The sequence below is a fragment of the Gastrolobium bilobum genome, unplaced genomic scaffold, assembly GCF_033153095.1.
Source record: "Gastrolobium bilobum isolate Gb01-03AN ecotype WA unplaced genomic scaffold, APGP_CSIRO_Gbil_v1 utg1211, whole genome shotgun sequence".
Taxonomy (NCBI): domain Eukaryota; kingdom Viridiplantae; phylum Streptophyta; class Magnoliopsida; order Fabales; family Fabaceae; genus Gastrolobium; species Gastrolobium bilobum.
In genome coordinates, this window is record NW_026898913.1 from 39,485 (window position 1) to 101,583 (window position 62,099).

A 62,099-nucleotide genomic window follows, 5' to 3' on the forward strand; every position below is an offset into this window, starting at 1 on the left:
CATTCAACATGAGATAACTCATTTTCCTATACACACATTATAAAGGTGGATCCCACTTTTATTTTTTTTCTCTCCAATCATTTGTGGACCCCTTTTATTATTTTGTTTCACCAACATAAGATACCTTATCTACATCAACATAAGAAAAATACTTCCCTTAATGAAAAATATTTCATTGATTAACTAAATCAATTGATCACCCTGTTTTTTTGCCTAATTCTGTTTTCAACAAATACAAACTTTCGACCTCTTTTATATATGTTAACTTTATGATTGAGCTTTGTCCTATATACCAATACTGTTCAAACAGATGCCATGATGTTCCTGGAATGGTTCTGCTTCAGATGCTTATGCATTCCCTTCCCTGCTATATGGTTATTCAAGTTGTTTGATAATTAAAAACACACTTCATTTTCACATCATTGGTTAATTGATGTTCAGGACTTCAGGGTATAAACTTAATCTACTCAAATTGATTACAGTAGATCAATATATCATTGTCAACCCAAAGCTCCCCAGTTGCTCCATATCTTGTGATGATAACTAAAATTGTATAATGGCTTTGATGACTACATTTGATGATCTTTACCAAGATTTCTTTTATGCTGATTAAAATAAGAAATAGTAAGACAAGAGAAGATAGAATGATCACAGAAGAGTTGTTATATACATTGTCAAATAAAGATTCAACCCTTCAACATGAATTTCATAATTAATCATGGTGGGTCTTTACATTGTAAATTTTATATATATATATATATATATATATATATATATATATATATATATATGGGGTAGGATATTCTTACACCGGTGTAAGAGTTAGAAGTCTTGCACTCAATCTTAACCATTGATTCACTTGTATCCAATGACTCACATTATCAAAAAAATTGAGCCCTTAGATATAAATGGAATCAACGGACGAGATTGAGAGTGTAACTTACACTAGTGTAAAATGATCCTGGCCCTATATATATATATATATATATATGAGATCGGATATTGTAACAACCAAGTAGTGTTACTACCAATGTTACTACCAATCAATTTCACCGTTAGATTGATTATGTTGATCCAACGGTTATATTTATTTTCATCTTTATATGGTTATGATTCCTCATATTTAATACTTTATATTTATTTTCATCTTTGTATGGTTATAATTTCGCATATTTAATGCTTTCACTTTAAATACGGAGAATCATAATGTTACAAAGATGAAAATAAATATAATCGTTGGATCAACATAATCAATCTAACGGTAAAATTTATTTGTAGTAACATTGATAGTAACACTATTTGGTTGTTACAATATCTTTCCCCTAATATATATTTTCCATGTATAATTTAAGAATAAGAAATAATCCAAATTTCGCCGAAATGAAAAGAAGATAAGGATGAAATCTATATATGCATGGGCCGTAACGACAAAATAGCTACGTCCTCCCATGTTTGAAATGTGATTTCATACATCAAGAACCAGATATAAAAATACCAAACAAATTATGTCATATATATTTTTCTACTTAATGAAATAACTATAAAAAAAATCAAAAACAGATCTTCATTGATTGCATACCCTTGGAGATATTTAATTTACTGATGTTTAAAACAGAGAGAAAAGAAATTTCGTTTACTAATATTAATTTTGATTGATTTTATGTATAGCACAACCGCTTCGAAAAGGCCAGCAGCTGGCCTGCAAGATTGGATTGCAACAAAAAGTGATTGCATTGCCTCTACAGAACTCAGAGGGGGCACTGTGTATATAACTATGCCCATTCAGACTGGGCCGTCACCAACTGGCATGGAGTTCAGAACTTTAGATGCGTTACAATGAATTCATACTCCATTTAAAATGTACGGTTATGTTTTTCTCCCGGAGTAAAATATATAAAAAGAAAAATATATCCTCTTGCACACCCATCAAAAACTCAATTTTTTTTTAAGCCTAAAATGCAATATAAAATAGCAAAATAAACTTGAAAAAATCATCAACAATATTTATCCGTGCTACACATCATGTTTTGCTTTGTAGAATTTTGCAACATGAATGAGTCGGTGTAATCAAATTTTTTTATTAATCTTTTTAAAATAAACACAAATTTAACTTTACTTTTTTTTTTCTTTTTCATGACTTAGTCAAAAATCAGATTTATCTAAATTGATTAAAAAATTACTCAAAATCTAATTTTATGGAGGTGAGAGAATATAAAAAATCACTAATTATGCACCAAAACGACATCATTTGGTATAAATGATATAAATTATATCCTTAGATAGATGTTTTTCCCCTAATATATTTATAAATTAAAGTTTGGTTTAGTTTGATTTTATAAATATCCAAGTTTCGTTCCCTTTATCATTTTTTAGTTTTTCTATTTGGGGTAAAATATTGTAACAACCAATTAGTGTTACTACCAATGTTACTACCAATCAATTTCACATTAAATATGGGGAACCATAACCATATAAAGGTAGAAATAAATATAAAGTATTAAATATGAAGAATCATAACCATACAAAGATGGAAATAAATATAACTGTTGTATCAACATAATCGATCTAACAATAAAATTGATTGGTAATAACATTGGTAGTAACACTACTTGATTGTTACAATATCATTTCTCTTTCTATCTTGTGTATATTAGTTTGTTCCATTTTGTTCACTCTCAATATGTGGGATCAATTTATAACGGTATATGAAATAAATAATATTATCTTGATATGTAAATAAAAGTTTTTGGTAAAACTATATATATATTGTTAGAATAAGATTACAATATTATATTACGAAGATATTTTAATTAATAAACTTATAATTATTATTTTTCACAACAAAAACAACAAAATGTTGCTTCTCATTTTGATGCAAAATTGCCAAACATGCTTGACACGAAATTCAAAGAAAATTTGCGACCTACAAATCTCTATCACCTCAAACGTATTTCCAAACATATGGTTAAACATTCCGCACTTACGAATATGAACGTATATATAAATTATAAAGGATGAATAATGGAAATGATGTAAAAAAAAATAAAAAAAATTAGAAGAGTGAAACTTAATATATAGTTGTAGAATATAAATTTCTTTATGGGTATTTAAGTAAAGGAGAAATTTTTTGTATCTGAAAATCATGATTCACATGAATATGCTAGGAAAATGAGTTTTTTAATATTACTGAAAATATTAGCTTAAAATGAGAGGTAATTTTACAAAAAAAATCTTATCACTCTCAGCTCTCTCACTCTCACTCAACACACACAGAGAAGGCCGTAAACGACACTTATGGCTGCTGACCTCCTTCATCCTGGACAAGAGCTTGCTGCTGCTCCCAAATCTGTTGTGGTGATTTGTTGAGCTTTGTTTTTTCTTTTCGTTCTGTCTTTGTCTTTCTTTCCTTCTTTTTTTCCTTTTTAGTAAGCTTGCATGCATGGCCTGTCCCAAGCCAGGATAAAGGAGGAGGGTTGGCGTCAGGTGTTGCGAACCGGCCGTAAAAAATAGCTATATTTTTATGTGATGAACCTATATGATTTTTCGTTGGGGCGTACCCTTCATAGCGACGCGTTGCACCGGGCCCCGGGTGTAGCGAAAAATGGGCTAGGGTCCTTGCCACAAGGCAAGGCGCTGCATCGGGCCCGGGGTGTAGTGAAAAGTGGGCTAGGGTCCTTGCCCCAAGGCAAGGCGCCAGGTCTTCACCCGGATTTGGTGAGAAGTATGCCAGGGTCCCAACACGCAGATGGGCGAGTGTGGCGGGCAAGCACAGCCCAGGGGTTAAGGATGAGATTGGGAAGCTGGAACATAGGAACCTTAACGGGTAAATTGAGGGAGTTGACAGATGTTTTTGCTAGAAGGAAAGTGAATATTGTTTGTTTGCAAGAAACTAAGTGGGCTGGAGAAAAGGCCAAGGAAGTGGATGGAACTGGTTTCAAGTTATGGTACACAGGTACGAACAAGAGTCGAAATGGTGTTGGAATTATGATCGACAAAAGTTTCAGAGATAAAGTTGTGGACGTTAAAAGGAAAGGCGACAAGATTATTCTGGTTAAGCTTGTTGTGGGTGACTTAATCCTGAATATCCTCAGTGTGTATGCACCCCAAATTGGATTGCAACCAACTGATAAAAGCCAATTTTGGGAAGACTTGGAGGAGGTTTTGAGGGGAATACCTCGAGAGGAGAAGATTTTCGTAGGAGGAGATCTAAATGGTCATGTTGGTAAAAGCAATGGAGGTTTTGATAGAATCCATGGAGGTTTTGGCTATGGGACGAGAAACGAGACTGGAGAAGATATCTTGAATGTTGCACTAGCCTACGATTTGATGTTAGTGAACACCTTTTTTCAAAAAAGGGAGTCACACCTGATCACTTATCATAGTGGCCATAATCGTAGTCAGATTGATTTCTTCCTGGCTAGAAGAGAAGATAGAACTTCTTGTGTCGAATGTAAGGTCTACCCTGGAGAGTGTGTTGCTACGCAACATAAGCTGGTAGTCTTGGATGTTCGGTTCAACAAAGTACGTACAATCAAGAAGAGGGCTCAGAATCCAAGGATAAGGTGGTGGAAGCTTAAGGAGGGAAAAGAGAGAGAGTTCAATGATAGAATGTTGCACGAAGGACCTTGGGAGTTTGATGGAGGAGTAAATGCAATATGGAATGAGATGGCTAAGTGTATTCAAAATTTGGGACGGAGGGTGTTGGGAGAAAGCAAAGGAAATGGATTTCATACAAAGGAAACATGGTGGTGGAATGGAGAGGTGCAAGAGGCAATTAAACATAAGAAGGAGTGCTTTAGATCTTTGCATAAAAGTCCCAGTGAAGAGAACCTGCAAAAGTTTAGATTGGCGAGAAAAAATGCAAAGAAAGCAGTGCGAGAAGCGAGAGGCAAGGTTTTCGACGAGTTGTATAAAAATCTTGGGAGCAAGGATGGTGAAAGAGGTATTTATAAACTTGCAAGGATAAGGGATAAGAAAAGCAAAGACCTCACTCAAGTTAGATGCATCAAGGATGAAAATCAAAAACTTCTGGTGAGAGATGAAGATGTAAATGAAAGATGGTTGAAATACTTCAACAAGCTGTTTAATGGGGATGGAGATACAAGCGAGGTGGACTTAGAGGACGCGTATGATGATATGAATAGAAGATTTGTACGCAGAATTAATACACATGAAGTCAAGGAGGCTTTAAAGAGGATGAAGACTAATAAAGCCTTGGGGCCTGATGGTGTCCCTATTGAAGTGTGGAGAGGCCTGGGGGATGTGGCAATAAAATGGTTGACCAATCTTTTTAATAAGATTCTCCAGACGAATAAGATGCCTGATGTATGGAGGAAAAGTATGATTGTGCCTATCTACAAAAACAAGGGAGATATACAGAATTGTTCAAACTATAGAGCCATTAAGCTAATGAGTCATACTATGAAGTTGTGGGAGAGGGTTATTGAACATCGCTTGAGGAGAGATACCAAGGTTTCTGTAAATCAATTTGGATTTATGCCAGGAAGATGTACCATGGAAGCCATTTTCTTGATGCGACAACTAATGGAAAGATACCGAGAAAAGAAGAAGGACTTGCATATGGTGTTCATAGACCTTGAGAAAGCATACGATAGGGTTCCAAGGAAAGTTTTATGGTGGGTCCTGGAGAAGAAAAAGGTTCCATTAAAGTATGTAAAGGCAATCAAGGATATGTATGATGGGGCTACTACATGTGTAAAAGCTTGTAACGGATCATCAAGTTATTTTCCTATCACGGTAGGTGTACACCAAGGGTCGGCTCTAAGTCCTTACCTCTTTGCCTTAGTTATGGATGAACTAACAAAAGATATTCAAGAGGAAGTGTCATGGTGTATTCTTTTTGCAGACGATATTGTGCTTATTGATGAGAGCAAGGAGGGTGTTAATAGAAAACTTGAATTGTGGAGAAGCACATTGGAATCCAGAGGATTCACATTAAGTCGAAGCAAGACTGAGTATCTGAAGTGTGAGTTTTCTCTGGTACAAGATGAGGACCAAGAACCTGTGCATCTAAATGGTCAAGAGGTACCCAAAAAAAATGCTTTTAAATACTTGGGCTCCATTTTACAAAACGGTGGAGAGATTGATGAGGATGTAAATCACAGAATCAGAGCAGGGTGGATGAAATGGCGTAGTGCATCTGCATTTTTGTGTGACCGCAAAATTCCCCTGAAGTTAAAAGGAAAATTCTATAAAACGGCAGTACGACCGGCAATGCTATATGGAGCGGAATGCTGGCCAGCACATAGGCAACATGAGCATAAGATAGGAGTAGCAAAGATGAGGATGTTAAGGTGGATGTGTGGTTACACAAGGATGGATAAGATAAGAAATGAAGATATTCGACGAAAGGTCGGAGTAGTACCGGTAGCCGAGAAGATGAGAGAACATAGATTGAGGTGGTTTGGGCACGTGATGAGAAGACCCATGGATGCTCCTGTAAGAACAGAAGTTTGTTACCAAAAGCTAAACACAAAAAGAGGCAGAGGTAGGCCGAAGCTTACTTGGGGGAAAGTAGTAAAACAAGATTTAATGGAGTGAGATATAGATTGACGGACAGTATGTCTTAGAAAGGAATGGAGAAAAGCTATAAGTATGGTGGAGGGTTAGACCCGCTGTTATTCCTATGTTCCAGATGGTCCTTTTTTAGTCTTTTTCCCCTTCATTTCCCCCACTTCTTCTTGTCCCTTTCTTTTTTACTTTTATTTATTTATATATACATATATTTTTATTTTATTTTATTTTATTTTATTTGTGTATTTTTATTTATTTATTAATTAATTTATTTATTTTTTTATTTTATTTTTATTTTTATTTTTTTTTCAACCGTTTTATATCTTTCATGTGGGTTCATCTACCACCGACCCCAATTAATTTGGGATAAAGGTGTTGTTGATGTTGATTTTGTAGTAAAAAGAATGGGCCTAACCGCCTAAGCCCAGAAAACGTCTTTTTAGCATACAGCAGAGGTTTTCAATAGCACCATTTTCACTTGCATGGTGGCATAGAATTTAGAAAAGAGAAATGGGGGAAATGGGAGATAAAAAGAAATAGAAGAACAAAAGAGCTTGCCTCATTGAAGGGTAGTTTGGGGTGGACAGGGACAGGGACAGGGAAGAGAGGGCAACCCAGAAAACTGAGGAGGATCTTGAGGTTGGACCTTGTCTTTCTTTGTTCCTTTGTTCCTTTGTGTTTCCTTGTTTGTTTGGGGCTTTGCCTCTTTTGATATAACAAAAAAATGAATGTTGTCACAATGGTCCAAAGCTGATTCAGAAATGGGTGTTGTTTTAACTCAGTCCTATTCTCAGATTCGGTACAAAAAAGAAGGGTATCTTTACCCTGAAAAATCTGATACATTTTTCAACCAGATTCTACTTTATAATTTCAAATCCCAAAGATTTGATTTTCCCAAAAAAAAAATTCCAATCCTTATATCAAATGTGGGTAAATATAATTTCCAGATTCAGTTTTCCATAAATCCAAAATAAAACCCTCTACCAACCGCTCCATTAATCAATCTGAAAACATATAATCATCAATTGTACATATACAAAGAAACCATTGAAGATCCCCTCCAACACCTGAGAATTTCAACCAACAACCATCATTTTTTATAATTAATGAACAACCATCAGTTAACAAACGAAATATTGACCAAAAAAAGAAAATAGGGGCAAACCATCCAGCCAGTGCAGAAAAGTAATTTTTAAAAAAAAAAAAAAAAAAAAAAAAATCATTCTAAGTCATCTTCTCATGCTGATCCAAATTCAGTGAACCACTTCTCATGGCGCTCAATGTCAGCCTGAGAAACACTTCGTTGGACTTTCTTCAAAGCTTCTTCAAAATCGCACATCGCAACAGGATCATTTGAAATCTCATCCTTAGGCATGTTCTTGATCTCATCACGAGTTTTTCCCGCTATCTTACGTCTCATACCATTTAGAGAGGCATCACGGCATACATTTGTCAAATCATCCCCACTATAGCCGTCTGTCCGGCGAGCCACTTCATCTATATTGACATCCGTGGCCACCTGGTGCAAGACAAGACCAAATTATTATCTTGTTAAATGTTCAATTATTTTCTCTTGTCTTTGGTAAAGTGAATGCTCAAATTCAACTCTAGATAACATAATCCATCCATTCATTGCAGAAATCAATTAAAGGCTTGAAACAACAAAAAATTAAGGAAATGTAGGGTCAAGATCCTTATATAAAGACAACATCACAGTAATATAACATCCTAACTTGCCTCTACAGTCTTCAAGTTGATACGGATCAACTCTTTACGACTCTCAAATTTTGGTAGAGGAATATATATACGTTTTTCCAGCCTTCTCCTGCTTTCCATTAACATCAAATTGAATCAGCAAGTGGTAACTAGCACACTACAAGAGACTTCAGACAAAAAATATAACCCATCACAAGCTTTTATCAATTTGAACTGATGAAATAAGAAAAGGAAACAGAAGAGAAAACACAGACCTCAGTGCCTCATCTATGTCCCATGGGAAGTTGGTGGCTGCCAGAACCATAACTATTTTACGGCTACCATCTTCATTTGTCGAACTATTATTTACACCATCAACCTGAACTAGAAGTTCAGACTTCACCCTTCTGGACGATTCATGCTCCCCAGAAGCCCTGATGAAGTAAAAGTAAACTCAATCAAAGTTCAAATAATAGAGACAGTACAAATTAAGGGTAAACCAAATGGGCCATCAGAGTCGATAAACATTATCTCCATTACTTCATGAACCTAAAGTATACACGCCACATAAACAAGAAAATTAAACGAAGATTATGTTGGGGAAAGAACAGCAAAGACTTACCCCCTAGCATTGCAAAGAGAATCAATTTCATCAATGAAAATTGTACTCGGTGCATATGCTCTTGCAAGATCAAACAAACACCGTACCATGCGTTCACTCTCTCCACGCCATTTAGAAGCCAAAGTAGCAGAAGAAACATTAAAGAAAGTAGTACCACATTCAGTAGCAACTGCTTTAGCAAGCAGCGTCTTCCCAGTTCCGGGAGGACCAAACATGAGAACACCCTTCCACGGTCTCCTAATTCCCTACAAGAACAGAAATAATGAACTCCACGGGAACAATTTTTCTATATTTACAAAGACAAACTCAACAGAGAAAAGAACGTTAATTCAGAGATTCAAATGTCACCATGACATAGGAGTTTGATGTAACAGGAGAGTTTATGTTCATGAACTTTTGTTCTAAAAGTAATTGCCAAACAGGGGTCTAAAAATACTTGCTATGATAAAATTTTTTACCAATTATCATATACACACATGAGAATTCCAAAGCATTGGTTATATACAAACCATGATTATACAAAATTATTGAAGATTACCTGGAAATATTCAGGCATCCATAAGGGAAGAACAACAGCTTCTTCTAGAAGTCTTTTGGCTTCAGTGAGGCCCGCAACATCATCCCATCTAACACCAGGAGAGGTTTCTAACACATCCCTTTCAAGCATTTCGGCCAAGTCAGGATCAGGACCTTCATATTGTGCCCTCTTTGACTTCCCATCCTCACCATCACCACTCTATACACAACAACAAAAATTGTGATGCACCAACTATCATGTGCCTACATTATTTTCAATTGAAAAATATTCTGCACACACTTATCTGTATTTACTATTAAAACTACGTCGTTTTGGGATTGAAATATTAAAAAATTATAATTATAAAGAATATAATAATCTTAAAATAAATTAAAATAACAAAAAACCATACGAGTCGTAAATGCAGATAACCAGTAACTCAGCAAACCCTATTTTCAATTCACAATTTCTACGGCAAAACAACGAGTGATAAAAGAATCTTACAAGTGAATCTGCCTTACTAGACGACTTTCCAGAAGCAGTGCCTTTCTTGCCCGTGGTTGATGCTCGTGCTCCAGTGTTAACCTTAGCCTTTGCGCCACGACCAGTTGTAGTGGCGGTTCTGGTACTGCTAGAACCTCGAGCCCAAACACCATCTTTACGAGAATTGGGCCTTGTGGTTGCGGTGGATCTTCTACCTGCATCTCGACTAGGTGGCCTCCACACATCGGGGTCATCGACGGCTGAAGATGAAGAAGAAGTGGGATACTCATCCAACGGTTGAAAAACAAAGGACGATTTACCAGACAATGCTATTGGTGGTGAAGCTGGGCGTCGTCCACTTTGGATTTCCTTAAATGCCCTTCTCTCCGAATCTAATTGCTTCACAACTTCCGTTTCCTCACTTAGGGCTTTCTTCACGTTCATCCACTTCGCACGGATTAAAGGGTCATCCACACTGTTTAGGTGCCTAAAAAAAACAAAAATGAAAAATCAAATTATAACTCATTACATAAACAGTTAAACGCTGCTTGAAACGAAGATTGGTTGTTGAATCGATGATTACTTGTTGATCTGTGCAACGGCGCCGTCGAAGAAGATGATTGAGGTGTCGTAGAGTCCTTCGACAGCGTATTCTCTGGCCAATTTGAGGTGGTCTTGGAGGCCACTCAATGAAGCTCCGCTCATCGTCACAACAACAATGTGTTAGTTCGTGTAACTGAAACCACTCTCCCTCTAGAAGCTTCCTTCGCTGGCTGTGAACGGCGGCTTTTAAAAATAAACGGCGAATGAAAGAGTGAACGGAGGAGTAACAGTCACCAAACCATATAACAGTCCTTGGGACTTTCTCGTGTTGTTGACGGACAATTAATCGAGCTGGCAACTGAACCCAATTGTTTGCTTTGTGTGGGCTTTGGAGAGTCGTTGGTGCTGGTAACGGAATGGGCCCACCAGCCCGCAACAACTTTGCATTTCCTTCTCAAAATTTGAACATGGGGAGGTTAGATCCACCAACAACTCCTATTCATTTTGCTTTTCTTTCCCTTTTTCTTTAATTATTAACAATAATTTTTACTTTTTTTTTATCTTTCCCTTTTTTTTTATTTGAATTTTATGGGGGTGGTCACTTTGGGTCATCCATGTCATAATTAATGTCATGAATGTTGTTGTTAGAATCGTGTGACAATAAAAAATTACAGCTTGGACCTAAAATATTTCAAAATGTCTTGCGTTATAAGAAATATGTTTTCCTGATATGTGTAAGAATATTTCAACTCAAAACACAAAATTTTGTGTGCTCGTAGACTTGAGATATAACAATAACAAAAACCTCCATGCCCAAACTGTGTCTATGAAAGGATCAAACAAGACCAAACGATGGTAGCTGTCTAGTTGGGGTGAGAGCATATGTTCAATACTGTCGTCTTTGAAAGAGATTTAGGGGAGTGCATTGTATTGGGATTTCAAAGGATTTTAATAGATTATTTTTGGACAAAAAAATTCATTGGTATTCAATTAAGAATTTAATGGATTGAAAAAAAGTCACGTGATATTCGACTAAGATTTCAAAATATTATTTTAGAGTCCATCTAAATCCATAATTAGGATCTTAAACAAAAGAAAAACCATCTTGTGATATTCAAAAATTTGACGATTTTAGTGGATTTTCTATTGTGTGAATTTCATGAGACTTTTTAATGAGAAATATGAATAGGATGTCTTTCTCATATTTTCACTCTAACCTCTAATATTTCTTGAGATTTCTCTATTGTATTGTCTTCTCCTTCCTTTGGCGAGTTGACCCACTCAAAACTGAGTTCCGCCATGGGAGCTTCGTCAAAGTTCAAAAATAGTATATTTTTGAACGATTTTCATTACAAAATAATCCAAAAATAACAAACCAACAAGATTATAATATAATCCATCTCAAAAACAGTATATTTTTTAGCAATTTTTGGGAGCATTTGAAAGTTTTAAAAATAATTTTTCAAGCTACGAATCGCGATTTTTCTTGGCACAAAAATGTGTAATTTATGTATTAAAAACAACATAAAACAATGGAAAAATAATAGGGAATTAAAATTCTCAAATCAATTTTCATTTTACATCAATGAAATAATAACAATTTAAAGGAAAATTAAAACTTTCATAATATGAACCCTATATTTCGTAACAATATATTTATGAACGAAATTCATTCGCTATAAGAAACGATTTCAAACAATTTTTATGTCAATAAATAACTAAAAACTTGTTTTTCAAAATCACCAAAGCAATTTAAGGTTTTAATGTATTGATTGAAAATAATTTAAGAAATATTCTAAACTTTCATGAAATAAAATCCAAAATTTTATATTCGAAATTTTCTTAGAATACTCAATGAAAATATGCATATGATATATAATTAGAAAACTCTTTTCACGTAAAACAAAAATTCAAAGGTTTTCAAGATCAATTGCAAAAAATTGCAAACGAAATTTTATCATGAACTTTAGGTTCTATACGTAAATTTAGAATTGTTTTAATAAATAAAAAAAATTGAGTTTTATAATCATATATGTATAGCTCTGATACCAAATGAATAAGATAATTTTCAACCCATTGGTCAAACCCGAGAACAAAAATGAGAAAATGCTAATGCTTGGAGACTAGTATAACTTTAGATATGTGGAGTGGAGAGTTGTTGCTTAGAAATTTTGAATGTTTATTAAAAATTATATTATGTTTTACTGATTGAAAAAATTAAATTAGATTTTACTTTTTTTATTAATATCATTGTACTTCTTTGTTATTTATTTTATTGACCCTTGTAATTTTGAATATTTTTCAAAAATTCATATGGTTTTTTTAAAATCTTATAAATCCATATTATTTTTTAAAATCTTATAAATTCTATTAAAATCCTTTAAAATTCAATCTTATGAAATTTTGATTGTAAAAAAAGTCTTTTAAAAAAATCTTAAAAGTCCCTCCAATTCTAAATAGTCTTTTAAAATTTATAAGATTTTTTATCTCAAGAAAATCTTTTAAAATCCTAATCCAATACACCCCCCTTAAAGCCTTAACCTGGGACGCGTCCGAATCAGACTAGTCGCGAAGCGGTGAACCAATTGAAATATCTCTCTCTATATATATATGGGGTAAACATTTCTACAACCACTTTAGATAAAATTATCTACAACTACCCAAAAACTACGTCGTTTTGATTAATGAAGGGTGTTTTGATAAAATGCATATGATAAGAAAATAAACAAAATTACGGAAATACTGTTCATTAATTCACCTAAAATTACAGAAACACCCCGCATTAATCAAAACGACGTAGTCTTTCGGGTAGTTGTAGATAACCTTATCTAAGTGGCTGTAGAAATATTTTTTCCTATATATATATATATATATATATATATATATATATATATATATTTCAATTGGTTCACTGCTTTACGACTAGTCTGATTCGGACGCGTCCCAGGATTAAGGCTTTAAGGGGGATGTATCGGATTAGGATTTTAAAAGATTTTGATTAATGAAGGGTGTTTCTGTAATTTTAGGTGAATTAATGAAGGGTGTTTCAGTAAAATGCATATGATAAAAAAATAAACAAAATTACAGAAATACCATTCATTAATTCAACTAAAATTACAGAAACATCATTCGTTAATCAAAATAACGTAGTTTTTGGGATAGTTGTAGATAACCTTATCTTAAGTGGCTGCAGAAATATTTACCTCGTATATATATATATATATATATATATATATATATATATATATATATATATATATATTTCTTCGGCAACTTGAGATAAGTTTATCTCCGGCCATCCGAAAATTACGTCGTTTTATTTATTTATTTCTTTATATTAATTGATTCACCTTTGAATGATTATGATTTCTTTTTTCTCTCTCTTCCTTCATTACCATTGATCCATTTTTGTACGGTTATGATTTATTAGCTGGAAATAAAATTATCAACTTGAAAAACGATAAGCCCTATATATATATATAGTTATTATGATTCTTTGGGGTGTGTGTGTGTGTGTGTGTGTGTGTGAAACGACGTAGTTTTGGGGTGGCCGGAGAAAAACTTATCTCAAACTGCTTGAGAAATATTTTTCCAATATATATATATATATATATATATATATATATATATATATATATATATATATGTTGTTATTATTGTTTGGTATATATATACCAAAGAATAATAATAACCATTGTTATGCTTGATACGTAAATAGTTTCAAAACGTTTCAGGTTATTTAGAGGTGTCAATATGGGTTGAGTCTGGCGGGTCAACCCGCCAAAATGGGGCGGGTTGGGTTGAGGTTTTCAACCCACCAACCCACTTCAACCCGCCCTACCTAGAAGTGGGTCCAAACAGGTTCAACCCGCCAGGTTATAATTTTTTTTATTTTTTTTTTTTACAATTAGGTAGTATTTCATTAGTTCTTAAATTTTTGTGATATCCAATTTTTTTATCTTAATACTTCCTAAAAAAAATAAAGAATAATTTTATTTATGACAAATGTTATCTATATGAGTTCCTAAAGAATGTTTGACAAATATTAGTATACATTTAAGATTGAGACTAAAAAAATGTAGAGAAGTGTGAAATAAAATAAAATAATATTAGAAAAATTAATAAAATATAATTTATTTTTAAATTTTAATTAATTTTTTTAATTCGCGGATTGGTGGATTGACCCGCCAATTCACCATAAAACGGGATATGTTCATTTTTTTAACCCATATTTATTGACGGGCCAACCCGCTCCGTCCCATTTTTAACGGGTTGGCGGTGAGACTGACCAACCCAAATTGCCACCCCTACAAGAGACAGACACAAACCAAAGCAGCAACGACCAGTTCCAACTAGCAATGCTCAATGGTGGGAATTGGGGTAAATCACAACAAAACGAGAGATAGAGAACCACGGAAGCGTCTATAAGGAGAAATTTTAAAATACCGTGAATGTATTGCATCTAGATTATATAACGTGCGTTACATTAGGGGTATAATTAAATATTAAATATTGAATTAATCTAAACAGACATTTGTAATAAACTCGATTAAAATTTTATAGCTTACAGGTAAGACCTATGACAGAAAGCAAGAAAAAAGGATTACATAAAAGATCTAGATCGAACCATTACCGACAACACCCTCAAGTGTAGAGATGGCTAGCCAATAAAATTGAAAGACGGCTTGAGGTCTAATGAGTCCGACACTCATAAATAGACCACAACCACCCTGCAGTAACTCTCGTGGGAACAATAGATAAAATAAATATCCATAGAGCTTTCATAGACAACAACAAGAAGGCTGCTACAATAAATATAAAATAAAAAAGAAGGCTCCAACAAATTCGGCCAGATTTTATGATAGTTCAATTTCAAATTTTCAATCATTCAGATAAATGTTGTGTACTCCACACTCACACCTGTCACAAACTATTTGAATCAGTTATATACCTCCATGTAGTAGATACTACATAAAGGAAATATAGCGAATTTCATTCCTCTTTTACCAACGAAATCAACCCTAACAACTTAACCGGGTAGAAAGCAAATCCTCCATTTATTCAAATGCACCAGTTGCAAACTGAAATCTTTGTTTCTTTTTCCACTTTAGGCGCGTGAGGGTTGAAGATTAATTTCAGTCACTGCAGCAATCCATCTCTAACCAATTCTTGTAAGCCATTCTTGAGTCTTTCTGCGGCTGCCCTGCAATCGTTCTCCGTCAAGCCTCCAAATGAAATTCTAAGATTGCCAGGACAACCACAGGCACTTCCTGGGATTACTGCCACCCCATGCCTGTTAGCTAGCCAGTGAACAACTTCAAAATCATTATAAGCATTTCCATCAGGGAGCTTTGCCCACAGGTATATAGCACCTTCTCCTCCTTTTACTGAACCCTCTCCAAGAGGGGACAGGGCTTCTAAAACAATTTCTCTGTTCTTGTCAAGACTTCTTACCCTGTCTACAACCCACTGAGGCCCTATTTCCAATGAAAAGAGGGCAAGATGCTGTGATAATATTGAAGCACAGATGGGAATGTTGTCTTGCACCTTGAGAAGTTGGGCCGCAAACCCTTCTACTTCAGAGGGGTATGCTATCTGCAAAAATCAAATATTTAGGTCAGACTAGGCAGTGCTGATCTTTTAAACACTAACTATCAATTTTGCAACTTAAAAATGTAACTTCTATGCTGCCTAGAAGAAATATAAAGTCGAAGCTATATCGGTTTTTGATGTTATGGAAATCTAGGACTTGGCGTATTATGTGACATTGATTGAGCGATCACAATTTACAAGCAAAATGACTTAAAATAATATCAATACCAAAAATCCAACTGGACATCACTACTATTTACATTTTACAAGCTCCACGACACCGCTGAGAAATCCAATGTTTTACTAAAGATGGTCGTATAAACTGAAAAGTTCAATGTTTCTCTCTCATGCCGATGGAAATAAATAAAGACATCCAAAGTGGTACTTACATATCCAACCCGCCATCCCATCATTCCATATGCTTTTGAGAATGAGAAAACATTAACAATGTGATTTCCCTCCACGCAAGAATGTTTCAGATCCCCGTACATAAAATACCTGCATGCAATATTAATCTGTTCAAAAGAAATTCTTGAAATATAAACTTGCAACTCGAACGATAGAATTCGGAGACAATTGTAGAATCGTTATAGGTACTCTGAGTGATGACTATTAGTAAGATCTCATAGGGATATTTTAGAGACAACATAAGGGGCCGACAACAATATAGGTGAAACTGATTCAAAATTAATCTTAAATAATAATGAATGGGAAAACATACCAATAAAATAATTAGGAATTGTCATGAATGCAACCAATTAATTGAATGGTGCAAACCAGAATAACAGAAATATAAAAATATCTGAGACTGTTCTTTTGTTTCCTTTCACAATTAAATAAAAAAATATGATATATTTTTCATTAGCATAGCAAGTTAAAAGGCTTACTCATATGTATTATCCACAACAAGCCAAGAGCCAGCATTCTTGCAGAGATCTGAAATCCTCTGGTCAATTAAGAGAATATAAATTTTATAAATTACAAGAGAAAATTTGTTATGGTCAATCAACATATTCATTGGGAATATTATCTGCCGCAGTCAAATATAGGCATATTGGCTGCACAAGAGGATTTAAAAGAAACACTTTAAAAATCATACTAACTGCTGATATATTCAGAGAGTGAGAGCAAGAGAGAAACCTTTAAAAGGGACTCTGGGATGTAAGTTCCAGTTGGGTTGCCTGGATTCACAACAGTAACTAGCTTTGGGGCAGGTTTAGTATCTGATAATATTCTTTCCAACCAATCTGGAAATCAAGACGATCTTAATAAATGACCTAAACAAAGAAATCCAACACCACAAGAAAGCATAAACTTGAATGATTAATGTCTAACAGACACCAATCAGCTTTCTAAGATTTTTGATCTGTGTATAAGGGACAGCATTGTGTAGATAGTTGTTCATCAGCATGTGCAACTTGGACATGGAAATAAATGAAATTACATATGTGGTATCCTAAATTCCTAATCACCATTCAGTAATTTAAACTAGAAACAAAAATTCAGTCAAATAATCAACATTGTAATGACCTATTAGACGATGAGGCTTAGAACTTAATCCAACATTATAAAACACCCAACCTATTGAACATGCATGAGTTCATAACAGCCCAACACACCTTCTGAAAAGAGGAAAGGTTTGCATGTATCTGATGACAAGCTAGTTCTCTGTTTTATTAGTGTTTCTGATAATTTAACAATTCCAGACCCAATCTATCCAACTATTGACCAATTTGTAAACCCCTGGATGGAGTAAAAAAGATGCTTTTAGCAACCCAAGATTGCCTCTGCTTTCCTAGTCCATGCCAGTAAAAATGAATTGCAGTAACCCGCTCATGCAGGTTCTTACCTACATCCGGATAAAGTGTTTCTGGGTTACCAGGACCGACTAGTATATTGGTAATGCCAGTCATCTGGAAGGACATGTAGGCGTTGAAGTAGTAAGGAGCAAACATAACCACGGAATCCCCTGGATCACACAGAGTAAGAACTAGATTCACAAATGCCTGCATTTGTAGGAATAGTGTTACCTCAGATGTTTAGATATCCGCACAAGTACTTTTGAAAGCTCAAACTATACTGATCAACCAAACAAAACGAGTTCTACAATAGTCATTAGTCTTCAATCACCAGTCACCAGAAAGAGATCCATGTAGCATAAAATTAATATACCACAAGTAATAAAAGTTATAAACTGCTAAGCTGACTCAGTCAACGTTAAGGTACTGTCTCCAAGTAACAAAAGCCATGCTATTCCTATCAGATGCTTGACCTCTTAAGATGCTTTAAGTTACACAAAGGAGTAGAAACACTATGATGGTTGTACATAAGATTTTAGATAAACAAGCAAGAAAGGCTATAGTGCTATACTTTTAAATGGGTAAACATAAGAAGTCAAATGGAAGCTGAAATTCTAATACACTTCACCCTTTTAAGAAACTATGTTATGTCTTTTTTAGGTTATAATACAATAATGAATATAAAAATAAAAAATAAAAAATTACATAGTTGAGTATCATTGTTCACCTGATTGGCACCTGCTGTAACCATTACTGAACATTTGTGCAAATTATTTTCATCACGCAACTACATGATAAAAGCAAAGTTAATTGAATGTTCACCAAGATCCAATTTCGTATAGCAAAATAATTGGTCACTAAGAGCAATTACATATAAATGGCCATATAGTAAAAGCAACTAATTTCCTATATATATAAAAAAAAAAAAAAAAAAAAAAAAACATCCAAATCATAGAGATGGTGGGAGAAAGCTGACTGAAATACAGACAAATATGGCACAATTACAGGATTATGAAAACAAAAACAATATATGTATTCAAAACTTTGAACAATGAAGGGGAAAAAAAGCAGCAATCACATACATGATTATGGAAAGAAAAAACAATATATGTATTCAAAACTTTGAACAATGAAGGGGAAAAAAAAGCAGCAATCTATGACAGATCTATAACATCATAAACCACTCCCCATCAAACCCCGACTAGTGAGGATAGAGATGAGGAAAATCCTTGTACGCAGCCTTACCCTTACTTAAATACAAAGAGACTGTTTCCTGGACAGATCTATAATGTCAAAAGAATAAAATCAAGTAATTAATGCCAGATTGCCAAGAGAAAACTTTGTTACATCAAGTAAAACAGAGATTGAGTTATAGCCAAACAGCATTTACAATTTAAAAAATTTATCTTAACTCAATCCAAAACAATTAAGCTGCAAGAGACCCAAGTTCAGCTGATTCCATATTCGAGTTCACCAAATACCAACATAATGCAATTGGATATAGAAAGAGGCCCGAGACTATACTACTAGGTCTATTGTTCTACCTAAGCTAAAGTTAACGATTAATTTATATTCATTTCTCCTTTTGTATACAAATATAACTGCAGTGTAAATCTTGGGTCGAATTCCAATATACTTAGAATCTGCAAGGTATAGGATTTCTATATATCCCTAATGATATCACAAGTTGTCTTGTAGACAGTACATAACTATGTTATCTGTAAACAATCAACTTCAACTGAAGGTGAAAGAACATAGCTCACGTTACTTTAAAAGGGTTATCATCCTTAAACAAAACAAAAACTACTACCAACATTTACGCTGTGAACTGCTTTGCGCTGTCCATTTAACTGCTACAAAAGGCTTTGATAGGCTTTTGAACTGATGCAAGCCCCAAGCTCCATCCAAATTAAGAACTTCAAACAGATAACTAGAGTTTGAATACTAGTAAAGAATACAGATTGTAAGAAGAAACTATACCATTTACCTTTTTGACTAAAGCTGTTCTGAGTTCAGGAATACCTTCATCATTACCATAACGACTAATTGAAGGTTCACATACAAGTCCTTTCACCTTATCCAAGGCTTGCTTGGGAGGTTGCCAATGAACCACCCCCTATAGGAGACAAATTTCAAAAATCCATCACAAAATGCAGGTAAGGAGAAAATGATAACACATAAAAGAAAATTTTAAAAAACTCCTAGAGGTCACCAGTCAAAGCAGTAAAGGTTAAATCTGACTGCAAACTTCAGTTGATGATTAAAAGTAAGCAGAACTATTAACCAAAATCAGAAGCAGAATCAAAATCATGTAGCTTTAACTTCAGCTCACAATCCTATATGTAAGCTAAATTACACAAATCAGGCCCTGGATAAGTTTCAAAATCAATTTTAAGCAATTTGGAAATTGGGGTGGACCTCAATATTAACTGTTCGAATAGAAGAACGCAGCCAAAATTATAGTTGTGTTATGTGACAGCGACGGTACAAGTTAAACAAGAAAGAAATAACCTTTCCATGAGCTATTTTCTGAATTCATTTATATTTTTGGGTATGCATTTCTCATAAGAAATGTCGTGGGTAAGTGCTCAACCATTTTTTAGATCAACACCAGCAGGTGAAGACTGTGTCTGTCTGTCATCATCATTTCCAGTTTCCCAAAAAGAACACCCCCATCTAAACCCGCACCAAACACTTCCTTATCCTTGAAGAGTAGTAAATAAACTGTCCCCATTTCTCAATCTCCATAGCACACCAAACTCCAAAGTAAGCTTAGACTAATTTATAATCAGACATTGGAAACACCATCTCCTTCTCTCACTGCCTCCCCAATCATCGCCAAGAGGTTAGATTAACAAATAAAAAACAAGCATTGGAATTTGAAAACTGGGGAGAGAAATAAAAATATAAAAAATAAAAAATAAAAGGACCTGGGCCAAAGACACGGCATTCTTAGCTCCTCGGAGCAATTCCTGCATCTGCAAACACAACCATCTTGATTATCAAAATCTATATGATTCTCATGGCAAGAATCATCAATCCAAAGTCCAAAGTCCAAACACTCATTTGAAGCCATTGAAGGGATCAAGTTAAGTTGAATAAGTGACTTGCATGAGAGAGAGTACCTGAACCATAACCGGCATCTCAGTTTCCAAGGCCCTCTTTGCAAGCTTTCCGAACGAACCCATCTCTCACAAACCTCTAATTTGCAGCGAATGCCCCAATTCTGTGGCCTTGCCCCTACCTAACCAAAAGAAACCAACTTTCTGATGCTTAGCTTCCTAACTGCTGTAGCTACAGCAAGAAGCAAGGATCTGCGTCCAAATCCTAAGATACGGCAATGGATCCTGAGTTTTTTTTCTTTTAAAAGTCGTGGGGCCCACTTTTTTGTGTTAGTTGTAGATAACACTATCTACGGCTGCTGCAGAAATGTTAAGTCCATTATATATATATATATATATATTTAAAGTCTACTTTAAGCTTAACCAAAAGACATTAGACTTTTTGTCGTGAAACCATGGAGTTCAGTTGCTTTCTTGTGCGTTTCTTGTTTGACTTGCCTTGCTGACAACTTCCCAATAAGATCGGAATTAGAAGAACTTTATCCACCCAAGTAATCATTCTATTTGTGAAAAAATAAAAAATGAAATGTAACTTTTCAACACTAGATAATTTTGCAATACAGAGTGGGATCTGCGGAAACTATGCTCTGATTTTATTCTATTTTTATGCATTTCGAGTGTCAACTTGTTTAAGGCCTCAAATATGCTCTGGAAACATAGGCATGTGGTTAGCACAATTATTCCCATAGTTTAAGGAAGTTTTCGATAACATATGATGGAGTAAGTAGGGGAGTTACGTGTTAGAAGAAAAACTGTTTGAAAAAGATTGAATAGGGGAAATAAGATATGGAATCTTTGAACAATGTATCCATTCCGGTTGTTGGCAAAAAAAAATTAAAATATTATTATTTTAATAAATAATTATGAATTCATAGTTGTTTTGAAATTATCTAGGAATTTATTGTACTCATTCACGTTTAAATTAAGCGTGACTATTCACACCCAAATTAGGCATGACTCCCACGACATTCACGTCTAAATTAGGCGTGACTCGTCTGGTGTTGACACGTAGCACAAAAAATTAATAGTTTAACCGTAAAACTTTATAAGCTCATAACTTTTGACTCGGGTATCCGAACGAGGTAATTCTTTTTTTGATTTCACATAACTTTTCGAGATCTACACAATAACATCTTATTTGATATATTTTATCTCTCACAAACACAATTCAAATTTGCAACAATGATACTATAAAGATGGCACCAAAGTGGATTAACTCATCTATAAATAAGATGGCACCAAATTTTCTATTAAATACAAAACGCAATCATCTCCTATTAAATACAAAACGCAATCAACTCCTATAACATTAAATTCAAAATTCAAATAACCTCGAGCAAATTTATTTGAATTGGCGACAATCTGTAACCAACTCATAAAAAATTACAACGCAATCAGCTCCTATTAAATACAAAACACAATCAACTCCTATTAAATACAAAATGCAATCAACTTATTGGAGGTTATTTGAATTTTGAATTTAATGTTATAGTACCATTATTGGGCGTGAATGAGTGCAATATATTCGTAATTAGGTACAAAACGGCAACTTATTCGTAATTAATTATTAAAATATATACAAATATTGTAAATTTGAATTGTGTTTGTGAGAGGTAAAATATATCAAATGAGATTTCATTGCGTAGATCTCGAAAATTTATGTGGAATCAAAAAAAGAATTACCTCATTCGGATATCCGAGTCAAAAGTTATGGCTTTCCAAAGTTTTACGGTTCGTAAGTTGACTTTTTTTTTGCCACGTGTCAACACCAGATGATTGACGCCTAAATTAGGCGTGAATGCCTTGGGAGTTACGCCTAATTTGGGCGTGAATAGTCACACTTAATTTGGACGTGAATGAATGCAATAAATTCGTAGATAATTTCGAAGCAGCTATGTATTTGTAATTATTTATTAAAATAGTAATATTTTAATTTTTTTGACCCAAATTGCGTGCTTCCTAGACACTTACAAAAATGCATAGGATAGGATTGCCAGAAAGGTGGTTGTGTGTTATTTTTCCATGGTTGCAAATCACGGCAAAAAAATTAATTAATTGCATTTTAAATAAAAAAAAGTTCAATTTTTCTGCAGTTACTGCAGATAAATTATCTGCAGTAAGTCCAATACGACGTCGTTTTAAGGTGAAAATCATGGTATTTTTGTAATTTTATTTTATTTCAGGGTTATAATAGTCTTATATTTATAATTTTTTAATATTTCAATACCAAAACGACGTCGTTTTGAGAATAAATGCAGATAACTTATCTACCTAACTTATATGTTTTGAAACTATTTATGCGTGTATTGCTGTGTGTCACGCCGAATTTGGGAGTCACCAGTCATGCCTAAGTTAGGCGTCATCCATAAGGGAGTCAAGCCTAAGTTAGGCGTCACTCATATGGTGTTGATACGTGTCAAAAAAAAATCAACAAATTAACGTAAAATTTCTAAAGGCCATCATCACTTTTGACTTGGGTATCTGAATGAGGTAAAAAAAAAATTTATTCCACATAACTTTTCGAGATCTGCTCAATGACACCTCATTTGACATATTTTATCTTTCACAAATACAATTCGAATTTGCAACATTGGTACTATAAAAGCATTTAAACTCAGAAGCCTCCGAGTTATTATGGAACCAACACCAAAGGCAATCTTCTTTTTAAAAAGAGTAAATACATTTTTTCGTCCTAGGAAAAAACACAGGGTCCATTTTAAGGGAAAAGATATTGTAATAACCAATTAGTATTACTATCAATCAATTTCACCGTTAGATTAATTATGTTGATCCAATAGTTATATTTATTTTCATCTTTGTATGGTTATGATTTCCCATATTTAATACTTTATATTTATTTCCACCTTTGTATGGTTATGATTTCCCATATATAATGCTTTCACATTAAATATGGGGAATCATAACCATACACAGATGGAAATAAGTATAATCGTTGTATCAACATAATTGATCTAACGGTGAAATTGATTGGTAGTAACATTGGTAGTAACATTAATTGGTTGTTACAATATCCTATCCCCCATTTTAATCCATTAAAAAAAGTCGACTTGTGGTCCCTCAAAAATTCAAAATAGACCCAATTAATTAAAATCGTGGTCCCTCAGAGATTCTAAACAATATTTTGTTACTTATGTAAAACGAAATTAATGATGATAATTTTAATTAAATTTTTCCTTCAATATAGTAGATGATTAATTAGTATTCATACAAACATAAGAGAATCAAATATTCAATTAATAAGTATAAATGTTATTTTAATTAATTTAAAATTTAAAACTGGAAATACTTAATATATTATTATATAAATAGATAAGAGATATTTTATCATTTATGGATAAAACTTTTAGCTTATTAAAATTATAATACATAAAAAATAGAGTTTCATCTAGTGAAAATAAATTTGGAAGAGAAAAAAAAACTTATACATAACTGAGATGTGATATTTATTTGAATTGCATAAATTCTTTTTTATGTAATAGCATATGGATATAGGTGATTCTTAATCAATTGTTCAAATAATTTAAATATGCATATAAAGATTTTAAACTCTCAAATTTTCTGTTTCTTATTTATGAATAAAGAACTCTATTTCTTGTTTAATAAACTATTGAGGAGATGCTTCAAAATATGATAAAATCACACGCAGTAAATATACGTATTTAAAATTAAATTGAATGTACAACAAAATAAATGTCAACTTGAGTAAATATCATTTTGGGTCCTTAACAAAAAATACGGTCCCCATTTTAGTCTCTTACAAAAAAAATTAATTTCGAGATCTCTAATAAATTCAAAGTTGGTCCATTTAATTGAAATCGTGGTCCTTCACAAATTCAAAAATGACCCACATTAATCCCTTAAAAACACTAAAATGGGTATACTTTAAATTTCTTAGGGACTTCAAGACTATTTTTTTTTTGTAAGGTACTAAAGTGAGGATCCTATTTTTTTGTTAGGGATCCAAAAAAATATTTACTCTCTCAAGTTTGAATGTATTACGAGCTCACTTAAATTAAATGTATGTGATATGGAGCTATGCTAAGGTAAGTGGATGATTTTATATTTAAGAATCCTATTTAATTTAACTTTTAAATTGTAAAGTGTAACAAAGTTCTATTTTAAGGGTAACAAGAACTGATTTTTTTCTGTTTTATCCGTTGACATGCTTCAAAATGGATTTTTCTAGATATATAGTAGATAGGTGGTTAAAGCCCCAAAATTAAACAAATTACAAAGGAAGAAGTATAACATGAACTATGAAAATATCAATTTTATCAAATCAATATTTTTTTCATTGCCACAAAAAAACATGGAAATGTAAAAAATAATATCTCAATTATTAATAAAAAATTTAATTGTGATTAAATCATATAAATTAAGGTTATGTTTAATTTCGGCAAGAATTTACATGAAATATATAATAAATTAGCTTTGTCTGATAAAATAACATAATAAATTATGTGTGAATTCTTGTCTATTATATAAAGGGTCCATTTTTTTATGTTACTGCAATTTTTTTTGTGTAGCAACCGATTATAATTATGTATTTTTGAAAATACATAATTATTATCTTAAAGCTATTTCCCCCCTCTCTTCAGAAGTTATCTATTGATGTAGAAAAAGAGAGAAAAAAATAGTTTTCCAATTATAATTTTGTAATGTAGATTATGAAATGAATGAATTTTATAATATATAGGGTTTATTTTTATTGGTGTTATCGTAGTTTATGGCTATGATAGGATTTCACATTTTTATTTTTATTATCATGCAAAATGGTGTTGAATTATATTTTGTGTTGCATCTTTGTATTATTGATAAATTTTATATTTTATTTTTGAATGCATGAATGATTTTTTTTATAAGGGAAACATATTTTTTATTTGGAACAAGTAGTTTAGAAAAATAACACCCAAGTAGTTTTGATTTTGAACAAGTGGTTATAAATTAATCCTTTCAACCTTGAATTTGTATTCACACTTAAGCCAAAATGTTTTCAGCAAAATAATTTATTATTGCCACTTTGTTTTAACACATTTGCAATTGCAGGTGTTGGTTCGTTATCAACACTTAAATTTGTGTAAATAATTGTTTGATGGTGTTTTATTATTATTTGTACGTTAGGTGATATAATTATATTTTTTGTCCTACAAAATTTAATTTATCATTATTATTTAAAATTTGTGTTAATTTTTACGAGACAAACAAACTGACTTTTTTTTTTTTACCGTGCATCGTACAGATAATACAATAGTTATAATTATATATTCTTGGTGCAAATTTTTTTTTTCCAGCAAGAACTACGTTTTCTTTTTATAAATTATGTAAAAAAGATGTGATATTCATATTACTCTCGCAATTTAGCAATCACAATCTTATGTAAATCTGAAACATTCTATGACACAGTCAATGCTGTGTCTTTTCCTTTGTTTTAGTCAACATCAAATAGCAGAACCATAAAATATTTCTTTCGATTTTTTTTTCCAATTGTTTTCATATTTTTTTTCTCCATTGTTTTTGTTTGTTTCCCAAATCTTTTAAACTCAAATCCTCATCCCGCTCCCTAACAACTTCTATTCGTCATCCATAGCTGTTTTCAACGAACACTAGCCACCTCTAATCTCTCTTGCATGGAGGTTGTGGAGCTTGCAATATAGACCCCATTCGTTCTTTGTGTAGAAAGCCACTTCTTGAAGTCCTTTCTGGGTGGGTTTATGTAAATCTTATTTTGGTTTATGAGACAATATCCCAAAAAGATTGAGTCTTGGATTCATTTTCAAATGGGAAACTTAGAAAAGATTAAAAAGAACAGTGCATTCTATTTCATTCACTTACCCATTTTCATTTTGCTAATGGGGTTGTCTTTCTTGTTATTTAGCATTGTTTGTTCTTTCCACGTTGAAATGTAGGTTTGCACCAAGAAAAGTGCTTTTGGATTTCTTTATTCTCCTGTTCAAAACTCTAATCTGCACATCTCCGTCTTCAGGTCTTTTTTATTTTTATTTTTATATTTTGACATTCATCCTATAGTTCTTGACTAATCAAATTCTTGTATGAGCTGCTTGATGAAAACTTAAATTATTCATTGATCTTAAATTTCAACACATAATTCATAAATGTAGGTTTGCACCAAGAAAATTGCTTTTGGATAGATTTCTTTATCCTCCTTTCAAAACTCTAATCTGCACATCCTCTGCACATCCTCTATCTTCAGGTCTTTTTTTTTTTTTTTTAAATTTTGACGTTCATCCGATCTTTCTTGACTAATCAAATTCCTGTATGAGCTGCTTGATGAAAACTTAAATTAGTCATTGATCTTAAATTTCACAATTCATAATCTTTCCATCATAAAAGACTTTTTGTTTCATATACATATACAAAGGAAAAAAGGTGATTTGTATGAAGTTTCTTGCGTAATATTATCTGAGGTAAACTGAATTCTGAATGCCATATTCAAACATTTTGGCTGCATGTTTAAGGTAGGTCATTTGTATGCTTCATTTTGAGTAACATATTATGAAATCTAAAATTTGCTGCTTTCATCGTGCATTTTAAAACATGGGACAGGAGATTGCTGAATCCTGATGCGTACTTAGATCAAGCGAAGTATGTAGTATCTTTGATGTTAGGTTGCTGATTAGCTAAAAAAATGTTGGCACTGATAACGAATAATAATATATAGATGGGTCTTTTACTTCCGCCCCCCAATTAGATTTTCATGTATTTGGCTCCTTGATATTTAATCAGTGTTATAACAATTTACTAATGTACACTGCATGTGTGAATTACTTTTGCTTTCCTGTCTCATTATTTGGTCTTTTTGTTGTAGGATTCACACATCAAGATTTATTGTCCTTTTCTCCTGAATTCTGTGGACATGAAGAAAGAAAATAGTGTCATCTTGAAATCTGGAGAGTTCACCGGTCGATTGACTCGTGCTCGAGCTGCTGCTTTTCGTGCATCTGGACAGTTGCCCCCTCTGAAGGGGGTAGCACAAGCCAGTCAGAAGCAGCCCTTAGGAGCCAATCCAAAAAGAGCAGTTTCAGATAATACATGTCTTCCGCATAAAAAGAGGGTTGCTCTTCAGGATGTCACTAACGTTTGCTGTGAAAATACATATAGGAGCTGTTTCAATGCAACTAAAATTCAGGTTGCTATGCATCCAGTTTGATGTAAATAAGCTCCAACTATTTGTGGCAAGAAAACATTTTATTTTAACCTATCCCATGGTTGTTATTATTTGTCTTGAAGTTTATTGGTAGATTTATATCTCATACATGAAAATTTAGTCTCTTCCTCTTCCTCTAGTTATGATGCTAAGACTTCCCCTGTAATTTTTCTGTCTGCCAGACTAAGAAAAGCAAGCTGGCTAAGACTGTTCAACTTAATGTTTCCAAAGTAGTTCCTTCAGTTGCTGTGGAGCTACCACAACTTCAAGTTGATTCAAAAGGAAAGAGTTTTCCAGAAACAGGGCTTAGATCAGAAGATGCTATGTGCTCAACTAATTTGGAAGACAATGCAGATGCACTTCTTTGGCTAAGAGCCAACCAGTGTGGCACACATGATAGTCTGCTTGACAGCCAGACATCTGGAATATCTTCTGAGCCTTTGATTTCTCAAGAGAGAGGTTTTTCTGTCTATTTTCTCACTCGCAAGACTGCAATAGTAATATGTTGGATACTTGCATATTATGATATACTTTATTGTATATAATGGTCTGTTGATTGCTTAAATACACCATTTTACAATGTCTAATAGTTTTTGTTTTTAATATATTTTTAAGGGATTATAAAATGAGTGATTATGCTGAACCTAAAGTAGTTAGTATATGGAGTTCAAAGGGTTATATGAGCTTCTGAATTGTGAGATTGCTTTGCAATTAAAGTATATCTAGTTTCCTTGGGGTCTTCACACTCTGAGGAACCTAAAACAAGATTAAAATGCCAATCACATTAGAAAATAGTGCACTATTATGCTATATATGATATATGCGGTTTTGTTTGTAGTGCCACACACAAATATGAAGGTGGTCTAGCAAACGCTGATATTAGTTCTGCAAACTAATATTTGCCTGGCGTAAGTGAGTAACCAATTCTGTGAATTTTTATTGCTAATGCAACTGACTGTATATTTGAAGCAACTGAGCTTTCTTGTTTTGAGAAATTTGAAGATTATCTGCTTCCTTCTTGATATTATATACAGTTGTTGCTTCGAAGCTAGCTATAGTGACAATATTTATAACTATGTAGTCAAATATAATGCATTTTGCTGGGTTAGTGAATCTGTTCATGAACTTCATCCAAGAAATTGCTTTACTTAGTTGATGTAACTTTTATGGTTTTCCTTTTTTTGGTCTCAGCTGTACAAATTGTTGCAGCTAAGAAAAGTAGCCTTTCTGAACTTTTGAATGCTTCAAAAGATCCTGATGTCACTGATATAGATGCTGATTTCGAAGATTCTCAATTGTGCAGCCTCTACGCCACTGATATCTATAACAACTTGCGTGCTACTGAGGTTTGTGTTTTAAATGCCCTGCCATTTGTATATGGCCGTCTTATGGAACCTGATAAAGATGCAAGATTTAAGATATGATTTCTGTGGTTTCCCTTTTATCCCTTTACTATCATGAAATTTCTGAATTTAAGATTTTTCATATCATATAATCAATAATATCTCCTACTGTTTTAGCATAAAATGCTGTAATGGTGTAAAAAAACCTTGCTCTGAATTTGTCACAGATAGTTATAACCTTTATAATATGCATGATAATTGGTAAAGCATTTATATTCAATTGAAGCACTGTTTTGATACTTGGTTTCTAACTCTTTTGAGAAATGAAATACAGAATTTTTATAACCTTTCTGTCAACTGTTTCTCTTTGGTCTTGCCTTTTTTCTTAAGTTGTTTGTCAAACGTTTTATTTTTCAGCTGTCAAGAAGGCCTTATCCTAACTTCATGGAAAGAGTACAGCAAGATATCACTCAAAGCATGCGTGGGATACTGGTTGATTGGCTTGTAGAGGTTTGCATTATTTAACTTTCTAATATGTTGACAACATTCAACCTATCAGATGTTTGCTAACAACATGATGAACTAAATTGAGTTTGTGAAGCTGCTGCTGATGATTCCTCTCTTAAGTTAATGTGATTTTTTTTTTTTGAGGGGCATCAAATTTCCTAGTTAATTTAATGGAGATTGCTGTTTGTAGCAGATAATCTGTACTATAACTTAGAATGATGCATTGAATTTCCTTATGATTTACATTGTTTTCAGGTTTCTGAGGAATACAAATTGGTGTCAGACACACTTTACCTCACGGTATATCTCATAGATTGGTTTCTCTCCGAAAATTACATTGAAAGACAAAGACTTCAGCTGCTTGGCATCACCTGCATGCTAATTGCTTCGTAAGTACTCAAATTCAGGGATGTTGACCTTTGCCTTCTCATTCATATTCTTCAACGGGGTATATGTAATTATGTTCATAATGTCATAAATTAAAACTGAATTTTTTCAGAGTAGTTGATGCAGTTGTATGGTAACAAACAATTTCTTGATGCTTGTGTTACGAAGAGAATGCACTATATCCTTGTTTCTATGTCAATGGATGATCATTCAAGAAAGATTTTATCTTTGCTGATAAAAGATTACCCTGTCTTTGTTTCAGTACCACAGTCAACTTGCTTGGCTGTAAATTAGTTGACTTGAGTTGATGCTTCAACACCAAGTTATTTAGCTAAACTAAACAATTCAATTGACAAGTTACTAGGAAATAGCAGAAGCCAGGTATATGCACTTAAGGACAATACTGATTGACCTTTTGTTGACTCCGCCATTTTGACCAATGACCAGAGAGGAGGAAACAAAAACTACTTCAACATTTCAAGGTGTAGACTTTGTGCAACAGCAAATAATGTATGTTAACCAAGATCAATTATGGAAATCGAAATATCAAACTTGAGGATCAAGTTGGTTGATGGTTACATTCCTTTTGTTGCAGCTTACACATTGCTTAGGTAAAACTGGACAAGGACAGATATTCTGTCCTTGAGATGGTTGCATTTATGGTGTGATTATTTTCACTTAACTGGATATTCCATGACTTCCGTAGACAGTATCACAGACACAGGAAGGGTTTTAAAATAAAACAATAAACAACAGTCTACCTATTATTGCCATCTGATGATGAATAACCAAAAATAATATGGTGTGATTATTTTCACTTACCTGGATATTCTATAACCTTAGTAGACAGTATAACCGTCATAAGAATTTTTTTAAAAGAAAACAATAAACAACAGTTTCTATGTGATTCCTATGTTCCGGATAGTTCTTTTTTAGTCTTTTTCCTCTTCATCTCCCTCCTCTTCTTCTTTTCCCCTTCTTTTATTACTTATATATATATATATATATATATATATATATATATATATATATATATATATATATATACATATATATTATTACTATTTTATTTACTTATTTTTATTTTTATCTTTTTTCAACTCTTTCGTATTTTTTATTTGGGTTCATTTACCGTCGACCCCAATTAGTTTGAGATAAAGATGTTGTTGATGTTGATGAAAACAATAAACAACAGTCGAACTATTACTGCTATCTGATGATCATCATCAACAACACCTTTATCTCAAGTTAATCGGGATCGGTGGTAGATGAACCCAAATGAAAAATACGAAGGGAATGAAAAAAGATATAAAATAAAAAAATATATATATATATATAGGGATAAGATCCTTTGACACCGGTGTCAAATTTTTCTAACCTTTGATTTTCGCCAATAACGGTTATTATTTATTGAGAATCAAACTTATTAATTACTATTAATTCCCAATAAATGATAACCGTTGATTGACGGAAATTAACGGATGGGATCTAGTGTCAAATTTTAAAATTTGACACCGGTGTCAAATGATCCTGCTCCATATATATATATATGGGTTTACATTTCTGCAGCTGATCTACGTGCAACAATCAAATACTTGCCCCATATATATTTGAAAGTATTAAATGCAGGGAATCATAACCTTACAAAAGATGAAAGCATTAAATGTGGGGAATCATAACCATACACCTGTCGTTGCTGTACGTAAAGCGGCTGCAGAAATGATTTTACCATATATATATATATGGGTTTGATGTTTGTCCTTTTAAAGGATATAGAGTTGTGTCATTTTAAGTGAGAAAAAGACACAAGCAATGGAAATCATGGGGGGAGAAAGTGGGTATTTTTTTTAATTTAAATTTTAAATAAAAAAATATTAGTTTGTGTCTTTCTCTCACTTAAAATGACACAATTCTATGTCCTTTAAAAGAACAAATATTTTTTCCTATATATATATATATATTAGTAAAAATAAAAGAGGTGTAGGAAAAAAAATAAGTGAGAAAAAAGAAATGGGGAAGGGGAAAAGAAGAGGGGGGAGATGAAGAGGAAAATGATTGAAAGGGGACCATCTGGAACATAGGAATAACAACGGGTCTAACCTTCACCATATTTATAGCTTTTCTCCATTCCGTCCTATGGCGCACCGTTTTCCAATATATATCTCACTCCATTAAGTCTTGTTTTATTACCTTCCCCCAAGTAAGTTTCGGTCTACCTCTACCTTTCTTTGTGTCTAGCTCTTGGTAACAAACTTTTATTCTTATGGGAGCATCTAGGGGGCCTTCTCATGAAGAGCTCAAACCACCTCGATTTATGTTCTCTCATCTTTTCAGCCACTGGTACTACTCCTACCTTTTGTCGAATATCTTCAATTCTTATCTTATCCATCCTTGTATAACCACACATCCACCTTAACATCCCTCATTTTTGCTACTCCCATCTTATGCTCACGTTTCTTGGCCAACATTTAGCTCCATATAACATTGTAGGTGTTACTGGTATTTTATAGAATTTTCCTTTTAGCTTAAGGGAAATTTTCCTGTCACACAAAAAATCAGATGTACTACGCCATTCATCCACCCTGCTCTGATTCTATGATTTACATCTTCATCAATCTCTCCACTTTTTTGCAAAATTGATCCTAGGTATCTAAAAACATATTTCTTGGGTACCTCTTGACCAAGTAGATGCACGAGATCTTGGTCTACATCTCTTACCAGAGAAAACTCACACTTCATTTACTCAGTCTTGCTCCGGCTTAACGTGAATCCTTTAGACTCCAATGTGCTCCACAAGTTTTCTATTAACACTGTCTTTGGTCTCATCAATAAGCACAATATCATTTGCAAAAAGCATACACCATAGAACTTCCTCTTGAATATCTTTTGTTAGTTTATGTTTATCCATAACTAAGAAAAAAAGATAAGGACTTAGAGCCGAACTTTGGTGTACACCTACGTGATAGGAAAATAACTTGATGTTCCATTATAAACTTTCACGCATGTAGTATCCCATCATACATATCCTTGATTGCCTTTACATACTTTAATGATACTTTTTTCTTCTCAAGAACCCACCATAAAACTTTTCTTGGGACCCTATCGTATGCTTTCTCAAGATCTATGAACACCATATGTAAATCCTTCTTTTTTTCTCGATATTTTTCCATTAATTGTCGTATCAAGAAAATGGCTTCTATGGTACATCTTCCAGACATAAATCCCAATTGATTTACAGAAATCTTGGTCTCTCTCCTCAAGCGATGTTCAATAACTCTCTCCCACAAGTTCATAGTATGGCTAATTAGCTTAATGCCTCTATAGTTAGAACAATTCTGAATATCTCCCTTGTTTTTGTAATTAGGCACAAGGATACTCTTCCTCCGTGGTATCTGATGATGAATAACCAAAAACATTTTGACAACCCTTTTGGTGCTTGAATTTTTGCCTTGAATCATTGAAGAGAACTTGAATAATAGAAGGCAAAAGATGGAAATTTTTGTTGTTTACTTCATACACTGTTGACATAAAATTACATTTGCTTCTTCCTTCTCGTGCTAGTTGGCATCGACTGTGACAACTATGCTAATGTTTCAACATCATAACATTCAGATTATTATATCTGTGTGGCATCTGCATTTAAAAATATTCATTTGTCTTCTTTTTTCTGTGATTGAAGGAAATATGAAGAAATTAATGCCCCAAGAATTGAAGAATTCTGCTTCATCACAGACAACACATACTCAAAAGAGGAAGTATGTCTTGCTTTTCAACAACAAATGATTAATGCATACATACCAAGGAAAATATACATTCAAACTGAAAAAAATTGAAGTCTCATACATGTCCCACCACGAGAACTGAAAATCTCAAGCACCATACCATATTCTCTGGCTATTTGAATTCATTCTTACAGTAGTGGATTTTGTTTTGGGTCTTAAAAATAGTATTTATTATAGTATGCTGCTTATCATTATTGGGGTATGTATTATGGCACTTTTGTTATCAGAATTATTGGACTCTTTAGTATTGATAAATAATGGGAGTGGCAGGTACTAAAAATGGAGACTCAAGTGTTAAAGTCCTCTACATATAAACTGTTTGTTCCCACTACAAAAACTTTCCTCAGGTACCTGTTGACATTTTTATCATCAAGCAGTCTTTACGAAAAAATGAAAAGAAAATTTCAGTGTTATTTGGAGATCCTCATGCAATTGTCTGAGTACATTCTTGGTTTCTTAGGAGGTTTCTTCGAGCAGCACAAGCTTCTTACAAGGTGATAAGATTGATCTGGATCAATGCTTCTTGGTCCAGAACATGCTAGATTGTTTCGTTTTGAGTATCACTAATCACTTGCCTACTGAAAAAAACTTGCAGAGCCCCAGCTTTGAATTGGAGTACTTGGCCAATTACCTAGCTGAACTAACACTGATGAACTATAGTTTCTTAAATTTCCTTCCTTCTATGATTGCTGCATCTGCTGTATTTCTTGCCAGATGGACATTAGATCAATCAAGCCATCCATGGGTTTGTGTTTATCATTCATATTTTCCTTCCATGTGAAGTTACATAAAGGAAGCATGACCTTCATTATTTTTATTATCATTATTATTATTTATTTTTATCTTTGCAGAATCCAACTCTTCAACACTATGCCTCTTACAAAGCATCAGATTTGAAAACCACAGTTCTTGGATTACAGAATCTACGGCTGAATAGCAATGGCTGCCCTTTAACTGCCATCAACACAAAGTACAGGCAAGACAAGGTATGGCAGATAGAGAGAGAGAGACTAAAGCTGGTTTATATTTCCAATTCCTGGTTTCTGTACATTATAGTTATAAAGAACCATTTCAACCCAAAAGCTTAAGCTGTTGGGTGAGGTTACATTAATGGTTTTATATATCTCAACAATAATAAACCTATTTACTAGTAACTTGCATGATGTTCAATATGAGAATTTCTGTTGCAGTTTAAATGTGTAGCAGCTTTGTCATCACCAAAACTGCTTGAAAGTCTGTTCTGAAGATAAAGATTGTTGACAAATGATTGCAAGGGACCCCTTAACTGTGACTGATATATGCACGCCACAGAAGGAAAACTCCCAGTTTTGCTACTCAAATGATCTCATGCCTGTTGTGTAATGTAATCCTCCCTCCTACTTATGTCAAATTGTCCCGGTCTATTCTTTAGGGTTTGTTTCGGAGTTAGTTTTAGGAGGAAAAAGAAAGGAATGGAAGGTTTTTTTTTTGGTAAATGGAATGGAAGGGTTTTATTAATCCCTTCCCTTGTTTGTGAGTTCAAAAAAGTGAGGGAAAAGATTTGAAGATTTTTACAAAACCCTTCTTATTCTTAAAATTAAAGTTCCTTTAGTTTGAGAGATTTTAACTCTCAAACAAGGGAAGAAGGGAAGAGAATACCTTTCATTTCCTTTCCCTTCCTCTCTCTTGAATTACTTTCCTTCCCTTCCCCTCCAAACTCGCAAAGAAAGCTTAATATCTTTTGTATATTCATTTCATGACCTTTGGTTGGGGTTCTTGCTGAGTTGTGTCACTTGTGTGAGATTGATTCAACAAGATCAAGCATGTTGCCTAGAGTTCTTTGAACTCAGATAGATGTAGCAATGGTTGTCATTGTTATAATTTGTGTTTTGATTATTTTTTATAAACTTGGATTTTGCTTAAAATTGATTTTCTAAACTTGATTTTGTTGAGAAGTGGGTTTTATAAAATGTTTATGTTTGGAAACTTTTATTCAAAAAAGTAATTTTGGTTGAAAAATGTTATTTGAATTTGTTGATAAAAATCACTTTTAAATGGGTAATTATTAAAGAGTATATAAATATTGTTTAAAATAATGATGTAATATAAAATTACCAGGATATTTTTGTTGGTACATATTTAGTGGAGTTTTTCTTCATTGCAAAAGCAACAAAATGTTACTTTTGTAGTTCTGACAACAAAACCATGATTTTAATGTAAAACTATTTTGCCCAAAAAATTTAAACATATTAGTACAAATTTGAAGCTTTGTTTTTAGTTTCAAAAGTGATTTTTTAAAGGAAAAAATGTGTGTCCTTTTAAATGACATAACTTATGTCATTTCACTTTCACAAAGAGGTGGGACTCACATTTTCATATTTTTTTGTCCACTCTCTTTTCTTCTTTATCTATCTCTTTCTCTCACTTAAAATGACACAATTTTACATCTTTTGAAATGATACACACTTTTTCCTTTTATAAATTATAAACATTATATAACCTACGGTTGCCGTACTTTCATGGGCCCATGAGCGTTGCAAATCTCTATCTATGGGCCGCACGTTACACAAACAACCAAAAACAGAAGAATCCGCACGTTACCCAAACAACCAAAAACAGAAGAATCAGCTGAAATGTCTACATTGCCCTTTAACTTATTAAACTCGAAAAGCAAAGGGCATTTTACTTTTTTTTTTAGTTAATACATTTTTATTACGGTTTGAAAAAATCATTTTATTTTAATTAAAAAATAAGCAAAATAAAAATTTAGAATTTTATAATCATTAAAATAAAAAATAAAATTAAAAACATAGAAACAAACTAAATATCTTTTAAAGTCACCATTTGGAAAATTGCATTTTTTGTGTGTGTAGAAATTGATTGTTTTGGAGAAATTATTTGTAAAGTTTAAAATTAAAGAGAAGGAAGTATAGTTTAAACAGATTTTAAAGGTTAACTAAATTTATTTATTTTTATCTACAATTGAAATAAATCATATTACACACCGTATTTTATTTTCCGGTTGTATGTATTTATTTTTAAATCATTTTCTAAATATTTAATTTTAATCTAAAAAATTATAAATTTTTTTATTTCTTATAAAAAAAATGTAATTATTTCATTAAACACCTACTGTAATTCTTATAAAGAATTATATTCATTATTGTGTTTATTATATTCAAGAAATGATAATTGTTTTTCCAAATCCAGAAGAAAAAAAAAATACAAGCCAAGCTAAACATTAAATTAAAATATTTATCACATCAATAAATTTCTTCTCAATTTACTGGCATGCAATTATGTAAATATGTTGAGACTGCAGGATATTGTAAATTAATAACAATGGATAAAATATTGCAGAAATTTTTATTTTCTATGGTGCTCCTCTTCTAATCTTTACTTTGATAAATGAGGCAGAGAATACGTGGCAGCTAAGCTCAATTGGTGATTTCTGTTGCAAAGTAGAGAGAGAAAGAGACATAAAAATGGCGACTTTGAATGTGTTCTCACAGCCATGGCAGCCTACAATTTACCCTTCTTTCTGTTGTTCAAATACTAACAACAATGCCTATCATCATTCTAACAATTGTAAATTAAATTTATTTTCCAATTCCCATCACTTCTCTGTTCTATCCACCCAATCTAGCTCTTCTAAGCCCCCTCAATTGCCCCCCCACTTCTCAAAGTCAGGTACTTTTTTTTCTTCATTCTATGTTCACTTTAGTGAATTAGAACTCATCAGTTGTTTTATCCAGGTTATAAATTTTCATTCCAAGTTAAACAAATTTTTATAATTTAGTCTTATTATATAATTTTCATTCCTGGGCATTTGAATTGAAGATTTTCTGACAAATCTTGAACTTGTATGATGATTGATACTTGACCTTACTATTAAGGATTCAATCAAGTTCTAATCTTCTTTGATCTTTCAGACAAAATAGGAGAAGGAAAAAAAATGAATGAACATTAGAAGCTTTATTTTCATCTTCAAGCTCAAGTTGTTGGAATTTATTTATATCATCTTTAATTTACTATTACAATAATTTCTGTAGGCAGTGGAAGTTCATGGCTACAAAACAGTTCCACCGCTGACAGCATTGAGTACAGAAAGCGTCCTCTATGTTGTGTGTTTCCCACAAAACCTGCCCAAGTTTCCTCTGTGCAAGACCTTTTTGAGTTCATTTGTTCAGGACCTTTGCTTGACAAAATTGGTATGACACAAGAGAAGGTGGCAGAGTCCATAGATAAATGGTTATCATATGGTAGGAACCTATGCACATTGTTTCAGCTTAATGAATTGTACCTGACAGAGCCTCAAAAAGCTAGGGTCTATCACTACTATGTACCAGTATTTCTCTGGTGTGAACAAGAGGTTGCTCTGCATCGGTCCAAGTTCAAAGATGAAGAAGATATACCTCCTTTGGTGGTATGGCTTCTTTCCATGATTTCTCACTCTCATAGTTTGTTTTTTTCTATGTATTTGTGTTATGCAGCTGATTAATTTTTTTCACTTTGTATGCCTCAGATTGGATTTAGTGCTCCTCAAGGCTGCGGAAAGACAACCCTTGTCTTTGCTCTTGACTATCTTTTCCGGTTGACTGGCAGGTAGGCTTTGAACTCTGAAGCAACATGATCTTTGAATTAATCCTTTGTTTTGATGGCTATATAGAAAGGAGATTAATTAACAAAATACTGATATATGTTAAAATTTTCAGGAAGTGCGCAACAATATCGATAGATGATTTTTATTTGACAGCTGAAGGTCAGGTATATAGAAGCTGTTTTCTACATTTGTTTTCACAGTTGATGTTCCCATCTTGTTCTTTTTCTTTTGGACTGACAAATTATGTGTTTGAATTATAGAATAAACTAGGAGAAGCTAATCCAGGAAATGCACTTCTTCAGGTAATTATACACATTTAATTGAAGTGGTGAACAGTATATTATCTAGGGATATAATGATTTATGATAACTAAAATATTTTTTCTTGCCTTGTTTCCTTCCAGTTGCGTGGAAATGCAGGAAGCCATGATCTTGCTTTGTCTGTTGAAACTCTGACAGCTTTAACAAAAATGACAAGAGAAGGTGGTTCTCTGTAATTTTTTCCCCTCTTTATCATATTTGTATATTATGTGTAATTCCTTGTTATTTGAAGTGTCCAGGTATAAAGATGAAGTTACCAAGATATGATAAAGTAAGGCATAACTTGCATATTTCAGTTTTTCAAACAATTTTTGAATTTGTAGTTGCTAATGGTAAATTGCCTGGCTTTGCAGTCTGCATTCAGTGGGAGAGGTGACCGTTCTGATCCTTCGACATGGCCAGAAGTTGAAGGGCCACTTACGGTAAAAGAATCTTCAATTGTAACTTTTAAGCTGCTTCTGATGGTTCTGGTTCACTTCGTAAAAATGATCCAACAGAAACAAAAAATGAAAAAAAAAAAAAAAAACCAGCTTACTGAAGTAAGGTTCTTAACCACCTAAATTACCCTCCTCTCCTCCATAAAAGAAGGAAGTACAACATTAACTTTTGAAAAAAATTGTATTTGCTTCCAGAACTCAAATTATAATAAGGTGGGAATGTGACATTATTCATGCGATAAAACAACTGTTCTTTATCTCATTTCAATATCATTTCAAAAGTGTTGATCCTTCCGTTACCATGCATGGATGGGCCTTTTAGGTTGTATTGTTTGAAGGTTGGATGCTCGGTTTCAAGCCCCTTCCAGTTGAGGCTGTAAAGGTTGTTGATCCCCAGGTTAGAATTAGTAAAGTTCCTTTATCTTTCATAATACGCACATTAAGTTTATGATACTGACTTGCTGATTAGGACTTACTGATTATGCAAATTCTCCACCCTTTTCTAATAATAGGAGGAATTGCTAATGAATTATGCTTTTGTATAAAGAAGTAATCAATTTTGCTTATTATTCAGCTAGAAATTGTAAATAAAAACCTCGAAGCTTATTATGATGCCTGGGACAAATACATAAAGTCATGGATAGTCATCAAGATTAAGGACCCAAATTGTGTCTACCAATGGCGCTTGCAGGTAGGTTGTTCTAAAATCCTCTTTCAGAAATCATAAACTGTGTTCAGAACCTGATTGTAACAGGCTAACATCTGTGTATTTGCTGTTCGAATTTGCAGGCTGAGATTGCCATGAGAGAGGCAGGCAAACCTGGAATGTCTGATGATGAGGTTTAGTGCTTACATGCATTTATGTTTGACTAAATACACATATATGTTGATATCTATTATCTCTTCTGTGCTTGCAACATCTACCTTGTAATGACTAAAGCTAGGTTTTTTCATGGTTTGTGCTCTCCAGGTGAGAGATTTTGTTTCTCGCTACCTGCCAGCATACAATGCATACCTTCCTACACTTTACTCTCAGGGTCCAAATGGTTCAGATCCTCAGCATCTCCTAACCATCGAAATAGATGAAAAGAGGAACCCCATCCTAGGTGTCTAGGTTAACTAGATGATAGGACATTACTGGCTTTTCAATTCTTTGAGAGAATCAAAATGGCCATTCGGCATTAATTAGTTTCATCAGAAGTAGAGATAAGTCAATGTATCTGCACTATTCTCCTTCAAATGTATAGAGAATATTTTCATAATGACGGATTCTTTCTGGTTTTGCTTGAGGAATGAATGTTTAAAGGAATCACAAGAAGACCAAAGAGGGTTGGTTCAAGTGGTACAAGCTTGATTCCGTTTAAGCAAGGTCTTGAATTCTAAGTCCTTGTAAATGCAAAAAATCTCTTTTGGGAAAGTTAGCCTCACTATAATGTGGATATTCTCAACTCGAACAGAATTGCTTCCCATGAAGGATACATATGGATTATCCAAAAAAAAAAAAAAAAAAAGGAACCACAACAAGTGTTCATTGTTTGCCGTATGTTCAAATGGAAGTCCAGATTACTAATATCATTGTGCTCAAAGTCCTGGTTAGTTACTTCAGTATTACACTACTACTACTGCTTGTGCTGCAGCACTTGGTTTATTTAACAGGCACAATGGATTCATATATTGTAACAATATCACGAAAACTAAAAATAATTGAATTACATGGTTGTGATTCAGAGATTATATCTTATTGGCTCCCAGAATCATCATTTCATATAATGTCAATGATGAAACACAAACTTGACAAACGTCTGTTGGAAGTTAGGTAATCTAGGGACAGCAACAACAGGTACGTTCCAAGCAGCACTCGCAACTCTCATAGCAGCAAAAGCAGCAACAGAGTGTAAACAAACTAAACCAAAGAGTCAATTGATCAGCATGTACTGTATAACTAAGAGAGAATTTTGTAAGGAGAAAATGAAGATAAAGAGAAATGGGAACTAAAGATGTACACACCAAGCATAGAGGCTTCCCTTCTCCTCACGGCGCTTGTGAACGTGATCATAGTATGACATCTGCTGCTGTGGTGGTGCAGACCCCTTCATATTTTGGGAGTGTTGAAGAAGATAATGCATGCAACAGCTTTTGCCAATATATTTATAAGCAGAAGCAAGAAAGTTACTTGTTTAAGGCTTCCCCCTTAGCCATGAAACTCACTCTTCTCCTTTTCTCACCAATTAATCATTTATTATGGTGGTTAGAAGAAAGGAATTGGTTGACTTCACTTGTTGGAAAAGTGATGAAACCAACCCCAGAGTGGTGGGGAAGACCACGTTCCCACTCCTATTGTAAACAATCACTTCAACCCAAGAGGTTAAGTAGTTGGGTGAGGAAGTTTATAATGATTTATATTATTCTTTAACATAACTCCTCACGCAATAATTATTTAGGCTTGAAGCATGGATATTGTATAAGTCTAATTTTTGGTTTGCTATATACTTTATTTTTTCCCAATAAAAAAGTGAATGCGGTAAGGATTGAAGTCGTGATCTCATGATCACTGAATATTTGATAAAAATGTAAAGTATCAATTTTATATTATTCTATAACACCTATACACAAAAACAAACTCCAGCTAATGGACCCATGCTTGTAAGAACCAACCATATTAGATGGTAAGAAGATGTCATAGTCATTAGTCACTAGCTAGTTGCTTTATTTAATGAGTTCCAGCCCCTATCCAACTTAAACCCTTCATTTCTACCTAAACAGAAATTTCCATATTCAGCCATACAAAAGTATAGTAGACCACATGTCTACACAAGAACTGCTCCGCCTCATAAATCAACTTCCATGGGCAATGGGGAAAGGTTGAAGGGTAAGAGTTCCGTCTTTATTTAATGTCACTTTTACAGTAGTTAACGTAATTGTCAGCGTTTTGGGGTCATTGTGAGCAAGTTATTAACGTTTACGGGAAATGTTTATAAGTCAATTTTCATTTATCATGTGACAATCGTGCAATGAATAACACACTAGTTACCAGTTAATTTGTCCATGTTAATATCATAGTCCTCATCAAACAAAGTTTTCCTAAAGTCTCACATAATGTTAAGTACATTAGTTACCATATGATTAACAGAAATTACAAGACATATCCTTATAACATGACTTATTATAAGAAAGATTTTAGAGTTTATGATCCTAAAATTTAAGCATTGTATATTTCCCTACACCCCCTCCTAATTTATTCTGACGGTGAAGAAGAAACAAAAGGAATTAATTAGAATTTCGGTTGGCAAAACACAAAGGCAACTACATTTTTATATATTTATTTATGAGATTAATATTTCTCATGTTGTACGAGATAAAATTTATCTACTATCCACACATAAAAGCGTCTGAGACTTATATGGGCCCATGGGAAGAGAAGAGAAAGAAAGAAAAAATATAGATCTCACATGTAAGGGATAAATTTATCTTAAACAATATGAGAAACAATAAAATTATATATTTATTTTGGTAAAAAAGGAGGCCTAAGAAACTACAATCCATAGAAAAACCAGCCAAATCATTTATGTCTAACCAAGAATCCCTAGAAAGGGGTCTGAAATCCGCCACCCTGTTGCTCTCCCGATAACAATTGAGTCACTCGGATAATGTAAAAGAACAATAACCGTCCATCATAATAATACACATATGAAAAACACACTCTCTCCCGTGCCTCAATTTATTATCAACTACCATATCATATTTCTTCATAACCACCTTTCGAAGTTCAAACCCATTAAATGCGCAAGAAACTCAACCACCTGCAACCAAATCTAGTGAAGTCAATTCCATCTTAAGCATATTCTGTCAAAAAGATTTCCATTTTATGCACAAGTAATTAAGAACAATATTTTCACGAGCAAGTAAAGTTTGGATCCCATTATACTTAAAGAAGTCCATCAGTATATAACCCCGTGTCAGAAATTTTACGCTGACTTGAATTCTTTACATTTGGCTCTAAAACAATAAGGTTTACTAAAAGAAAACAATTAACATGCTGTCTTGACTAGTTTAATATAAAACAACGGGATCCAAATTTGTGAAGAAGAAGATGAAATCACTAGATAAGTATTGTGATCTCGTGAGAGAATAGTGAGCAAATGCATAATAGTTTGTTTTCTTGGTACGACCGACTGATCGAGCATGATAAAAGTGAATGGACGGGGAAATTATGAGCATGTATTAATTCCTCTTTTAGGGAGCTAAAATTTTTTGAAGGGGAAGCGAATGTTCATAAATTGAACTATCTTTTTAACTGCATGATTATGATTGGATATGGGCTTCAATAGTCCGAATTTTGGGGCACCAAAATCCTGGGTTAAAGGCGGTGGCATACTCAGAAAATTTTATTTATATTTGCACATTTAGTAGCTGCTTCCGAATTTTTTTTTGTAAAGAAAGTTTAAATCAACGCTTGAACCCGCTCATAATCTAGTTGCTTCCATAACAAGCTGCAGACAATAGTTTGACAAATTATTTTCTCCCTAAATCTTACCAATCCTCCAAAACAAATATGAGAATATATTCCGGTACATCTATACATCATCATTCTATTTTATAGTGATGAATAAAAAAGTCAACACTACCTGTACAGAAGGCAATCAAAATCACGTTGAAGACCTCATCTCTAGATATTAACTTATTTGAGAATGTCCTCTCTTTTTATAAAAATGAAACAGGAAACAAAGGATGAAGAGAGCATGTGAAATGTGTACATGACAGGGGAAGAAGAATAAGTTTTCTCACTAATCAATTTGCATTGCTACGTTGTTTTAATCATCTCCTTACGTTGTTACGTTGCTAACTAATATAAGAATAAATATCTTTTTTGATCCCTAATAAAAAATTTGGTCTGCACTTTAGTCCATTATAAAAAAATTAGTCACCTGGTCCCTATGAAATTCAAAGTGGATCTATTTTGGTCTTTTTGAGTAATTAATGTAGGTCTTTTTTGAATTTTTGAAGCACCATGATTTTAACTAAATTGATCTACTTTAAATTTTTTAGGGACCTCGAGACTATTTTTTTTTGTAAGGGACTAAAATGGGGATCATATTTTTTGTTAGGGACTTAAAAGAATATTTACTCCTAATATATATATATATATTGAACCAAGAGACAAATAAGGATCTGCAACAATGGTGGTAGCTCAGTTGGCGCATGGGAGCTGAGCAGGTGGGGGTGAGGGCATGTGTTCGAATCTCCCCAGTACCACCTTTGGGAGGGGTTTAAAGCCTTAATCCTGAACCTGTCCCGAATCGGACTAATCGCGAAGCGATGAACCGATGGAATATTTCCAAAAAAAAAAAAAGATCTACAACAAAAAAAAGCATAAAATTGAAATCTAATATTTTATGTCCGCACTTGCGGGCATTTGTGGGTCTGCCATTGGTTAAAGAATACCCATAATATTTGCTCCACCGAGAAAGAGTCAATTTTCATCCGGATTCAATTGTTATCTATTAATTAACGTTTAACACATCTTCAGTATACGCCATCCTTCCAGGACTGCCCAGGAATAAACCTCGACAGAGATGAGGATAAATAGATTTCACTTATTCGTGAACCTGAAAATATGATGATAAACATAAACCTAACAAAGCCACTAGGATTTTTTGTAGTGGTAAAAAATTGAATAATTTGTATGAGGTTATAAATTTAAACTTTAGTGCCACAGTTTTTTTTATATATATATATATATATATATATATATATATATATATATATATATATATATATATATATAAACCTAATAAGCTTCTTTTATTTTTGTCGTATCAATAAATTTCATCTTCATGGAAAACAAATCACAAGCTTAATAATTAAGGAGTGGAAAGAGAAAAGCAGCTTCAATATTTCCTTTGAAGATTTTAAATGAGGGAGAACTCTTCTTTTTTTCCTTTCAAAGTTGTAAAATTATCTCTCCTCAAATTAGAGATGAGGAGAGAAAAATATATATTTTGAATTGGGTAAAAGCGAACTAGAGTCAAAATCACTTCTCAAACCAATTATAATTATATTTTACTGGTAAAATTTAATTATAATTCTAAAAATTATTTTTTTCTCTCTTCAGAAAATTTTGGTTAACGTGATAGAGATGAAAAATAATTTTAATATTACAACAATGTCTTACCGATAAGACATTGTAATTGGTGGCATAAGAGAAATTTTTTTGCAACAACATAAGAAGTTGGGGACCTATAATATTATGGCTATAAAACTTCAGCAAAATCACTTCTCATCTTTCTGCAAGGGAAAATCTTTTGCAACAACCGATTACAACTATGTCTTACCAGTAAGACATAGTTGTAATATTAAAAACTATTTTTTTTCTCTATCCTCATCAGATTGTCGGTTGACATGACAGAGAGAAAAAAAATAACTTTAATATTACATTTATATCTTATCGATAAGACATAGTTATAATTGGTGGCATGAGAGGAAAAGTTTTGCAGCAACATAAAAAGTTGGAGATACTAAAATTTTTCCTCTTAAATGCAAAAGGTAACTTCTCATGCTATCCTCACATAAAAAATAGTCATTTCTATTATTATTTTTTGGGAAAAATATTTGTCCTTTTAAAGGATATATTTTTATGTCATTTTAGATCCTAATCATTGATTTTCGTCAATCAACGGTTAAAATTTATTGGGTTAAATTTATTAATCAATTAGTAATTCACAATAAAACCCAACAAATTCTAACCGTTGATTGACGGAAATCAACAGTTAGGATCTAAAATGTCACAAAATTATATCCTTTAAAAGAATAAATATTTTTTCCTTATTGTTTATAAAAAAAATGGTGGGGCCCAATTTCTTGTCTCGGCTGAAAAAAAAACAGATGCTTCATAAAGCCTTGCCCTAATATTATAGAGGGTATTCAATGTGTGTGGTTCTATAATGGAAACTCTACGAACAGTGACCAAAATGCCATTGTTTCTTAACTTTTTTTCTTAAATGTCACGCTAACAGTGTTAATTTCGAATATGTCACGTGGACAAGTTCGATGGGCACTGTAGCGAACTCAGTTTGCTGACGTGTCACGTTCTTAGTGATACCAAGTTCGCTACATGGAGTAGCGAACTTGGTTGCAATTATTGCACCTGTACGTTTCCACTTACCATGATGACACGTGGCGAACATGCAACGAAGTTCGCTAGGGGGGCAGCGAACTTCGTTGCATGTCTGCCATGTGGCGTGGCAGACAGAAACGTGCAGGTGCAATAATTGCAATCAAGTTCGCTACCTTGCCCACGTGGCATACTGAGAATTAATACTGTTGGCGTGACATTTAGGTAAAAAAGTTAGAAAACAATGGCATTTTGGTCACTGTTCCGGAAACTCTACTTAGTTATCCAATATTTTATTGATTTAAAAATGAAAATTCAAGCAATCAGCGGTGAAATATCTTATTTTATTTTTCTTTTCGTTTTTAATTTTAACAATGATAGATTGATAGCCTAGAGTAAAGGCTGTATTATGCATTTATGTCCAACACGACTACACGAGTATTTTATTTCCACCCGAACTCTGATTTGTTTTTATGCTTTGCAATTTACGGTGCGCATGATAGTATTTTTTTTATTTTTAATATATAAAATAGAGGGATCTTTTAATTTGTGTAAGAATACAGAATTTCATTTCTCATCTCAGGATTTCCATACATTCAACATTCAGTGACTATAATTGGTTAGAGATTAATAATTAATTAATAAATATAATTTAATAAATTATCAGCAATTGAGATAAAAAATAAGATTTTTTATTCTTACCCTAATTTAAGAGGCCATTCCTCGTATACAAATGTGGTTAAAACTTATGTTTGATAAAATTAATTTTTTTTGTTTCAGAAAATAAATTGATAGCCCAATAATGTATATAAATATAAACAATTTTTCATCTTCTTCGTTCCTAAACACAAAAATTGAAAAAATTATTTTTCTTTAAAAACATGGCTAGATTAATTATCACGCACACCCTTAATTTTTAAAATAGATCTTAATTTATACATAAACCATATCAATCACTTCATAATTATTGAAGTGGTCAAATGCTTTTCTTGAAGTTAAGTTGCCTTTAAAATAAACAAATAAAGTTGTCATTCTAAACCAACTAAAATTTAATGATAAATACATTAGTACTTCCTGACAAAGAATTTTTTTTTTCATAAAAGATGATATCAACAAAAATATTAGGGAAAAATGTGTGTCATTTTAAAGGATGTGTGTCATTTTAAAGGATGTAAAGTTGTGTCATTTTAAGAGAGAGAAAGAAATAGATAAAGGAGGAGAGAGAGTTGCAAAAAAAACAAAGATGTGGATCCCACCTCTTTGTGAGAGTAAAAGGATATAAGTTGTGTCATTTAAAAGGATAAACATTTTTCCCAAAATATTATGTGAAATATGCATTGGATCACACTACTGATCCGTGCATATATCTAACTACTACAAGGAATGAGATACAATATCTGAAGCTGTTCTTAAATTTGACCCAGGTACTGACTTGGTTGGGGTATTAGGTCACTGAGTCACTGGTCAGACTAGTAAGTCACTAGCCAGACTAGTTGATCCGGATATATATAAATATATATAAAAACGCACACTATTACTATGTCAATTTAATTTGTAACTCATAATTCTCATAAGCATACCTCTCAATAACATTCAAAAGGTCAGATGTTATGAACTCGTATTTTTTAAATTCCTCTACATTGAAATGACATATGTCACGTTCTCTTAATTTATTTTTCCACAAATTGCTTCAGTATTGGAAGGTGAAATTTGAAGTCATTATGGAAGAGTATATTACTAGCAAATAAAATTAAAAAAAAATTAAACATATTTTTTTTTATAGAAATGCATGACCTGACCGAGTTATCGGGTTTGGCCGAGTTTGACTGGGTCCGGTACATGACTGATTCGATGCTTGACTCGAACTGGTCCAATAATCGATTCGCTGGATTCCGAATCGACCCAACCGGATCGGATCGGGTTTTATAACAATAGCCCAAAATCCAAGTGTATTATTCCACATTCTCTTAATGATGATCGTACTATTCATTACATGCCAGCTCCCCTTATTTATTTATTTTTAATATCATAATATAGAGATCAGTCTTTGTTCTAGTTCTTTCAAAGCCAAACCAAAAGTAACTAGAGGTGCTAATTAAGGGACATGTACACCATCAAGCACCAAGGATATGCTATCATTACACTAAATTAGCGTCTAACTGCAGCTAGTACACTTTGAAGGTGTCATCGGAAATGAAATAGTATTAAATGTTTATCAACGTATGATCATTAATTACACTAATTATTCTGCTAACTTTGAAGTAGCCTTCTGACCTGCAATATTAGTACTCAGGGAGTCAGGGGGATCAAAATCAAAACCATCGTATAATTTTATTGTATAATGGATATTTTGTTACAAAAAGAAAGAAAGAAATGAAGAAATTAAATGAACTAACCTATGCCACTGGCCTCTGAGCTAACCTTAAGCCTTGTCCTCTTGCATGATTCAACAAACATCCTAGAACAAAAAAAACAGATGAGTTTTTTTTTTAAAAAAAACAAAAAGGAAAGAAAAGGAAACAAATCGAGGAGCAAGATATATATTAAATAAAGGGTAATAGTTTTCTTATGTTGTAGAAGATATGTATTATCTCCTACACACTCATTGGTGCAAGTGGGGTCCGTTTTTAGGGGAAGAGAGAGAAAAAGTAAAGTGGGACCCATTTTGAGTTTGTGTGTGTAGGAGATAGATTATATTTTATGCAACATAAGAGTAATAAATCCCTTAAATAAATTTGGTGAATAGTTAAAGCTGTATACAACTTACTTCCAGGGTACATCCCCAACCAACATCCAGTCACCATCTTTGTTCATGGAAAACGCAAAACAAAACCAAAACAAAAAAGCAACATGTACAGCTACACATAATTTCATATGCATATATACATGTCTATTAGAAATGTTTTGATCTTTTGGGCATGCATATGAACTTATATGATAAGCATAAAAAGAGAATGAAAACTAGAGAGAGTGGGGAGAAGAGAAAGCTGAGAAAGAAGAGAGAGTGTGTCGAAAATTTAAAACTAATAATAACCATTGATTGATATGGTAATCTAATGGTGATTAAAAAAGTAGTAACCGGCCGGTAGTAAAAAATAATGGTAGTTAGTATATCGGTCCTCCTAAAACAATAAGGTTTACTAAAAGAAAACAATTAACATGCTGTCTTGACTAGTTTACTATAAAATAACGGGATCCAAATTTGTGGTGCCATTAAAAAGAAGAAGAAGATGAAATTAACTTGTTCCAACATCCAAGCATGTAATCACTAAATAAGTATTGTGATCTCTTGAGAGAATAGTGAGCAAATGCATAATAGTTTGTTTTCTTGGTATGACCGAGCAATGGCGGACCTGCACTGTTGCCCCTGTGGGCAAGTGCAGACAGTAACTTGACAAAGTAACTATTTTTTTCTATTAAAAAATTGATCTGTTTTGCTTCTGGAGTTGCCAACTTATAAGCAACCAAATGTATTCGGTCTCATAATTACTTGTATCCTGTATGTTTGAACAATAGACATGTTATACTACATTCTTGAAATTAATATCGTTATGCTTATATTTGTGCCACTGTGGAGGCATTTTTAAAATATGTAGTTCTTTTATGATTTCGTTAGAAACTCCAATATAGGAAATCAGATTAGAAGAAATAATAGTGGAGTCAAAGAACCATGTGGGCCAGCTTCTCTGAGGCTTAGTTAATTCCCAGACCATGTGTTCCTTACTTTGTCTTCATCAAGATATGATAGTATTCACCTCCTTTTACTCTTTTTATTTTTATTTATTTTATTATTATTTTTCATCGGCTGCTCTAACTTGTTATGCTCAAATTTAACACGTTTCTTAAAGAAATTTTTGCTTTCAACAATGATTGGATTATGGACAGCATTGTGTTATCTGTTATGTAGAACATTTGGTGAATTGCCTATCGCTTGTTTGATAAAATGTCTGAACCACCCACTTTCTTTGGACTGTGCTTCATAAACCAATTGAACTGCCTTTGATTTGATTCTAGTTTCTTGTATTAGTTATATGCTATTTGATTTTCAAATTTTTCTCTATTTATAGGCGTGGTTTTCCTTATACTATGTTACTTTCTCTTGTCTTAATTGTTGGTATTGTGATCATGTACTCAAAAGTCACATTTTCAAATCTTATATTTACCCATTTGCAAATCCAAGATAAGGTTATCTACCGTAAATCCTTCCATAGATCTTGTGCATGGCGAGAGCTTTTAAAAAAAAATTCGAGGGCACTGTCTTTGAACCTCCGTCACTAAATGTGCAGACATAAATACAATTTTCTGGACCTGCCACTGCGACCGAGCATGATAAAAGTGAATGGACAGGGAAATTATGAGCATATATTAATTCCTCTTTTAGGGAGCTAAATTTTTTTGAAGGGGAAGCGAATGTTCATAAATTGAACTATCTTTTTAACTACATGATTATGATTCGATATGGGCTTCAATAGTCCGAATTTTGAAGCTCTATTTGGACCAAAACTATGGGTTAAAGAATACCCATAATATTTGCTCACCCGAGAAAGAGTTAATTTTCATTGGGATTCAATTATTAATTAACGTTTAACACATCTTCAGTATATGTCATCCTTCTAGGACTGCCCAACAATAAACCTCAACAGAGATGATGATAAATAGATTTCACTTATTCGTGAACCCGAAAAGATGATGATAAACATAAACCTAACAAAGTCAGTAAGATTGTTCTAATGGCGAAGAATTTGAATAATTTGTATAAGATTATACATTCAAACCTCAATGCCATAATATATATATATATATATATATATATATATATATATATATATATATATATGGGTAAGGATCATTTTACACCAGTGTAAGTTACACTCTTAATCTTGTCCATTGATCTCATTTATATTTAAGGGCTCAAATTTTTTAGTAACGTGAGCCATTGGATACAAGTTGATCAATGGTCAAGATTGAGTGTAAAACTTCTAACTCTTACACCAGTGTAAGAATATCCTGCCCCTATATATATATATATAAACCTAATAAGTTTCTTTTATTTTCGTCATATCAACATACTTTATCCTCATGGAAAACAAAGCACTATACTGATTCTCTGACAAGCTTAAGAATTAAAGAGTGGAATTAGAAAAGCAACTCCAATATTTCCTTCGAAGATCTTAAATGAGAGAGAACTCCTCTTGTTTTCCTTTCAAAGTTGTAAAATTATCTCTCCTTAAATTAGAGATGAGGAGAGGAAAATATATATTTTGAATTGGGTAAAAGCAAGTAGAGTCTCCCCACATCCTCTTTTTCCAAATGTTAAATAACAAGAGAGAAGAGAGGAACATTTGAAATAATATTATATGTATTGACTAATGAAGGCTGTACAATATATAAACAGACTAATGGGCTAAGCCCAAACCTAATGTAATCTGACCTAATACATAATAAGGAAACCCTAATTACAAAATAAAGAAACTCTAATTACAATATATTTCTAACACCAAATATAGACTACAATTAGTTATAAATGTGCCTTTAGGAGAATAATATTATAGAGGGTTTTCAATATGTCTGGTTCTATAACGGAAACTGTAATATTAAAAAAAAAACGCAAAAGTGGCACGCCAAGAGTGGCGCCTTTTGCACCAACTCTCTAATAAGTGGGCGCGAAGAGCATGGACGTGTATATATATATATATATATATATATATATATAATAAAAAAATAAGTAATTAAATATTAAAATAAATGTATATAATATATTAATAATAAAATAAATAATAATAATAATATAATAATTGATAAATAAATGAATATATGTATAAATAAACTACATAAAGTAAATAAAATGTATTACATATAACGTGGAGGCACCATGATGACTGCTTACGAACATTTTTCTAGAAACGTATATGTTGATGATTACGTGGTTAATTATCATTTGAAAGGTAATGATTACTTAGTTATAATTTAACTAGCTTGTTCAAATCTAACGAAATACAATTCAAACGTAAGCAAGTCTCTCCTTGTATATATATATTGCTATCCATAACGGGAAAAAAGAAGGAAGAAAACAGCGAGAAGAAAAAAAAAAAAAAAGAGAAAGAGTGATAAAAAAGAAGAGAGGAAAGTGACGAAGCAGAAGGTAACGTTGGGTGATAAAACTTATTCTCTCGTTTTTCTTATTCTTTAAACAATGATGAGTTTTCATGCTACTATCGTCTTGTTAAATTTTTCTGCTTAAATGTTCCTTGAATTTATTTTATTACAGTAGTTTGGTTTTATTCAATGATTTCACTCTTCTACAGTTCCTTCATTTTCTTTTAAATTTGGTTTCTGATTGTCAAGTTGGGTCGTTATTTGGTACCAACTAATTATGAAGAGAATGTGTAAATTTAACTGATGAAGACATCTATGAACTGAACCACAGAGTTTGGGTTCAGACGATTATAGGGTAAGGGACGCCTTATCGTGGTTTGAGCTCCTCCACAATAAATCTTTCATATGCGGAGAACCACAAAGTTGGAAAATTATTTAGTTTCAGTTAAATATTACACAATGTATTATTTATTATATTACTTCATTTTATTAAATTATCTAAGAGAATGGTATTTTCCGTTATTACGGCTAGAAATTGTTATAGTTAGAAAACCTCAATGTTACTGATAATTTTCTCACGTGTGTTTGTTTTGTGCTAACCTTTTCAGAAAATTATAATGCCTAGTCTAAGCTTATCAGGTGAAGGATGGAGTATCAATGTTTACTCTTACGAGGACCGCATGGAGTTTTATATTGTAGTAGGAAATCAAGGAACTTCTGCAATATTCTATGCTGAAAGTGTGGAGACCTACACCTATAGACTAGATTAGGTTAAGACTTTTGTATTGTATAATTATGTGATGCCAGTAGAATATAAAGTGATGTAATATTTAGTAGACTGTAAGACCAATGTAAAATAATTTCCGTATATACCTGACTTAATGTTAGTTATAAAGTAATGTTGGTAGATGTTTATATAGTTTTTTTTTACTGTTCTTATCATCAATAGTAAAATTAAACAAATTAATATGTATTAATTAATAACATTAACTCCTTTCGATTTTATTTCTCACTGATTATGTGTAAAGAGAAAACATATATATAAAAAAGGAATCATGTAATATTCCTTATAAAAGTTAAAATCAAGGGATGTCACAGAAACTCTACTTAGTTATCCAATATTTTATTGATTAAAAAAATGAAAATTCAAGCAATCAGCGGTGAAATTTTTTTTTTCTTTTCATTTTTTTTTTTGGTAAAAATTTTCTTTTCATTTTTTAATTTTTAACAATAGAGAACATTTTAACCGTTGCTATGAATATATATTCAATGCAATAGTCTATATTAATTATGTACTTCACAGAGTATATAATTATAATATTCAAGTTTTTTTTCTCTCTAACCAACAATTTTAGAAAAAAATAATAATTTTAATATTATAACTATATACTTTCCAAAATATATATTTATAATATCATCGTTTCACTTAATACTCAATATATACTAAATTTTTCCGATAGATTGATAGCCTAGCGTAAAGGCTGTGTTATGCATTTAAGTCCAACAAGAGTATTTAATTTCCACCCGTAATCTGATTTGTTTTTATGCTTTGCAATTTACGGAGCGCATGATAGTATTTTTTAAATTTTTTAATTTTTAATATATAAAATAGGGGAGGGATCTATTGATTTTACTATAAGAATAAAAAATTTCATTTCTCATCTCAATGTTGATTTTTATATATCTAATGACTATAATTTGTTAGAAATTAATAATTAATTATTGAATATAATTTAATATATTACAACCGTTAATTCACGAAGATCAACAACAGAGATAAAAAAAATAAGATTTTTTATTATTACACAAGAGTCAAAAGATCATTTCCAGTATATAAATGTGGTTAACACTTATGTTTGATAAAATTAATTTATTTTTGTTTCAAAATATAAATCGATAGCCCAAGAATATATATAAGAAAAAATCATCTTCTTCGTTCCTAAACACAAAAAATTGAAAAAAATTATTTTTCTTTGAAAACATGGCGAGATAAATTATCACGCACACCCTGAATTTATAAAATATTCTTAATTTATACATAAACCATATCACTCACTACATAATTATTGAAGTGGTCAAATGCTTTTCTTGAAGTTAAATTGCCTTTAAAATAAACAAATAAAGTTGTCATTCTAGACCAACTAAAATTTAATGATAAATACATAAGTGCTTCCTTACTTACAATACCATTTTGAAAGATTTTTTTTGTTTTTCATTAAAGATGATGATATGAACAAAAATATTGTGTGAAATATGCAGTGGATCACACTACTGATCCGTGCATATATCTAACAACTACAAGAAATGGGATACAACAGGCCAAAGCCAAGTCTATTACTCCACATTCTCTTAATGATGATCATAATATTCATTACATGCCAGCTCCCCTTATTTATTTATTTTTAATATCATAATATAGAGATCAGTCTTTGTTCTAGTTCTTTCAAAGCCAAACCAAAAGTAACTAGAGGTGCTAATTAAGGGACATGTACACCATCAAGCACCAAGGATATGCTATCATTACACTAAGGGGGCGTTTGGTACTAGAGAAATTTTTTTGGATCCTGGAATCACAATTACTTGGAATATGGGGGGAATAAAAAGTATCTGGGTATTTTACAAAAAATGTGTTTGGTAGGATAAAATATTACTGAGAATATTAATTAATTTTTCTGTAGAGATGTTTGGTTGAAAATAAAATATTACTGGGAATATGATGAAATTTGACAAAATTACCCTGGTTAAGAATAACTTTTATTCAAGACGATTTGGCACATTTTTTGTGATTTTTAACATATCTGTCACTAGGTGCATCATTTTTATCAATGAAAGCCTATACGCCAATTTGGTACGGATGCAGGTCATACAGCTTCAGGGAGATCAATACAAGAACTTTTCTATTTTCGTTGTGCAGGTAAACATGTCCTCATATAATTTATCTGTGAACCACAACCCAGTTTCGGTCAACCTACGCTCGAGAGCCTCATTCCTTTCCAAGACACGATTTGTTTCTGGTGGCACAAGTGATAAGCTAGGGCTTGAGGGTAATATAGTCTGAGAAATTGCACCCAAAATATCCAAAAACTGGGAACTCATGATTACCATCTTCTAAAGGGGAATCAGAAATCAAAAATGATAGTGTAAAGTGGATGCCAGGGATTAAACTATATCCAGTCATATTTTCTGATTTCCTTCTACCAAATGTGTGCATAAATAATTCCCACTTCATAATTCCTGGACATCCACTATATTACCCCATACCAAACAGCCCCTAAGTTAATGTCTAACTGCAGATAGTACATTTTGAAGGTGTCATCGGAAATGAAATATTATTAAATGTTTATCAACGTATGATCATTAATTACACTATTTATTCTGCTAACTTTGAAGTAGTCCTCTGACCTGCAATATTAGTACTCAGGGAGTCAGGGGGATCAAAATCAAAATAATCGTATAATTTTATTGTATAATGGATATTTTGTTACAAAAAGAAAGAAATAAATGAAGAAATTAAATGAACTAACCTATGCCACTGGCCTCTGAGCTAACCTTAAGCCTTATTCTCTTGCATGATTCAACAAACATCCTAGAACAAAAAAACAGATGAGTTATTATTATTATTTTTTAAAAAAGAAAAGGAAACAAATCGTGGAGCAAAATATATAAATTTGGTGAATAGTTAAAGCTGTATAGAACTTACTTCCAAGGTACATCCCCAACCAACATCCAGTCACCGTCTTTGTCCTCATACGTAGGCATATATTCAATCCCATTTCCTGGGTCTATGAGTTTCCTCTCAATCATCAAATGATTACCTGCAGCAATGGTTGGCCGCAAAAAGACCGAATTATCCTCGTGATAATAATATTGAAGAAGCATGTCATTATATATACGATATAGGATATTTATATTATCAATTTTTTTATTATTAATTCACTACAACTTTAATCACATTTGAATCAAATTTTGCAGTCGACAATTTTTTAAAAGATTTTGAAAAATTTCTGAAAAAAGAAAATAAAAAAATAATTTTTAATATTATAACTGTACCCGAATGTTAATAGAGAAGTGATAGTATGAATGTATACACTTGTACCATGTAATATATATATATATATATATATATATATATATATATATATATAAAAGGCAGGATTCTTTGACACCGGTGTCAAATTTGAAATTTGACACCTCATCTAAAAGCCGTTAGATCCAAAAAGATCAACGACTCTGATTTGTAAGCATATGACACCATTGATCTTTTAGGATCTAACGGCTCTCAGATGAGATGTAAAACTTCAAAATTGACACCGGTGTCAAAAGAACCTACCTCTATATATATATATATATATATATATATGAATTTTATAATTCTCATTCAACATGAGAATTGAAATCTTTCTACACACCATTTGATTTCCGTGCTAACTTGGATCCTACAACATAAGATTTCAATTCTCATGTAACTTTTGAATTATAAAATATATATATATATATATATAGTATTAGGGATAGGATTCGTTTACAAATTTTTTTTGTAAATTACACTAAGTACAACCGGTCATACGCTGCATGATTAAAGTATGACCGGTCATATTTAGTGTAGTTTGTAAAAATTTTGTAAATATAACCTGCACCATGAATATATAAGAAATAATACGATGAATACGTACGAATGATTAAGCAACAAAACATGGTCTCCAAGGCCCTCAGTAGATGCTCATAAGTCTCATATATTTCAAGATCCACTTTTCTTAGATATGGAGCTCCATCGACTGCCACCTTCACGTACTTGCAACTCTTCATCGCATTCTTCCTGCTTTCCCTCACCGGCGGCCACCCCACCACATGTGCCCTGCAACATCACATCAACACCCAATTAATTAAGAGTTAAAACCATAATTAATCATCTCTCATTTTTTTAATATATATTTATTTCGGGGAAAGGAAAGATAAAAATTAATTAATGTGCTAGCTAGCTTCTTACTTGGGTGTTGGGAATTTAGTGGCGGAGCGCAAGAAGTTATTTCCTGAATTTTCACAAGTAGTACTCTTTGAGTTTCGGAGATGAAGATCAACGGTGTCGGAGAAGCCACGTTTTGTGCCAGTTTTGGTACCCGGAAGACTCAGGGTGAGCTCAGTCTCCTTCAAGTTACAGTCAACGTCGTCAGATTCCGATGAATGGATGCCACTTTTTGGTGACATTGTGCTCTGAAACAGTGGTACACACGGCGCAGTTTCAACGTTCAAAGTTGGGTAGTTTGGTCGTGTGACTTTTCCACTTTTCCTTATTTCCTGTTACGACTCTTTATCTTAGTCTTTATGCCTTCAGAGAGAGAGAGAGAGAGAGAGAGAGATGTTGTTTCTTCGGCAACGTGGGCGCTTATATTATGGTGCGCGTTTGGCCGACGAGGGTGTTGGACCAGAATGAAGATGACACGTGTAATTCAAAGAGCGGCTTCGATTCTTCCACGTATGTGAGAGTGTCTGACGGAAGCTTGTGATTCTAATTTGATTGCTTTGTAAGGATGGTTCCTAGTAAATCGAATATACTACTACTTATGCTTAATTTTTACTGTTTGCAAACAAATGTAATTCGTTGATATTATCTAAATAATGTAATTAAAAGAGAAACTCGTGGAGAAAAAAAGTGTTGTCAATATTTTCGAACAGTACAATAATATATAGAAGACAAATTGAGGAATGACGATGATGTTTGTAAGTTATAACACAACACTCCATGGCGGCTATGTAAGAATTTTAAGAAAAAAAATATATCACTAACATCAAATTATACATATAGATAAAGCACCATATATCAATTATATTTAGAGAGAAATTTGTATATTTTATTGGACCATCTTATATCTGAGTGAATAATTTTGATTTCACTGTTAAAATTTTTCTCTGTATAACTTATTCCAAAAATGACAACATTGCACCCTATTTATGGTAGAATGTTGAAAAGTTGGATAGTTTCCTTATGTCAACAAAATTAAATTAGTTTTGTATTTTATAATTAATCAGGATAATGAACATTCTAATTTAATTAATATGATGAGTCCATTTTGTGAGCATGATGCATTGGACTTTTAGCATCTATTAATACTGGATCTAGTTTAGCATCACAAATATTAGTATCTGACTGGATCGCGTGATGGGTGAATTTAGTGAACATATTATTAACTAAAGTTATATTAGGTCCCTTCTCTAGTTTATATATAATTACATGTGTAAATGAGTCATACAGTTTGTCAGAGGCTTGTAGCCTATATCCTAACCTAACTTAACTTGACTTGTTTTAAAAATAACACATATTTGAGTTTATTAAAAACTCTTTTGAAAACCAGGTCATAAGCCCATTTTAAATAGTTTGGGCTTCTAAGCTACTAGACCTAACCTTATTTTTAATTAAATAATTATTTTATTATTTTTAATCATTTTTAATAATATCTTGGTATGAATTTGGTTTTAAGAGAATGAGCCAATATTATATATATTAGCGACTTATGAATACAATAAATCTCTGATTTTTTATTTTCTAATTTTTATTTCTGTGACTATATTATTATATATGTATAAGGAATTATGTGGTGGTAATAATTTTCTTTTTGTTGAGTAAGCTTATATAATATATGAGTGAGTGACTATATTTCTTTGTTTCAAAATTTAATTAAGTGTTTTGCACCATTATTTTATTTTATTTTATTTTTAATAACGTAATTAAATTTTCAATGTTTTGGGTTATGGCTACATCAACCTAATCATACAAAAGAAGTAAAGTAACCAACTAACCATAACTTATAATTAATTTACTGAATGCAATATGCAATTTTTTAAGATTTGGTAGGCTTGAGCAAACCTTGTATTTTTTTAAAAATAAGTCAAATCAAATTTATAATTAAGATTATATCAAGCTAATAAGCTAAGTCAGTCTTGAACTATTTTTTATAGGCATAGCCTATTTAGGCTAAAGCTTAATTTGACTTAACTCATTTATACTCCTATATAGAGAGTTAAGCCTCTCTATGAATTAATATACTCTCATCGCGTGGAAGATTGTCATTTTCGGAACAAATAATAAAGAGAAAAACTGTAACGGTAAAATCAAAGTTTTTCACTCATGGAATAAGATAATCGAATGAAATACACAAATTCCTCTCTGAACATGATTGGTATATGACGTTTTGTCTATCAATCTATCATGCATGCATCATTCATCTTTGTGAAATTTTTATTCTGTAAATTCTTATATGATCGATAATTTTTTTTATATAAATTAAAAAATTTAAATAATAATCATAATTAAATATTTATATAAATTTCACAAGCAAAATTATAACTACAATTATTTTTTACGATGAGAAAATTCAGAGTTAAAAAAATCGATCGTGACCCCTTCTTACCCTCCATCACGAATAATAATTTGGGACAAGAATTAAATTGTATGGTGTAATATAAATGACGTTAATTAGAATAATATTTAGTTATTATTATTTCAAACGTTAACTATATATACATGTATAATAAAGTTGGGAATGTAAATTAGCTTATTGGGATAGAATATTATACATATCATTTTTCATACCTACTTTATTAATATTATTATATCAGAATCTCAAGATAAGAAAAAAATATTGAAAATTAATTGAAATTTTGATCTAAAGATATTAAAAATAAATAAATAATGTAAGCATGAAAAAATAAACATAATAAATAGTTATTTTATACTTTTAAAATATTTATGTTTAATTTAAGAAAAAACATTTCTCTTATGTACTGACACAATTAGCAAGTGAGACCAATTAAAACATGTGGGGCTCACTTACTTGTTGTGTTAGCGGGAGAAAAACCATCCCATGTGATATAAAAAACCATTGTCTCTTAATTTAAATATAACAATAAGCTTTTCTTTTAGGATTCATGTTTTCTTATATTGTAAGATAGCACGAGAGAAAAAAAAAGTAAAAACAAGTTAAATATAGATTTCAAATTTTATATTAAAAAAATAATAATTAATTAACACAAAAACCGAATTTGTGCAGGAAAAATTCTGCTCTCCTGTAACAAGAAAGTATGATTTTCGTTTCTTTTATGTAACAGAATCCAAAAACAATCATTCTTTTAAAAAATAGATGGAGTATATGAATTGGGTGGTGGCTGTGAACAGTGAGTAGCAACGCTGTACGCCGAAATATTTAATACGCTGCTTCAGGAGCATAAAAAATTTGGTGCTTTCACTCACAAGATCACTTTTTTCATTTTCTTTATATATATATATATATATATATATATATATATATATATTTCTTTTTCATTTTTATCATTGTATTTACACTAAGTTACTAAATAATTTTTTTACTGGAAAAAATTAAGAGACATTTGATAGAGGATTTTTACCGGAAAAAATAATTTTTAAAAATATGATGGGAAATTTTTTTTCCTAAATAAGTTACTAAAAGGTATTTGGTAAGCTAAAAAATTTCTGGAAATGTTAAGTTAATTTTAATAATGTTGTATGTTAATTTTCTCACCGCATTGGAAAAAACAATTCCACCTTATCAATGGTAATCTTCTCCAACCATTTTATATAAAAAAGCAAAGAATGAAAAAAATTCAGCTATATTTTTATTTCATCTCCTATTAAATATAGGCAAATAATTTTTTCTACCTCATTTTTCTAGATTTTTTTTTTTTACCTCTTACCAAACACTCCCCAAGAAGGGTTTCGTAGGGGGTTTTAATATAGATAACAAGGCAACTTTCATTGGTATTTTTATTTGATCATGTTTAGTACAAGAGTTTAGCAAATTTTACCAGCTAAATCGTTTCCCTAGCGATTGCAATTCATTTGCAAAAATAGATGAAAAATAATGTTTTTAAAAAATCACATGGAGGGTGGTATTTGAGATTTAACTGGGAAAGCAAAACGGAGAGCCATTTGCTATGACCAAAATGACAAGTGGAGTCTCTTTTCTCTTTTTTTCTCTAAAAAGGAGCTTCATTGTAATTCCTGCAACACATTAAGAGCTTTATTTTCTTTGCTATAAGTTAATGAGGGACCCAATGATAGTCAAGAAAACCAAATAACTAAGGGGGCATTGTGGTAATTGAATCCTATTTTTCCACCAATATTTTATCTTCAATCAAACATAGATTTTGAAAACTTAAACTAATTTTCTTGATAATTTTTTACCCTACCAAACATTTTTTTCTCATTTTCTTACCAAATTCATTTTCTCACTATTTCCGTAGTAATTATATTTTTATAGTAAAAAAAAATATCTCTTCTGCCAAACGCCTCTAACGGATTACCCAAAATTTGATGGTGGCAGTCTTTGTACACGTGGACGACAAGTTTTGTGGATGCGAATTTGAAGCTACAACCAGAGTGGCAAAGTGGACGGAGCGGCCATCAACTCGCCAAAAAATGATTCAGCT

The 62,099-nt window shown here is 32.4% G+C and overlaps 5 protein-coding genes across 6 annotated transcripts; 2 read left to right on the plus strand and 3 right to left on the minus strand.

Moving 5' to 3' along the window:
- Positions 1-7,517: 7,517 nt before the first annotated feature.
- On the minus strand, positions 7,518-10,714 carry LOC133285347 (katanin p60 ATPase-containing subunit A1). The gene is made up of 7 exons (XM_061482555.1): positions 10,435-10,714; positions 9,873-10,338; positions 9,390-9,587; positions 8,852-9,096; positions 8,505-8,663; positions 8,272-8,359; positions 7,518-8,053 (listed from the first exon to the last, which is right to left on the minus strand). Exons 1-7 carry the CDS (start codon positions 10,554-10,556, stop codon positions 7,772-7,774), a joined length of 1,560 nt encoding a protein of 519 aa, XP_061338539.1. The 5' UTR covers positions 10,557-10,714; the 3' UTR covers positions 7,518-7,771.
- Positions 10,715-15,082: 4,368 nt separating this feature from the next.
- Positions 15,083-21,112, minus strand: LOC133285348 (aromatic aminotransferase ISS1). 2 transcript variants are annotated; one of them, XM_061482557.1, is made up of 9 exons: positions 20,893-21,112; positions 20,716-20,757; positions 19,773-19,901; positions 18,513-18,572; positions 17,836-17,992; positions 17,127-17,233; positions 16,874-16,932; positions 16,376-16,484; positions 15,083-15,989 (listed from the first exon to the last, which is right to left on the minus strand). In XM_061482557.1, the coding sequence occupies exons 1-9, from the start codon at positions 20,971-20,973 to the stop codon at positions 15,534-15,536; spliced, it is 1,200 nt and encodes a 399-aa protein (XP_061338541.1). In that variant the 5' UTR covers positions 20,974-21,112; the 3' UTR covers positions 15,083-15,533. The 2 variants fall into 2 exon arrangements, with proteins under 2 accessions (XP_061338541.1, XP_061338540.1); XM_061482556.1 differs by having other exon boundaries at positions 15,084-15,989; positions 20,716-20,763; positions 20,911-21,112.
- Positions 21,113-27,802: 6,690 nt separating this feature from the next.
- LOC133285349 (cyclin-A2-4-like) lies at positions 27,803-35,356 on the plus strand. Its single transcript, XM_061482558.1, has 11 exons — positions 27,803-28,075; positions 28,276-28,552; positions 29,285-29,439; positions 29,854-29,946; positions 30,199-30,332; positions 34,010-34,085; positions 34,383-34,459; positions 34,573-34,606; positions 34,708-34,857; positions 34,964-35,098; positions 35,303-35,356. Exons 1-11 carry the CDS (start codon positions 27,803-27,805, stop codon positions 35,354-35,356), a joined length of 1,458 nt encoding a protein of 485 aa, XP_061338542.1.
- A 2,158-nt stretch (positions 35,357-37,514) lies between these two features.
- On the plus strand, positions 37,515-40,776 carry LOC133285334 (D-glycerate 3-kinase, chloroplastic). Its single transcript, XM_061482541.1, has 12 exons — positions 37,515-37,781; positions 38,144-38,517; positions 38,617-38,696; positions 38,807-38,858; positions 38,955-38,996; positions 39,098-39,176; positions 39,254-39,285; positions 39,368-39,436; positions 39,774-39,848; positions 40,026-40,142; positions 40,241-40,291; positions 40,422-40,776. The coding sequence occupies exons 1-12, from the start codon at positions 37,577-37,579 to the stop codon at positions 40,563-40,565; spliced, it is 1,320 nt and encodes a 439-aa protein (XP_061338525.1). The 5' UTR covers positions 37,515-37,576; the 3' UTR covers positions 40,566-40,776.
- Positions 40,777-55,927: 15,151 nt separating this feature from the next.
- Positions 55,928-57,932, minus strand: LOC133285379 (auxin-responsive protein IAA1). Its single transcript, XM_061482588.1, has 5 exons — positions 57,646-57,932; positions 57,332-57,513; positions 56,359-56,473; positions 56,183-56,244; positions 55,928-56,060 (listed from the first exon to the last, which is right to left on the minus strand). The coding sequence occupies exons 1-5, from the start codon at positions 57,861-57,863 to the stop codon at positions 56,029-56,031; spliced, it is 609 nt and encodes a 202-aa protein (XP_061338572.1). The 5' UTR covers positions 57,864-57,932; the 3' UTR covers positions 55,928-56,028.
- Between the last annotated feature and the right edge of the window lie 4,167 nt (positions 57,933-62,099).

Bases quoted from the DNA above. Each gene is read 5' to 3' on its own strand.
- LOC133285379 (XM_061482588.1), bottom strand. From the start codon at position 57,863: ATGTCACCAAAAAGTGGCATCCATTCATCGGAATCTGACGACGTTGAC. The intron at 56,474-57,331 runs GTACGTATTCAT...CCATTGCTGCAG, and splicing joins GTTTTGTTGCTTAATCATTC to GTAATCATTTGATGATTGAG. The intron at 56,245-56,358 runs GTAAGTTCTATA...TTTTTGTTCTAG, and splicing joins GTTGGGGATGTACCTTGGAA to GATGTTTGTTGAATCATGCA.
- LOC133285334 (XM_061482541.1), top strand. From the start codon at position 37,577: ATGGCGACTTTGAATGTGTTCTCACAGCCATGGCAGCCTACAATTTAC. The intron at 39,286-39,367 runs GTAAGGCATAAC...CTGGCTTTGCAG, and splicing joins AGTTACCAAGATATGATAAA to TCTGCATTCAGTGGGAGAGG. The intron at 39,437-39,773 runs GTAAAAGAATCT...TGGGCCTTTTAG, and splicing joins AAGTTGAAGGGCCACTTACG to GTTGTATTGTTTGAAGGTTG.
- LOC133285348 (XM_061482557.1), bottom strand. From the start codon at position 20,973: ATGGGTTCGTTCGGAAAGCTTGCAAAGAGGGCCTTGGAAACTGAGATG. The intron at 18,573-19,772 runs GTAAATGGTATA...TTTATCATGTAG, and splicing joins GAACAGCTTTAGTCAAAAAG to TTGCGTGATGAAAATAATTT. The intron at 16,933-17,126 runs GTTTCTCTCTTG...TTAATTGACCAG, and splicing joins TCCCAGAGTCCCTTTTAAAG to AGGATTTCAGATCTCTGCAA.
- LOC133285347 (XM_061482555.1), bottom strand. From the start codon at position 10,556: ATGAGCGGAGCTTCATTGAGTGGCCTCCAAGACCACCTCAAATTGGCC. The intron at 9,097-9,389 runs GTAATCTTCAAT...CTGTTCTTGTAG, and splicing joins GGATGCCTGAATATTTCCAG to GGAATTAGGAGACCGTGGAA. The intron at 8,360-8,504 runs GTCTGTGTTTTC...AATGGAAAGCAG, and splicing joins GACATAGATGAGGCACTGAG to GAGAAGGCTGGAAAAACGTA.
- LOC133285349 (XM_061482558.1), top strand. From the start codon at position 27,803: ATGAAGAAAGAAAATAGTGTCATCTTGAAATCTGGAGAGTTCACCGGT. The intron at 28,553-29,284 runs GTTTTTCTGTCT...TTTTGGTCTCAG, and splicing joins TTTGATTTCTCAAGAGAGAG to CTGTACAAATTGTTGCAGCT. The intron at 29,440-29,853 runs GTTTGTGTTTTA...TTTATTTTTCAG, and splicing joins ACAACTTGCGTGCTACTGAG to CTGTCAAGAAGGCCTTATCC.